The sequence below is a fragment of the Chinchilla lanigera genome, unplaced genomic scaffold, assembly GCF_000276665.1.
Source record: "Chinchilla lanigera isolate Chin_1 unplaced genomic scaffold, ChiLan1.0 scaffold00128, whole genome shotgun sequence".
NCBI lineage: Eukaryota > Metazoa > Chordata > Mammalia > Rodentia > Chinchillidae > Chinchilla > Chinchilla lanigera.
Genome location: NW_004955529.1, coordinates 520,718 through 592,806, shown reverse-complemented (window position 1 = coordinate 592,806; position 72,089 = coordinate 520,718). Strand labels below are relative to the sequence as shown.

The 72,089-nt window shown below is 36.4% G+C and overlaps 1 protein-coding gene and 2 pseudogenes across 1 annotated transcript; 1 reads left to right on the top strand and 2 right to left on the bottom strand.

Moving 5' to 3' along the window:
• Positions 1-19,320: 19,320 nt before the first annotated feature.
• Tbx22 (T-box 22) lies at positions 19,321-51,750 on the bottom strand. Its single transcript, XM_005410093.2, has 9 exons — positions 51,682-51,750; positions 28,615-28,791; positions 27,823-28,018; positions 26,883-26,984; positions 25,154-25,328; positions 23,969-24,133; positions 23,245-23,309; positions 22,813-22,898; positions 19,321-20,032 (listed from the first exon to the last, which is right to left on the bottom strand). The coding sequence occupies exons 2-9, from the start codon at positions 28,787-28,789 to the stop codon at positions 19,419-19,421; spliced, it is 1,578 nt and encodes a 525-aa protein (XP_005410150.1). The 5' UTR covers positions 28,790-28,791; positions 51,682-51,750; the 3' UTR covers positions 19,321-19,418.
• Positions 51,751-53,151: 1,401 nt separating this feature from the next.
• On the bottom strand, positions 53,152-54,231 carry LOC106147221 (annotated as a pseudogene).
• A 4,428-nt stretch (positions 54,232-58,659) lies between these two features.
• On the top strand, positions 58,660-59,891 carry LOC102026348 (annotated as a pseudogene).
• Positions 59,892-72,089: the final 12,198 nt, after the last annotated feature.

The following is a 72,089-nucleotide window of genomic DNA, read 5'->3' as shown; positions in this document are numbered from 1 at the left end:
ATCAGTAGAACTCAAGTTCAGGCACATCTCCTGATACCTCAGTGTAAATAATTTCTGTAAACAAGATTGATGCTGGATGGTGTAAATAACTTATATAACCAAGGTCATTACTGGCACATAGTCCTTGTTGTGTACTTTGGTAAAAAAGCAGACTGTTATCGGGGTGGGGGAGCCTAAGCAACCTAGAAATGATGAATGAATGGGAGAATAAGTGGGCAAGGACTTCTGTGAGTGTACACAGGCTGAGGGCCACAAGAGCACCTAGGAAGATGGACTATGTGTGGCTAATTAATAAAGAATGTTTAATCCAATCCACAGTTCTCCATCTCTTCTTTGGACTACCTGAACCTCCAGTGAACCTCCTCAGACTGAACTGGTGACAAGACACATTGTACCCCTCTCAAATTTGGGCGACAGTCTGAAATAAAATACTTCATTGAAAGTTACAATCTTGCATAGTGTTCACAGATGCATTAAGCACCCTTTAAAATACCAGATAGATATGTGGCTGAGAGCTGAGGAAAAGTCCTTAGTTTTATGTTAGACCTACAAAACAGATGGGTGGGTGGTTGAAATGTTAAAATAAATCTTAGTGACCTTGGAATTTTCTCTGAGCATACAGCTTTCATGTTAGAAGGGAAACAAGCTTAATAAAGTGATATCTGTACAGCTTCTCATTTATGGAAACAACATCGATCTTTTTAATTAATTTTATTGGTATGCTTTTGATATCCATAATGATTACATTCATCATAAGGAATTGTACCTGTACATAATATTGTTGGGTCTTCTTTTTTCCCCTACCCTTCTCCCTTTACTTCAACCCTCCTTCCTCTCCCCATTTATAAAAGGTTTGTTTTAATTTTTTTCCTTCTAGTCTTTTTTTTCCCTTTCCTTCTCTGCATCCTCCCTCTTCCTTGTTCTACTTCCTATTTGAACATCTCTTTCGACTACCCAGTAGCCATCATCCATTTTGGTTGGTCCTTATTTGCCCTTTCAGTTTCCCACACAAGGGAAATAATGCAATATTTAAACATGTGTGCCCATGGAACATCTGTTATGCAATCTATCCTGCAAGCAATTGCAATATGAAATACTACTATTGTTGCAGTGTTCTCTTACCCAGTCACTTTCAATGACTTGCAATCATTTAGAAATTTATTTACCTTTATTAGTACATATTTGTAATTCATGCCAATGATCACATTATTATGAGAAGTGGTACATGTTCATAATGCATCTTAATTCTTTTTTGTCTCTTTCCCCTCCCGTCCCTTCAACCTCTTTCCCTCCCCATTTACAAAAATTCTATCTGCATCCATTTACTTCAGTTCCTTTTTTCTTTAAATCACTTTCCCCTTCCTTCTCTCCACCCTACTTCATCTCTTGTTTGCCTTCTGAATTGAATAAGTTCTTTTTACTTCCCAATATCTATCCCTCATTTTGCTCCTTATTTATGCTTTGGGTTTCTCACATAAGATAAATAATGTGATATTTAAACTTGTGTGTGTGATTTATTTCACTTAAGATTATGGTCTTAATAGGTCACAGATGAAATAAAGGAAGAAATTAAACAATATGTACAAACAAATGAGAATGCAGATACAACATACCAGGACTTATGGGATGCAATGAAAATAGTCATAAGAGGAAAATTTAGAGTAGTGAATTCTCACATCAGGAAAACAGAATGAGCAAAAATAAACAAGCAAATGTTACACTTCAAGCTTCTACAAAAAGGAAAACAAGACAAACCCAAAGGTCATACAAGGGAGGAAATTATAAAGATCAGAGGAGAAATTAACATAATGGAGACCAAAAGAAAATACAAAGAATGAGTTGGTTCTTTGAAGAAATAAATAAAATTGATAAACTCTTAACCAATCTTATCAAAAAAAGGAAAGACTCAAATTCATGCATTGAGGAATGATAAGGGTGAAGTCACTACAGATCCTGTGAAAATTCAGAAGATCATCAATACTTATTTGGAAAATTTTTACTCTCATAGCATGGAAAACACAGAAGAAATGGACAGATTTCTAGACACATATGAATTATCAAAGCTGAAACAAGAAGATATAATAATTCTTAATAACGATATCAGTTAATAAAATTGAAAATATAATTTATTTATTTTTTAAAATTTATTTTAAAAATAAAAGAAGGAAATCATATTAACAAAGAGACATTCATTTACAAAATAGCATAAGAACAATACAAGCAATACTGAATTACAGACAAAGTGGTAAAAAATTAACAATTTTTGTTGTATTACATACTGATATCTTCAAAGTGGTTTCTCAGGAAAACAGAGACATGCAAGATTGATCAAATAATTAATCATTAGCTGATCCTTTCAGTAAAGCAATAGAAGTCAGTAGTACAACTATGTTAGCTATCCTACATGAAAATATAATTTAAAATTTACCAACAAAGAAAAGCCTGGGTCCTGATGGACTCACAACTGAATTCTACAGGAAATGTAGAGAAGATTTAATACTAATATTCTTCAAACTCTTTAGTGACATTGAAAGGAAAGCAATACTCCCTAACTCATTCCTGGAGGCAAGATTTACCCTGATACCAAAATCAGGGGAAGACTCAACTGAAAAAGAGAACTACAGGCCAATCACTCTAGTGAACATAGATGCAAAAATCCTCAGTAATGATCAACAGAATCAACAAATCATCAAGAAAATTATATACCATGACCAGGTGGAATTTATCCTAGGAATGCATGGATGATTCAACATATGCAAGTCAATAAATGTGATACACCATATCAGCAGAGCCAGAGACAACAACGACATATCATGTCAATAGATGAAGAAAAAGCTTTTGATGAAGTCCAGCACTCATTCCTCATAAATACGCTAAAGAAAATTGAAATAGATTGTTTTTGTCTTACTCTGATAAAAGCCATCTATGACAAACCAGTGGCCAACATCATAGTAAATGGATAAAAATTGAAAGCTTTCACTCTAAAATCAGGAACAAGACAAAGATGTCCACTATCACCACTACTTTTCAACATAGTTCTGAAAACATCAGCCAGAGCAATTAGACAAGACAGAGAAATAAAAGGAATAAGGATAGTAGAGGAAGAAGTTAAATTGTTGTTATTCACAGGTGACATGATACTGAGCATGGAAGACCCCAAGAACCCCACCAAAAGAGTCCTAGAATTAATAACCAAATTCAGTTGCATGGATGGATACAAAGTCAATACTTAAAAATCAATAGCATGCTTGTACACAAACAAACTCATTGAGAGAGAACTTAGAGAAACCACACCCTTTACAATAGGATCCAAAAAATGAAATGCTTAGGAATAAATCTAACAAAGGAAATAAAAGATCTGTATATTGAAAATTACAGTACTTTGGAAAAGGAGATTGGAAAAGATATCAGAAAATGGAAAGCTATCCTTTGATCATGGGTAGGAAGAAACAACGTTGTGAAAATGGCCATACTCCCAAATTTGTTATACAGATTTAATGCAATCCCAATCAAAATACCATCAGCATACCTCACAGAACTAGAGAAAATATTAAAGGCAAGGCCAGTAGCATCACCATTCCTGATTTGAAATTATACTACAGAGCTATTGTGATAAAATCAGCATGGTACTAGCAAAAAAACAGACCTGAGGACCAGTGGAACAGATTAGAAGATGAAGATACAACTACAAACATACTCAGCCACCTTATCTTTGATAGAGGGGCCAAACATGTTCATTGAAAGAAAGATAATCTCTTTCATTTAATGGTGCTGGGAAAACTGGCTCTTTACATGCCAAAGACTAAACTAGACCCATGTCTATTAGCATGCATTACACTAAAGTGAAAATAGATCAAAGATCTAAATATTAAAACAGAAACACTAAATCTACTGGTAAAGAAACTAGGTAGAAATATTGCAGACATAGGGATAGGCAGTGACTTCATCTGCATGGGAAACACTTCAAAGAATCAAGAAGTGGGATCTCATCCTATTAAAAAGCTTTATTGTATCAAAAGAAATCACCAATAGCGTGAAAAGATAGCCCACAGAGTAGGCAAAAATTTTATCTAATGTTCCTTCAGACAAAGGACGTTTATCTAGAAGGTATGAAGAATTGAAAAAAATCAGACCCTGCAAATTCAAAGTCCCAGTCCAAAAATGGGCATTTAAGATGAATATACACTTCTCAGATGAAGAAATACAAATTGCAAATAAATACATGAAAAAATGTTCAACATAATTGGTCATTTGAGAGATGCAAATTAAAACAGCACTGAGATTTCATTTCACCCAAGTAAGAATGGCTATCTTCAAGAAATCAACCAACAACAAATGCTGGAGGGGCTGTGGGGAGAAGGAAACCCTTTTTGACTGTTGATAGCAGTGTAGACTGGTGCAACCACTTTGAAATCAGTCTGGAGATTTCTCAAAAAAATGGTGGTGGTCCCATTGAACCCAGCTATTCATCTTTTGGGTATTTTCCCAGAAGAATTGAAAACATCATACTTCAGTGATATATGTGCACCCATGTTCATAGCAGCACAATTTGTCATAGCTAAATCTTTGGACCAACACAAATGCCTATCAATTGAGGAATGGATTAAGAGATGGTATTTTTATACAATGGAGTACTACTCAGGTATAAAGAATGATAAACTTAAGACATTGATAGGGACATGGATCTGACTTGAGTCCATAATCCTAAGTGAAATAAATCAGTCTCATATATGTAAACATCATATTGTCTCCCTAAAGTAAGAAGCTAAAAGGGTAACTAAGACCCAAAATATACAATAGATATCATAAAACGGAAAGGAAATCCTCAAAAGGAAAGAGAAACTGGAACAAGAGGAAGGAGAAAAGAAGGAAGAAAAAAGCAATAATAGATCAATAAATACATACATATATGTGTAAAAGAAAATTATAGTACTAATTGCTATTAGGTCAATGAAATGAAAGGTTTATGTGTATATTGTTTGATCAACTTTTCATGCCTATATCTTGTAAAATGAGCAACTACTTTGAAGATAACAATGCATGATATACTAACCTCTGTTACTCTCTTACAATCTTGTTTTGACATTTTATAACACTGTTTTTATTGTTTAATTTTCTTTTCTTTAAAATAAATAAAAATAAGATTATGGTTCTGAAGTGCATCTATTTACCTAAAAATGTCTCAAATGTATCTTTCGTTGTGGTAGAGTAGTACTCCATCATATATAAACACAATATATTCTTTATCCATCCATCTGCTGATGGGCATGTGGGCTGTTTACAAGATTTAGGTATTATAAGTTATGCTGTTATAAACATGGGTATGCATGTATTACTATGGTATGATTAATTTACTCTTTCCAAAAATTACCCAGAAGAGAAATCTCTGGGTCAAAGAAATTCTCCAGTTTTAGTTTTTTGAGGACCCTCCATAGTGCTTTCCACAGAGCTTGTACCAATTTACACTCCCACCAACAATGGAGAAAGATTTCATTTTACTCACAGCCTTGTCAATACTTGTTATTTATTGATTTGTTATTGACATCCATCCTTTTTGGAGTGAGATTGATTCTCAGTGTTGTTTCTTGGGTTTCTTGAATGGCCAGAAATGCTGAACATTTTTTTTTGTTTGTTTGTTTTGTTTTTTGGTTTTCTTTTTTCCAGAACCGGGAATCAAACTCACGACCTTGTGCTTGCCAGGCAGGCGCTGTGCCGCTGAGCTAAATCCCCAGCCCCTTGAACATTTTTTAAATGTACTTATGGGCTATTTGTACTTCTTTATCTGAAAAGTATTCATTTCAGATTCCCATTTTTGGATTAGGTCTTTTAATTTGGGTAGTCTACATTTTTTGAGATCTTTATATAGTCTACTAGAGTAGCTGGTGAAATATTTTTTTCCTATTCTGCAAGTTGTCTCTTCACTCTGTCGGTGGTTTCCTTTGCTGTGCAGAAGCTTTCTAACTTCATTTGATCCCGTTTGTTGATTCTTGTAATATTTCATGTGTGGCCAGGGTTTTGTTCATAAAGTCTTTGTCTACACCTATACCTTTAAGAGTTTTACTTATTCTTTCTTCTAGCAAATGAAGTGTTTCTGTTTTAATAGTTAGACCTTTGATCCATTTTGATTTTAGTTTAGTGCATGGTGAGAGATACCAGTCTAGGTTCAATCTTCAATGTGTTGAAAGCCTATTTACCCAGCACCACTTGTTAAAGAAGCTGTCTTTCATCCAGTGAAGGTATTTGGTCCCTTTTTCAAGGATAACATAGGTAAATGTACCTGTTGTTTCTACGTCTTCTATTCTGTTTCATTGATCCACAAAGCTGTTTCTTTCTTTTTTTTTTGCCAATACTATGCAATAACTAACAGAAACAACAATGAAACGTGGGAAAAGGATGGACTCTAATCATAGTTTCCACATTATATTATTAAAAATGTCCAGTGATTAACAAAATATATGACAAATAAAGAGAAATGGGAAATTGTGGCCCATATATAAATAAAAAGCAATCAAAATAAAGTGTCCCTGTGGTGGCCCAAATGTGAGATTTACTAGACAAAGTCTTGAAATAAGCTACTGTACTCATAAAAAACAACCAAAGTGAAATTGTAAAGTTGAAAAACACGACAACTGAAATTAAAAAACATTGTTACAGTAGCTCAAGAGAAGATTTTTAACTGTCAGAAGAATCAGCCTTCTTAAGTAAAGAACAATTAACACTATACAGTCTAAGGGACAGAAAGATGAAGAAAAATGAAAACCTAAAACACAAGTGGGACACCATCATGTGTATCAGCATATACATAATGACATTTGCCAAAGGAAGTGAGAAAAAAATGGCAAAAATATGTTTTAGAAAACAACTGCCCAAATTTCCCTGATTGGAAAAAAGTCTACACAGCCAAGATGCTTAATTAGCTACAGAAAAGAGCAATGCAGGAGTCTGGACACATTATTGTCAAATGTTTAAAAGGCAAATTCAAAGAAGCAGACTTGAAAATATTTAGAGAAGGAAAATATCACACAGGCCTCTTCCATATCATTAATGCTGATTTGTCATGTGAAACATTTTAGAGGAAAGTGTATTGAAAGTTCTGAAAGAAATATATTAATGTTTCTATATTGAACAAAATTATTATTAAACAATTAAATAAATTATATATATATATATCATTAATAAAATAAATAGCCACTAAGATAAATTGCAACTAAAAGTGCTGCCTCACATCGACAGTAAAATTTGACCTATGATTTGAAATAGAAGACTAATAGATAAGAGCTTGAATCTGTATAAGGAGGTAAAGATCACGGAATCACACATGTAAATAAAAAGTATATGAATATATTTTTGCTTTTGAGCATTTGCTTTGCTCTTTGATTTAAAAGACAAACTCATAAAATAATTACAAAACTATGTCAATAGCATGATAATGTATGAAAATATAGGTGATATGGCAATGATAACATGGAGGAAAGTGAGAAAGAGGTTCATTTCAGCAAATTTTTTACATTTTTGTAATCAAGATGGTATTAGACAGAACTAGATGGTTATTAGGTATTGAATTTATTCTTCAAAGAAACTACTTAGGCAAAAATAATTTAGAAAGATTCATCATGGACAAATAGGGGTGCCAGTGATCATAATTGCCTCCAATTCGGTGTTGAAAAAGAAGAAAAACTGTGGAGCAGGGACAAAAGAAGCCTCATTTGGGTGATAAATGAAAAGACACCCAAGCTAGACTGAAATCTAGAGTTCAGAGGGTGAGACCAGGGAGACCAGTCCACTTCTGGATCATGGTAATCTAGCTCCTTACCACAAGATCTGTCACCTATGACATCCTGAAAATGGTGTGAGCTGATGGAGGAAGGGAGAAATTCAGCCCTTCGGAGAGAATCTGGAAAATTAAATTAACCCACAGTCAAGCTATTCACCCCACCAGGAGCCACAAATTTAGACAAGTCCAACCCAGAGACTCAAAAAGTTTAAAAACAGAATGAGGTAAAATTTTATTGCCATGCACCACTGCTCCCATTTCCAGAGCATGTGGAACTAACATGACAACAGAAAAATAGGGAAGGGGCTAGGTTTCTTTAACACAGACCATTTTAATTAAAATAATGATAATATGTCACATATTTCTCCCACATACAACAGCACCCTATACATGATTGTCAGTTGTTTTTCATGGTGAGAAGGGGCAACCACCAAAGACAGCTCTACAACAAAATCAGACAGCAACACAGTGACACCATGATTTCCTAGCATCCAGGAGACAGAAAAAGTTCCCTCTTGCAGTTTTTGTGGGCAGAGCTGAAACAAACAATGGTGATCAGAATCTAGGATAACTGCCTTTTGAAAATAGTATAGGCAAGAAAAACCTGTGAGGGGAACACATGGGGAAGTCTGTGATATCCACCTTACAAATTGATCAAGGCAATCAGAGCCTCAAAGGTAGGCACGGATGAGCATACCCATAGCTTTAAAACAGGACAGGAGTTAGGAGGAAGCAACAATCCTCAAGGCTTCAGATAGGAAATTGTCTCAAACACAGGAGGAAAATCAGAGACATCAGTGAAGAGGCAGCTGTGTGCAACATCTGGGTTATTGGTATGACAACTGTGCAGAGGCTTTTATTCTCATTTTTATGATTATTTGGGCAATTGTAGTTATTATAACCTTGATGATTTGTTGGATTTAGGCTATTCTGGTTGATTTTCATTGTTGGTTCTGGTATTTCTTTTCTCTGTTTTCATTTTTCTTACTGTAAACCAGCCCTTTATCACAGTGGTAAAATAACTCCAACAGAATCTGACCTTTGGTATATATTCTTTTTACCTACAGATATATTACTTATCATTCTCTATTCTCTCTTCCCATTATCTTATCTCTTTCCCTTTATCCTTCCTTTCCCTATCCACATACCTTACACATTACATTGCAATATAGTGTGTAAGGGGTATTGAAAAAGTTTGAAATTATTAAAACAAATTTTAATGTTTATGAGTGCTGTATGCATGGTTCTGTTCACACTGTTACTATATCTCTGTATTTGACCTGAACCTTCAACACTGAAGCGCACACACACATGTACACACACACACACACACACACACACACACACACACACAAACGAAAAAATAAAGCAACAAGAAGCGCTTCAAACTCCCAATTCTTCCAAAGCAGATCCTAAGGGCACAAATGGAAAGTAAAATAAACATCAGAAAGTAGAGCTATGTGAAATGATCAAAGAAGAGCTAAATACATTCAGTAAGTTCAAAGAGAACATAACCCAAGATTGATGAAACTAACATGTAAACTGATCACCATAGATATGGGAGAAATAAATAAATAGATGGAAGAGCTAACCAAAATGGTGCAGAACATGAATGACACATACACCAAAGATATAGACTTCATAAAAATGGGCCAGACAGAAGCTCCAGATATAAAAATTTATAGAGAATTTATCAATTCCAAATCAAGGACAAAATGGAAAAATCACAGCAAATTACTCTCACAGAATTCTTATAAACATTAAGTGAACAAGAAAAATTCATCCAGTAGCTCCCAGATGCTTTTAAGAAGAGTAAACTAAGGATAATTGCAGTTAGAGAAAAATTAAAAGACAGAGCACATTGAATACGAATCTATTTACAGAAAATATAGTAGGAAGCTTATCACATATGGGGGAAAACTTCAACATAAAGGTAAGCATGGCTTATAGAAAAATAATTAACTATGATAATTAAAGAAGCTTCCCACAACACAACATAGTCAAAGTCCCAGATTTTCAACAAAAGATAATTTTAAAAGCTATCAGAGAAAAGCAAAAACATCATATATAAAAATAAACCCAGTAGAATTATAGCTAACTTCTCAATACAAACTTTAAAGGCCAGGAGAGTTGGAGTGAAGTGATTCAATCCCTAAAAGCAAACAATTTCCAACCCATCTAATACATCCTGCAAAACACTCTTTCAAAATGAATGGAGAAATAAGTCTCTTGATAATGAAGACCTTAAAATATACATGATCATCAAATCAGCACTCCAAAACATATTAAACAGTATACTAGGTAAAGACAACAAACACAACTTAAAATCAGATGTACATCAAGCAAGACATCAAGTAAGACAAGTAGCTAAACAAACAAGAAAAATATAGGAGTAATCAGTAGAAAAAGAATGAAATGAAAGGAGTAATTCAGTATCTTTCGCTAATAACTTTCAACAGCAGTAGCCTCAGTACTCCAATAAAATTGGCAGATTGGATCAAAATACAGAATCCAAAAATCTGTGGAATTGGAGAAAATTATTTAATACAAAATGATATCCATAGGCTAAAAATCAAAAGCTAGAAAACTTATTCCATGCACCTAGACCCCAAAAGTAAGCAGCAGTAGCAATCTTATTTTCAAAGTAAACTTTAAGCTGTAACTGATCAGAAGAGGCAAAGAATGTCACTACATATGTTAAGGGAATAATTCAAAAGGAAGAGATGATGATTGTAAATACATATGCACTACATGTTGGTATAGCTAACTTCATTTAAAAAAAACACTGCCGGACATGAAAGATCAAATAAACACTAAGGCAACCATAGTGGGAGACCTGAATACCTCACTTAATAGATTAACTAAACCAAACATGAACAAATATCAGAGCTGAACCATATCTTCAAACAAATAGACTTACTAGCTATTCACAGTATTCTACCCTACTGCAACAGAATACATATTCTTCTCAGGAGCACATGAAACTTTCTTTAAAATAGACAACATATTGGTTCACAAACCATGCTTAAAGACATGAGAAAGAATTGAAATTACCCCATGTATGCTATCAGAACATTGTGCACTGAAATTAAAAATCAATCACAAAATAAACCACAGAAAATTTATAAATGCCTGGAAATATAATAACACATTACTCAACAATGAGTGATAGAAGAAATCAATAAAATAATTAAACATTTTCCTGGAAACATGGGACAATGCCAGTACAACATAGCAGAATCTATGAGACACACTGAAAGCAGTCCTAAGAAAGTAGTTTATTGGAATCAATATTTATATTAGAAAAACAGAGTGAGTGCAAATAAATACCCTAATAGTGACTAATATCTAGAGTGCACAAATCCAAGTATCTAGAATATGTAGATATCTAAGTATCTAGAATATTTAGACGTCTAAATATCTAAAATACACAAAGAACTAAAATAAATAGATTGTCCAAAATAAAAGACCCAATCAAAAAATGGGGAACAGAAATGAATAGATACGTCTAAGAAGAAAAACGACAAATGATCTATAAACAAAAAATACTTAGTCACTGGTCATTAGACAAATGCAAATGAAAACAACACTGAGATTTCATCTTACCACAGAAATAATAGCAAACAGAAATTAATCAAATGATGAAAATGCTGGTGAGACTCAGTGAAAAGAAAAATCTTTCTACATGTTTTTGGGAATGTAGAGTAATTTAACCATTATGAAAATCAGTATGGAAATTCCTGAAGAACTATAAATAGAAATTCAATTTGACCAAGCTATCCCCCTTTTAGAGCTATTTCTGAAGGAATTAAAGACATCATGTTAAAGTGATATATGCACACTAATATTTATAACATCACAATTTATAATAACCTAATCTTGGCAGCAGGCTATCCATCCATCAGGAGTGGAATGCATAAAAGTGTGATACTTACACACAATGGAATACTTTTCTTCTATAAAGAAGGATACATTTGAATCATTTCTATGGAAATTAATGTACCTTGGAAACAGTGCTAAGTGAAGCAAATCTGACACACAAGCTTAAATAGCATATGCTTTCTCTCACTTGAGAAAACTGAAGTCTAAATAAAGAGCAAACTTTCAAAAATGTGGTATTTATTGACAATACCATAAGAAGATAACTTTGATTTATTTGTAGGAAAATGAACCCACCTGAGTGCAGAAGTTTAAGTGAAACAACTCAGACAAACAAACCTAAATATTGCATGTTTTCTTTTATATGAAAAACCTAAAGTATAAATAAATTAAAGAGCAAAATATAAGGTAGATAATAGGAAACAGGGAATCAGGGAGATAGAACTTTTCCAAAGAGGAAAGGAACCAAGAGATGGAGGAAGGAAGGAAGGCAGGATGGTGGGGGAGGGGATAAAATTAAGATGTATTATGTACATTTATCAACTCCTCAGAATGAAAGTAATCATTAGGTATTGCAAATATGTACCAAAAAATAAAATTTAGAAATATAATAAAAACAAGGAAATTAAATTGAGACTCTACAAAAACGTGTTTAATACAAAATTAGGCTTCAGAAAGATATAGAATAAAAATATATCAGAGAGATAAAAAGGAAAATCATAGATTTAGATGTTATCAATCACTACATTAAATTGTAGTCAAATAAATACTCCAACTACAATCAAGGATAGACAAAATAGATTATGCACATAAGTCAAAAATATGATATCCACAAAACACATAGTTTAGAGGTTGGAACTGTATCTTAATGGTACACCTACTGGTGAGCATGTACAAGGCGTTGAGTTTGATCCCCAGAACTGAGAAGATGGATATATTTGCATTCAAAAATATAAGTAGAAAGTCTGCCAGAAACATGTATACACACTTCAGGGAACGAAAAATAGTATGACGTTTTCTCAACAGATGTTGTTAACCACATATGAGGAACCATAGAGGATGTCATATATTGCACAAAACCCACTGCACTTCTGACCCTTAGAGAAGAAATCGAAAGTGCATCCGCAGCAATCTCAGTGACCAAGGTTACCAAAGGACCAGTTTGCCATACCAATAAATATCTAGATGCTAATGGCCAACACTTTGATCACCTCTTGCAATTGTAGAGGTCAAAGGTAACTTGTATTAATCTCATGATGTTTCAATAAATTTAGTAATAAAATATTTATACAATTTTTTCTTTTTCTGAAGAATATATACACCTTTTTGGCAGAGTCTGTAGACTGAAACAAGATAAAAGAGGTATATCAAGCAAGTGATGAACAAAAGAGAAAATAAAATTTGAAGTAGTTATACTAATAACACAATCAAATTTGAGGCAAAAATACTACTAAAGACAGGGGGCAATTTATAATGATAGTCATTTTATCAAGAAAGAAATTATAATCATAAATACACGTAATAAAAGAACCCTAAAACACATACAGCCCAAAGTGGTAGAATTTAAGGGGAAAATAGATGATTCACCAATAATCACTGAAGACTTGAGACCTCTTTTTCAGTAATGGACAGACTCCTAGATAAAATATTATCAAGTAAAAGGAAAATATGAAAAACATTATAAACAAACTAGGTTCAATAAACTTCTAGAGAACACTCCATCCAACAACAGTCTAATACAGATTATTGTCATGTTCGTACAAACAAATATGAGTCATGGTCCAAGAGAGAGGACAGGTCATAAAAATACCCTTAATAAATTTCAAAGGATTCAAATTATATAAAATATGGTATCTGACAACAATGGAATAAAATTAGGCATTTTTTAATAGAAAGTTGGGGAAAAGTAGAATATGGGGAAGTTCAATAACACATTCCTAAGAAATCTATTGCTATGGTCTTCCTAAAATTAGTATGGAAATTCAAACTACAAGAAAAAGATGATGAACATCAAAAATTATTGATTAATTAAATAGAAATTTCACTAAGATAGTATATCACATGCACTAGGATATTCAAAGTAAGTAAGATGGACAAGAAAGCAAGTGTTGGAAAAGATTAAGAAAAATTGGGAGCCACATACATTGCAAATGTTGGTGTGCAAGTAACATACTGTTGCCACTTTAGAAAATAACCTGGAAGTTCTTCAAATAGTTAAATACAGAATGATCATATGATCCAGAAATTTAATTTTTAGGTTTTGGCAAATATGCTCACACTAATGTATACGTGAATATTCGTAGTGGCATTCTTCTAAAGGCTGAAAAGTAGAAACCCAAATGTCTATTCACTAGAATAGTAAATAGATAAATAGCTGTGCTATATCCGAATGATGGAATTCTGTTCAGCTATGAAGGGAATTGTGTACTGACATTCTGTTTCATGAATGAACACTCAAAATATACTAACTTAAAAAGGCAACAAAATCCATATGTTGTAATATTTCACTTGTATGATATGCCTGGATCGCTGGGCACTCTGCATCCAAATCTGAGGAGCACATTCTCTGTGCTGCCACCATTCTGGAACCTGGTGAGGGTGCCACTGCCATTTTGGAACATGGTGCTTTGTGGCTTTCTCCTCAGAGCAAAGTCTTTCTCCTTTGCAGTTTTGAGGCTGAAAAGGGTGGAGACTTGCTGCTTCTTGTGAAACCCTCAGGCCGTCTTTTTGATTCTCTTGTTCCTTCTCAGCAATGGAGATCTCCTCAGCTCTGTCTTTGCAGTCCACAGCTTTACTGGAGCTACCTTTCTGGCCAAGCTCACAACATTTTAAATCATCCTGCTGGGCTCTTTGCTCTTGATTCTCAACATAAACCTGGCTAAAAGCCTCCAACAATAGCCACTCCACTGCCTCAACATTCAACTGCCTTGAAATTTCTTTTGTCAGATTAATTAGTCCACCACCCTAAGTCTCAGTTTTAGGCAAAGTCTTTGGACAGAAGCAAAATGCAGACAAACTCTCTGCTAAGCCAGAACATACGTCATCTGGAGTCCAGCACTCAGTGCAATTCTTCCCAACAGAAACTTCCTGAAACCGGTCTTTACTGGTGGGACTTCTATCAGCCTTCTGGTCTTCTGAGTTCTGACTAGAATATTCCATACAGAACAGCCAAAGGCATTCCAGCTCTACTCTTTCAGGTGACATCTCCGAGCCATTCCAAACACTTCCCACAAGCCATTTCCAAAGGCTCTTGAACCACGTGGTCATGTATAGTCACAGTAACAACCCTACTTCTCTGGTACCAAATTCGGTCTTGTATACTTTTCTCTCATTGCTGAGACAAAATACCTGACACCCAAAATTAAGGAAGGAAAGGTGTATTTAGCTCGCACATTGTGGGGGTTTCAGTCCATACTCAGCTGGTTCCAAGGCAGAGTGGCACTTGCAGAGCGCAACAGTTCATGGCGGCAGAAGACAGCAAAAGCAACAAGAGCAAAAGCGGAGAGCAGCCTCTTTTCGTCCCTTACATTGCATTCAAACTACCCACCCCAGAGCAGGTGCAGCACTCACATCCATAATTCCAATACTGGACCATGAATCAATCATAAACTCTATTTTTTTAATGTTAATTTTTTTTGGTACCAGGAATCGAACTCATGACCTCAGGTTTGCCAGGCAAGCACTTATGCCACTGAGCTATATCCCCAGCTCAATCATAAACTCTAAAAGCCTGCTCCATGACTGTATGAGGTTTTGAGAGGACACCCAGATACAAACCATAACAATATGTATGGTGGCAGGTTCTAAAGAGTCTTGTAATGTGACACGCCACCTCCAGTCCTAACTCAATGATGTTAAAACTGCAGAAAGAATTGTGGTGAAAGTTACAAAATGGTGATGTTTTTGCCAAGCAGTTCTTTCTCCTGCCTAGCATCATGATTTGAAGAGAATCTAAACTGTTTTTGGAAAACACAACTGCTAATCTAACAAACACTGTTTGGCTTGTACCCACATTCCTTTAAATAAAGCCAAATTGTAACTCTGTGTAGGTGCAGCAGTGACATTCCTATTTCAACTTAGACCTTATGAAAAACTTTGCATCTTCCAAAAGATAATCTATTTATTGCTGTTTCCATGAAATAATTTTTCCTAAATCCTACAAAATTCAATAAGGAATTAGTATAATTAAACATTATTGTAACTTGTACAATAATCAGAATATCTTTATGTAAAAAAGAAATATGAAAAATAAATTTCAGACAAATATAAAGTACTAGAACACTAACATTTTCCAAGAAATGATAATAATAATGGAAGAGAGACTAAGTCATGTAAAAATTATATATTTAGTCAAAAAAATCATTGCAGACACTTATTGAATACAAACTCGTGACTTAACTATTTTTATTCTAGTAAAATTTTGAATATTAATAACATTTTCTACAACTAAAATATCACATTGACTTTATCATTTGTCTTAGTATATGATTGTAATAAAAAATTTGCTTTTACAGTAAAAAATGATATTTTGATTTAAAAAGTTTGAAAATACAAGTTGTAGTATAATTTCAGGATTTTCTATTATATTTAATTTTAAATGCTCTGTAGTCTTTTAGTCTTAAAGATGATAGACAAGTATATACATTTCAACTAAGTAGAAAGATTCTGTAACTATTCTGTATACATCTGCATACTATAATGTATGACTACATATTAATGTGCAGTACAAATTCATAAACATGAACATTTGAAACTTTGAAAGGAAATAGTGTTAGTCTTTTTCTTTTCAATATTTTATTGAAACAGCATGTCAAAAGTTGGCCAGCTCCACACATGTAAATCGTTGTAATATGAGCTATGTTTCAAATGTTCTATATATCTATTTATTCTGTTTTATGTTGTCATCAAAACCATGTTTATTGTACCATTTTAATACAAATTATCATTTAATTGCAGACGAAACCAAAGAAGATTAAATGTATACCAAGGCGCTTATATCAAAGCAACTGTCACTGATACCTAACCTATACATTTGGTTTGTTTTAAACTGCTAAAATAAACATGTTAAATTCCAATGAAATCAACTGGTAAACTGTTGCAGTATACAGGATACTGTTATTTTGGCTAGTTACATTTTTTTTAGCACAAAGGTAACATACCTCTAAATTGCAAAAGAATTATATTTTTATACTGTCAGTTCAATTCACAAAGTGCAGTATATACAAATAGACATTTCTAAATATATTTAAATGTTATTTTACAAATAAATATTATACTTAATATCGTAAGAAAGCAACAAGTAGGTGTTCTTTGTGATGTCTCTTTTTAGAAAGAGGAGAGGAAAACAACACTGTAAATTAGTTAAAAACAAAACTAAATACCCACTGGATACACATTCACACACATACACAACGGTAACATCTGGGATTTATTAAACTTCATATTCAGGTAAGCAAAAGACCTGTTAGTCAGATTCAATAAGGAGAAAACAACATGCTACCTAACTGTGTACATGGAAACGTAACTATTGTTTCAAAGCTTTCAAATTTATCATCAGCATGGGTGTAGATGTATGCAAAGTATATTTTGAATTTTAACACAAAAATTTTCTTTCAGCCACGTTCTAATACAGCCAGAAACACTGACTAATATACCAGTAATTCATCAAAGAAGCATATTACCAGCTTCATGAGGGCCAGGATTTCCTCGAATGTGTGTAACAGAAATGATTCAGAGAACGAAAAATAAACCTATAATTTCCAAAGCACATGCTTGTTTTTATTCGTTGTTGGCACCTGCAACTTGTCGAGTTATCAGTTTCTTTCAAGTCTACTTTTCTACGGCTTCCTTTGGCTACTTCTTAAATTAAAAACATGACATGAGAATTTATGAACATCGTATAAAATATGATAAATGTCTAGCTTCTAACACTTGACATTTTGCCTCTTTCTCATAGTCACTATACTAGTGGAATTCCATGTTACCAGTTTTATGTGAGGAATATATAGTGAAATTATCTGAAATACAAATCAGAGGTAAAAGTACTCTGGAGCAGCTAAAAAATTAATACTTTCTTAAACAATCACTAAAAAGGTAACCCAGAGGTTTTCAGAATTTTTCAGGTAAGTACTTTCTCCTGCTAATTACTGAGGCTTTCTCATATAATCCCTCAAAATGTTTCATTAATGATCTGTTAGTGCAGTTTCAACAAAAGTCATAATTTATTTGAGCAATTAAAGTTACCCTACAGATTCCTCTTTTGGAGTAGAGAAAAGTAAAGTGTGCTTGTTGCTTTTAATCCTTTGCTTAATAAATCTAGGAAATACAGATTTTATCCCTCAAAGACTTTTGAAATGGTAACTAATTAGTTGAAGCCACAAATAATATTTCATCTTGCCTAGAATATTTAATTTGAATGTAACCATGTGCATAGGCTCAGAAATGAAGGGTACAAACTTTTACTTAACTTTTTATGTTTGAGATACAAAATAATTACATTCATCTTGGGAAAATTATAGATATATCACTTATATATCATTTTATTTTCCTCCCCATAATTTTAATACATATATGAGAAGGTATGTTTATAAGAAATATTTTAAATTAAATAACCATTTGAGCAAAATTAATAATATGCTCTTCCTAATACACTTCAGAAAATTTAGAAAAAATACTTCAAGAGATTGTTTAGTATGTCAAAAGTCATGTCAGGCCATTGTGATATGAAAAACTCTAGCTTAATAAAATAGCTAGTGCTACTGACATAAAAATTAAAACCTGACTGATCTTAATGGTATACAAGTTACATGTAGGTTATGCTTCAAAACTATTTTCAGAAATGTAGGACCTACAGTAATGAAACTGCTCAATTTCATAAACTAAAGTCTTGTTTTTGCTTCTGTTGTCCAACCTAATTTATCACTACTGACACAGAAGACTGGATCTAAACTCTAACAGTGTTCCTATTTATGGATGTGCATGTATTCTCCCCCTTCAACAACAATGTCCTAATATTTTTGGAGAAGTAAAATCACTTGTTTTTGTAAATAGGATATAGAATATTAGGTCTGTAAAAGGAATAAGTAAATAAACTTCAGTTAAAATGCTCTAAAAATAAAAGGAAATAAAAGATCAAATTTATTTAGATGTTTTGTTTCATTTGATCTTTGTGTTCCTTCAGAATTAAATGATCTTTAGGCTACAGAGATTACTAAAACTAATACTTGAAAGTTTATGTCCTTAATAAAAGTTTATGTCCTTATTTGCACCTTAAAGTTGAATTTTATATTTCCCTCAACAGTGGAGTATAAAAGTGTAAAGTGCACAAATTACCAGATAGGTAATTATAATGAAGCCATTTTTCGTAGAGAAAACTGAAACTGTTTCACTGATTTCAAAGCAATTATATCCACCTTCTTTTGGACATTGTCAATATGTAAAAGACAGGTGGCATAGTAAACTGTCTATACTTAGAGATCTCATATTTTGGCAACAATTTTCACTGATGGGTTATTTTATCAAATAATATTTATTGCATATTTTATTTTGAAGCCCAAGGCCAGTGTAATCAGAGATTCTTATAGGTAACATTTGGCATTATAAACAATTTCATTGGGAACATTTGATAAGGCACTTTAAATGCATAAGACAGCAGTGATGTCTGGAAATGGAGTTTTTAAAGCCCAATAGCTGTTGATATGTCTTAGGCTACAAATAAAGAAAACAGATGCTTACATACAATTGTTTTAAAAATGAGATTATTCCATTAAAGGCAGTGGTTGACTGTTGGATACCAATGAGAATGGTTACATTTGCCTTCTGTAAAAGAAACTTGACTGTTGTCATTTCTTTTGAGATGGTTGGCAGCATTTCCCAGTCTAGATGGCATAGAGAAGTTGCACCTATAAAAGCCATAGGAAGGGTGAAATGAGCAACCAAGTGCTTCCCGGGTAATGGGATTTGGTAGAAAAATGTTATCGGGGGACTGTAATCCATATAACATTTGACTGGCAGAATGAGTTGTTTGAAGACACTGCCCATCGAAGTCCTCCGATGAACCAATTTTTGAATTGGTGACCCCCAGGGAAGATATCATAGGCAGTTCCATCATGAGTGGGGCTAAAGGTTGAGAACAGTTGCTACCTGATAGTTTTTCAGGAGCAGGTAGGACAAGAGGTTGCTGTCTCCAAAAGTTAGATGGGCAAATCTTGTAGCAAAAAGGCAAGTTAATATTGTGCAGGTGCGTCTCTGGACAGGTCATTCCGTGGGAGTTTGTCGGTAAGTGAAATGTGGGTGGAGAACACGGTGGAGAAAGTAGGGAGTTCAAAGGAGAGGGAGCCTTTTCGCTAGCGGTCACTGGAGATGAGTCACTGCTTCCACCTGTGAATGATAATTCAATTAATGAACCATGAACTTGATGTTCTTGCTGAATTAGTATTATATAAATCACCATCCCTGTTTCATGCTTAGATTAGCTTTCCTTGCAAATACACATTTCTTTCAGCTTCTGTGGGAAAAGATATATGTTCATTCCTCTGACTGAAGTTGAATAGTGTCTGTACTACTACTACCATTTTTACTTTCAGCACTACTACATACTGTGTGTTGTATAATGAATATTCACTAAGATCCAGGACTGCACTAGACAATTGAATCATATTTATTCAGTGAATTACTGCAAATGAATCTCAATTACCCTAAAATCATGCTCTGTTGCCTGTAATCCCAGCCACTTTGAATGCTGAGGTGGCAGGACTGCATGTGAATGCCAGCCTAGGCACTTTATTGGAACCTCTTCTTAAAAGGAAAAAAAAATCATCCTAATTATACGACTCAGTCAATAATACTTTATGAAAGGATAGATTTCTTTTGAGAGAGAGCTTTGGTATGTAATTCAGGCTGATCCGGAACTCACTATGTACCCCAGGCTGGCTACAATTTGTGGCAATTCTCCTGCTTCAGCCTTGCAAGTGCTGGGATTACAGACATGCACTACCATGCCCAGATAAACTAGCTTTTTGTGTTTAAACTTTTAAATATTAAATTTAAAATAGGAGTTAAAATAATTAAACAAATTGGTAGTGATTATATAAACAACTTCAACCTGATAAAATAACTATTCCTGAAAATATTGCATAAAAGAGAATAACACATTGAAAACCATTAGTTCTTTTACTTATATGAAAATCATGGATGGGGAGACTCCTGTGGCTCACTATATCAAGAAATGAAGACAAGTTTGCAAGGTAAGAAACATCAAGCTAAAAATGAAAGTACTGAGATATTGATATCTAATCATCTATGATAATTGCCCAGCACCTACTGAAATTAGGGATAATTATAAGGTCCAGGAAAATCTTGCTTCTAAATCTTATTTTTGTAAACATTTGAATTCAATGAAACAACTGGTTATTGACCCGATTGGATGAATATGTCGAGGGCTTTGATGTTACAATTCTTAAGTTATTTTCTGCATAAAGATACAGCTTAGTCTTTCATTAGCAGAGTAGCAAGTATATTGCTATTCCTCTTTTTACAAGTTCAGGACATTCTAGACATCTTAAATGATTAAGAAAATAGTGAATTTTAAATTATCAACTAATGATAATCCTTAAGTTTTAAACTGATGCACATTGTAAGGAGTTGTATATTTTAAAAGAGTGCTGCCTATATGCTATTAGTTAAGCTGATATTGTAAAATAAGTTTTCACATTTTTTATGCAACTCCCCAAACCATATCAATACAGTCAAGCCATTGAGATATTTCAACAAATGATTAGGCTTGCTCCCTTCATATTTAATTGGTTGGTATGACATCATACCATATTCAAACGAAGCATAATAAAAATGATCTGATCCATAGTTTGAAGTTTGGATTAGTGTTCAGATAAGCAACTTTAATGGAGTAAAGACAAAAGGGAAAAATTCATACTTCTTAGGAATAAAATTTTTCTATTTATTGTTAAATATCAGAGTAAATGAAGTTATACATGATTTTACCAGAAACAGTGCATTAGATTATTATTATTATTATTTAGCTACATAATATACTACTTGAGAACAAATACCTTGCAAATATTTAAAATTAGTGAAATTAATTGTGAGGCTGCGAGACAAGTCTGCATGATCTCATTCATATGTGCAATACAAAAAAGTTGGTGTCATAGAAGTTGAGAGTAAAATGGTGGTTTCAGAGGTTGGAGAGAGCAGAGGTGAGGGAGACACGGGGAAATGTTAGTCAATGGGTACTGGATTACAGTTAGATACGAGCAAGAAGCTCTGCAGTATATAGTAGGGTGACTATGAATAATAATATACTCTACATTTCAAAATCTGTAATAAGTGATTTTGAATCTTTTTGCCCTGCAAAAATAAATACTTGAGTAAGTAAATATGTTTAGACTGATGAAAACATTGCACAATCTATACATGCATCAAAACATCATAAGATACCTCATTAATATTTAAAATTTTATTTCTGTATGTAAGTTAAAAATTTAAGGGTTAAAAGATTAAAACTAACAATAGATTATAGCAAACATGCCAAATTTATCCCATATCTTATTTTTTGTATGGCCTGTGAGCTCCTTTGTTGGCTTTTTAATTTTAACATTTTTATGTTTGTTCCATGTTCATAGTATTTATCTTTGACTTATAGTTCATCTTCAAGTAGTAGTACACTACTTTGCATAAAATAACTTTCTAGTTTATACTTGCAGTGTTCTTCCTAATTTTTATATCTTGCCCATCATATATTTTATCCTACATGTTATGAACCTCAGAATACATTGATATTATCGTATATCAATTGTTCAATGATTTTGAGAGTTTGAAAATGAGATCTAAATATACATCTATTCACATAAATTAATTTAGTATTATTTTTGATATTTACTCACAGAAAAGGAAATTTAGAGGTAAGTGATGATGTAATTTAAGGGAAATCATTTTAACATGTGGTGAATATTTTTCATAAAACCTAAAATATCATTTCTATAGCTAATATATTTATAAATCAGACCACAGACGGACCACAGGTAGATCCTGAATATGAGACAGGGAGATACTGAAGAATCCAAGTGAGCTCTGGGAGTACATATCTCGCTGTTTCTGTTTCATTAATAGGTAAAAATAAAGCTGAATTTTATAAGTTTGCTTACTTTGTGAGTCTGCAGCAAAGGGTTTTAAATCCAGAGTGAGAGAAGGTCTCCATGGATAGGTCTCTAAATGTCCATCCAATACACCTCTAAAAAAAGACATTCAACTTTCAGCAATCCCAGAATACAGTTTTTAAAGATGATCATTTATAGCTATAAACTTTTTATACCTTTTAGGGGAGATTACCTGAAATATTTTTCTTTTATAGCTAGAGAAAAAATTGAAACCCAAGGTTTTAGAACAGTAATATCTTAAAATTAGTTAGGCAAGGGAAGGAAGAAGGCAAGAGTTTGGAAACAAACCTCTAGTCACGTTTCTTACTAACTCCTAGTCAAAACATTTAGAAATCTCCATCTTGGAGCCTCAATTTCCTTATCTTTAATACTTGTGAAAAGGGTTGTACAAGTACTCAGTCTGATTGTTATGCTACTTACTTGTTTCTTCCCGGATCTCTAAATCCTTTAGCAAAAGGATTCCTGTCTATTTTCAGTTTGGTAATCTATAAATTCAAAAGAAAGAGAAATAGAAATTCAGTGTTTCACTGAACACTGTGGCCATTGCTTATAATGGTTACAACCATGCAATACTGCAATTTGTAATGTGGTACTATAAATAAATATAAATATATACCAAAGTCAAATTTATGATTATTTCTTGGCCCCTTCATTTTGTTCGCCTTTCTAAAACAAGAATCACATAATTTATTATCAAATTTGACTTGATGATAATGAAATGAAGCCACGAATTTTTCCAGTTGTTAATAGGAAGTAAGGCGACAGATTTTGCTCAAATGGAAAGGGGATCAAGTGACAGAAGGAGAGGGGGGAAGGGAAGGGAGGGGTAAAGAATGGAAAAAGAATGAAACATGCTATATCCATGTAGCAACTCCCCACAAAGAATGCAAACATTATATGCTACTTACATGTACTGATAAAACATACAGAGATGGAGGGAGAAAAGGGGGAAGGGGATAATAAAAGCATTAAGATGTAGTATGTCCATATACCAACTCCCTACAAGGACTGTAAACATCATGTACTGCAAACCTGCACAATAAGATTAATTAATTAATTGATTAATTAACCCTACAGGGCAGCTTGCCTCTATCCCAAGTTCCTCTGGGGCCACTCCATCTTGTCTGGCACTTGGCCAGCTTACCTGCTGATTTTGGTAAGCTGTCACCGTGGTGAATTCAGTTTCTTTAAAGGAGAATGTTTTAACCCCTTCAGCAGGCAGGCACTGAATCTGGGACAAGTCAACCCTGCTATTTTCCTCCATCACATGTACACGAGGCTTGTACTTATGCATAGACTGCAGGATGATCTGGGGGAGAAATGGTCCAATGTTGCCAGAAAAACTGGCTTTGCCTTCCTACACTGCTCCTCTCTCACCCAACCCCCAGTTCTGCACATATAAAGAAAGAGGTTAGACTAAACCAGGGAAGATCAGGTAACTGCACATAAGGGATTCTTTTTTTTTGTTTGTTTGTTTTTTTCGGGTACTGGGAATCGAACTCACGACCTTGCACTTGCCAGGCAGGTGCTGTGCCACTGAGCTAAATCCCCAGCCCCCCATAAGGGATTCTTTTTGTGTCACTTGTCCTTCCACAGAGTCCCTCGTGGCTAAAGGGTTTCCAGAGAAAAGCACCTCAGAAAAAAATAGGCAACAACGATTCAAATTTCAGATTGGGGCCTTTTCCTGCCTCCAAATGTGCATAGTCATGTAGTACAGAAGACTCCTTGAACAACCTTCTAACATCTCTCATCTCCAGATCCTGGTAGCTTCCCTCTCTCCTTTTGTGGCTGTCATAGGACCAGACTGGGCAGGGCAGAGGCAGGAATGCATGTAAGGCACAAGCTCAAGATCCATGTGCTCTAAGAACAGGCAGGAACTGACTTCCATGGGAGTAGATTGTGGGGGAATTTCCTGTCAGTATTCTGGTTCTTCACTTGCATCCTCCTAGTACACTGTATCAAAGGTGCTCACTTAACAACGGCATTAAGTCCAGGGAAGGCAAGAGCCCACAGTAATTACCCTGGAGGCCAAAGTGCCTGACAGCCCCAAGAAGTTTTCTCTTCCACTCTATTAGACCAGCAATTCTGCCTAAAGGAGATGTCTTTCAGGCTTCAAACTCCTTACTCTTACTATTTTAAATGCCAGCACTCTCAGGAGCCACAGGTTTCAGAGACTTTCATTGCCTCTTTTATTCATAGGCACAGAGCTTATAAAGTTCCCAAAGGCCACATGTGCAACTGAGACAAGCCTCCTTGACCAGTCCAGAATAACCTGTGAGGAGGAGTCTTGGAACCCCTCTTTTCAGAGGGGAAGATTTTGTTCACTTACATGACCTTTGTCATCCATCTCATTATTAGTGAGTTTCACCCGATCAAAGCTGATGATCTGCTGCATCCAGGTCTCTCCTGAGCAGGGAGAGTCTGGATGCATGTAGAATCTAGGAGTGATGCACGAATGGTCAGTATTTCCAGCTACCATCCACTGTGAACTGTGATACACATATCTGAAAAGGCATGGAGTGTGGCATTAGGCTCAGTCAAACAAATTCAGGAGGATGGGAGGCCAGCTGCCTATTTCTGCTAATAAGCGCCTTGCCAAAGGGCAGCCCTCTGATCCCAAAGGCATGTAGAAGACTCATCTTGATTTCTAAAGAGCATTCAGGAGCAAAACACAAACAGTAAGTAAGTATGTCATGAAAATGTGACAAAGTGCCAGGACAAATAAAATACCATGAGATTTTCAAGTTTGGTTTGCATTTCCTCATGGAAATAGCAACAGAAGTTTATCTAAGCCATATTAATGTGCAGAAATGCCAGAAAAAAGTACCAGCATTGGCAAAAAGCATCAGAGAAGTGAAGGGTTGAGCAGGATATGTGTCTAGCCTACTGACACCGGCCACAATCTATGCCATTAAATCAGTAAGGCTTTTCACACCAAAACATCCCCAGGAGCTACACCACATGCAGCCTTGGGCTTTTGGCTATCATTTCCAAACTCAAACTCTCAGTTACTCTTTTCTTAGATTTTTTTTTCCTTAGTGTATGTTTGTAATACATACTAATTGCATTTATCTTGGGGAATATATATATATATAATCTCTAAACATCTCTAAAATGTAGAGATGTTCTATCTTGGGGAATATATGTATATATTTATATTTAATCAGATTTCTCATTTGTGCTCTGCGCTTTCAAACCAACTACAATGTATAAAATCAAACAACTTATTTTGCTGTTTCCAGGCCATAGTTCCAGCAGTCTGGTGAGCCATAATTTTTTCTAGCCTTAAAAACCAGCATTGGTCTCTGGGCAGGCTCTCTCTGGAGAATCAGGTACTGGTCCATGTAGGCTCACTCCCTGGGGTATCAGGCATCACATCTGCCTCTAGATCAAACCCTCAAGATTGCCATGCAGGCTGCTCTTACACTGCTTTACCCTCTGGCTCTCTGAGTCAAAACATCAGCAGGACACTGCTTCTGTGCTGCTAGCTCAGAAGATACAATTATATTTAAACAATTCAGCCACTTTCAGCCTGTTGTAAGTAGAGGGCTTAAAGAGAAAGGGTAAATAGGTTCTCCTACCCTCTGAGACCTAGCCACCACTTCAGGTAAATGACTGAAGAAAGCATGAAAGATGAACATAGGCACAATAACCTCTTAGTAGCCTTGGGCAACTAGGTTATCACTGTGGATAGTGGTTACAAAAGAAGAACACCCTATGTTATAGTTAATTCTCAGACTCACATAAAGCCTAGGGCATTTCTCCCCAAATTCCTTCACACTTCTCTCCTCCTGGTCACCAGAACTTATACCTTCCACAGTTTACATAGCTGATGGCAGAGCAGTGTTTAGGCTAGAGGTCTAGGTGTACACTAAATTATTATTTGGCACACATATTCCAGGAGGAAGAAGAACAAACCTACTACAAATTCAACTCGCAAGCCCAAGGAAGGACAACCTTCCTCTCCATGTGCTACAGTTTTAAAAATAACATTGTGAAGCTATAAATCTGAAGGTAACAATGCTGAGTGTGGTGTAGTCTCATATGGGCCGAGTTACCTGTAACGTTTGGAATCCACTGGCACCACATCAATAGCCACGTAGTACTGCTTTCCTGGGTCCAGCCCTTTCACCTTCACCCGAACAGAGGGGAACATGCGCCTGAGGGAAAGAAAATAAGGACCAATCTGGGAAATTTTAGAGATGTTTGGAAGGGGGTTATGGACAAATGCTTATGCCAGTAAAAGGTAAAAGGACTCACAAAACCCTTCCCACTTCATAACAGGTTTAGGGAATGATATTTGCTACACGAGGAAGTACTGTTGATCGTATGCCCAATTGAAAATTCCTGGATTTCTGAATGAAGCAGAATATCTTTACCACAGAGCTTTTTCCTAACTCCTCTTCATGCACCCCATAATAAAAAGCACTAAAAGAGTAAGAAAGAAAAGGTTCTGTGCCTTTCCCTGAATTTCAGCAGTAAAGTCTATGCACAGATTTGGGAAAGGGTAAAAATAGGAAGACTGATGAAAAATAACTCAGCTTTCATAAAGAGGCTGCCCCATACCAGATGGTAGCCTGGAAAGTTTCACCTCACAGTGACCTTGGCCAGGGATGGCGGGCTGAAGGCTGGTGGAATGGAATATTATCCTATGATATCTGTGAGGCTTAAGCTGAGAATTCTGGCCTTAGCCTACAACATAGAGATGACATATGGTGCCTGCCTCAGCAGGACTGATTTTCATCATATATGACATACAGGAGCTGGACAGTGCATTCTTGGAGTCAGGATGTATAGAAAAGGAATAATTCACATAGGGCTAGGTATGTTCTAGCCCAATAAACTGAAGATCTTGTGGCTTTCTTTCTAGTGTGTATCAAGTAGTACTGAGAGGGAGTAACAGAGCACAAAACTGGAGTGTGCACGTATAAGAAAAATGATACTCTGAGTGCCTACTGTGTCATAAGTGAGTCAAGAAAAGCATGAGCAGGGCCAAACCTGCCGGCCTTGGTAATGATCATCTCAGTCCCGATGTCATAGAATCTCTTCCACAGCTCAGATCCCTGAAGCTCCACTTGGATAACATCTTCCTCTTCCAATTTTTTCTGGCTGTTACCATTGCTGCAGCTACTGCTGTCGCCATCACAGCCTGAAAAAGCAGTCGTTGAAGACTCTGTCTTGAGTTGCTTTTCTGCTGGCCACAGAGATGCCCAGCGTTTGAGAGAGCTTCTCAGGTTGTGCATGCCCTTCTGGCAGGCGCCTAAATTGGAGCAGGCAGGTCTTGGCCCTTCCCTTTCCCTGATGGTGGATCCACAAACTCCCCACAACACTCTCTGCAATTCTTTAATGAAGAGAGCGGAGTTCATTTCCCCATAGATATGCCTATCCACACACTCCAAGAGACAGTCCTGACTGAGGCTGTATCCCCTTGAAATTTGGGAGAACATCCTGCTTGCTCCCTTGAAGAACAGCTATCCTCTGGCTCACTGTACTGTTTAGGGGTTCTGTGAGCCTCACTCCTTCACAAGTATGAGAGGCCCTCCAATTCACTGCAAAGGAACCACACAGTACTCCCAGCGGGATTCAGATGCTCTGAAACTCTCCTTACAGTTTGGTGGTAGGGGTGTCCTGCAGTTAGCAGCTTGGCTGTAATGGGCCAGGACCTCCTTGGGTAAGGCTTGCCACTGTCTCACCGCGAGGTGAGCCTGCCGGAGGGATGTGGATCGATCTAACAAGCATGAAAGCCTGAAAGGAGGGCTAAGAGCAAAGGGGTTGCCTGGGGATACTCACCGGGCTGCTGTCTCTTGCCTACAGCGCTGTTTCTTCTCTCCTCCTTTTGCTCCCTGCTATCTTTCTCCTGCGGCTCAATCTGCACCTCCTCCCTCCGGTCTTGTGATTTTCTTTTGCTGGGTTTCCCCACCAAGGCTTCCACCGAGAAAGCGTGCGCTCGAGCGCTCAGAGCCATCCCTGGAGGAGGCGAAGTGAATGAGCTCAGCAAAGTTTCAACCTGATCTTACTTGGGAGGGGAGGCAGAAAGAGGGAGGGCACAGATGATAGGAGAGGGAAGGAAAATAGAAAAATCCCCAAATCTAAAATAACAAGTTTTGGATCTGTACTCAAACGAGGAAAAAAACAAAAACAAAACCTGTGTGTGAAAAAATATATGTATATTTACCTTTAAATAGACAAAATAAGAGGGAAAAAAGATTAAACTGGCATCTAAATCCTCCAATCTAGTACTCTTTCCTTTGGCAGTCTCCACTCTCACAATGGACATGCGCTGACCATCAGTCCCCAAATCCCTATTTCCAGGACCTGGCCACATGCAGATTGGCAAATGCTGGCCTTTTAGGGAGCAGACCTGCTGCCAGTGGAGGCTCAGGCAGATCCGATAGGGAGATACTGTTGCATCCCACCGAGTGAATACCAGGCCTATCGCAGTCCTCCACTGTTTGTTTTGGAAACTGTTGAAAGCATAAGAAAGCACTGTGAGTGACACTTCAGAGTCTGACAGGGAGGAGCCACTGGGGGTTGGTTGGAAAGGGGATCCAAATAGGCTGGGGGAGAGAGCAGCAAAGGTTACTATTTCACATTAAATTATAAAACTCAAAGACATATGAAATAATTGCCCATGCGGGGCCACTTTTCCAACAAAAGTGTAAATATTATTTAATCAGATCCAGATAAATGTATACAGATCTTTTCTCCAGTGAGGGTACTGGGGAAGTTGAAAGGAGTTCATGCTTTCTGGGCTGGTTTTCTCTGCGGTTCAGGGTCTCAAACTGGGTGGGTGGTTGTGCCAATCTGTAGTATTTTACTTTGTAGGGAGGTCAGGAAAACCTAGTCAGGAGGATCTCAGATACTGCTATCAAAAGTCAGAACAAACCTGAGCCTTTAACCTATAGTTCTGCGGGAGCTGAATGCTCCCATACATAGCCTCCTCTTAGTCACAGAACTTAATTAACACAGCCTAAGGACCCAGGGCCACCAGCAGTGCAACAACAGGGGCTTTTCTCCCAAGAATGTGCACAACTCACAATGTTGGGATTAAATAATTGATTCCAGTTTCCTCTGGAGTATCTTCCTGGGTTCAGTTTCACTTTTCCTTAAAATGGGTAAAGGTGTTCTTTGTGTCAGAAAGAGACATTGTCATTTCCAAGAAACATGTTTAAATGGTGATGTGAAAAGTTTGCTTGTATGCATGAGACTTGATCACTCACTTTTCATCAGAAATAAGAAATCAAGTGTTCTTAACTCTTGCAGGCTGCATTTAATTAATGATATTTTCACATTTCCAGAAAGATTTTCCTGTTCTCTTCTGACACATTTGCTCAAAGGGCATTCAGAGACAATCTAATTCCACTGAAAATCAGAAGAGTCTTGAATTTATAAAATCTTAACACTGAAGTTTAATAGTAAAAGACTTGTGTAAAATATTTAATTTTAGTTACTTAACTACAAGTATTCCCTGGCATGATTTCCATGTGATGCTGACAGTTATGGTGTTGGTGAAATATTTGGCCATAGTGAGGACATCTTCAGGCAACTGGGCATAACTTTAAGTCCTCTGATCATCTTGCATATCAGGTCAAAGGATTATTTACAGCTTGCATGCTGTTGATGGGTGCAGTTCAATAATTAATTATGCACTGCTCACTATCTAGAGTTGGGAAAGGTACTGTCCTTATTCTAGAAAGCCAGAGTAAAACTCATAGGGAAACACTAATGCCTGTGTACAAGGTACTGGAGCTGGGAAACAGCCAGACCTGGAAGTGATCTTTGTCACATTTCCATGAATATTTATTTCTTTACCATTAAGGGAAGGAGAATGATATTTGTCCATTCTCTCTTAATCAGAAGTTACACTTTTTATCTACTGGATGATCTGAGATAAAAGACACAGTTCAGAAAGAGAAAAGCCAAGAATTTGTTAATTTTGGGGTGTTGACAATCATGTAGCATTTACAATAGTGAATCCCAGTATACACATTTTCTTGCTTTTGAATTTTGGCTGATTTAATTTCTCAAAGACAGAATATTACCTTGTATAGCAAGAGAAACCTTTACTTTGCAGGTTTTTTTTTTTTTCAAAAAAGATATTTCTTTAAAAATGAGGTAAAATAGCTTTACTACAAAGTCTATTCTGTTTTTTCGGACTACCACATGGTATGACTTTCCTAAATCAAGAAAATAATATATCTTGGGATATAGGTTTCTCTCTTAGAAGAAACATCTCTTCTTTAATATTTATTACACAAGTATAATTTAGTCCTTCAGATCTTATATATTCGTGTAATGCAAGCTTTTCCAATTCCCTATTAAATAACTATCAGATTACGTCATACTGGGAGAAATGTTCTTTCTCAAGTGGGCTGGAGTAAGGTGCAATTAATTCCTTATTAACTTGTATCGGAAAGAAGAATATCATGTGTCTCAGAATCATCATTCCAAATCTTTTCACTTGCAGAATTACTGGGCTGTGAGGTACTGGGAATCTTAAAAACTTATACTGAAAGCCATCAATTCATTCTCTACTACTGAAACTATTTTTTGGGAAATATCCATATTTCATCCCAAAATACCCATACACATTTTTTTGTTTTGTTTTGTTTTTCTTCTGGTACCCGGAATCAAACTCTCGACCTTGCACTTGCCAGGCAGGCTCTGTGCCGCTGAGCTAAATCCCCAGCCCTCACACGTTTATAATATACTCTTCATCCTAAGGGGTGGCTGTGGAACATGTGTAACATGTGTAACATGTTTCAGGATCTGATACTGAAAGATGCCCACCTAAGGAAAAAGGACACTGTTTAAAAAAGTTTGCCATGATAAGGCAAAGATTCATAACCTCTCTAGATTTCTATACATGCAGTATAGGTTAATTGAAGAAAAGTATGCTTGAAAGAAAATTTGCTAGAGGAAAAATTATCATCTGTGTTCTGCAATTCTTCATAAGTAGTTTATTTGAAACTTACATGGAGACATTCCAACTTCTACATGTAATCTATAGAAGAAGAAATAAAAGAAATTAAATAAATCATTCAATTATATGTAGGAATATATATATTCCCCCATTTAGTAAGCACAAGGGACTTTATGATGGAGAGTATTCCCTTCAACTGGTAGTCTTCCTCTCCTTTGATCCTCACTCCCCATGATTATGATACTTTGGTTCAATTCCAATTATGGAATGTGAGCCTGAAATAAGTTACTCATGACAATTTTTTTTGCCATTGCTTGAGAAAGTCCTTCCGAGAATGAACCCCAATGAAAGCAGAATCAAGATACACAAAGTCAGCTTTGTCTCAACATAGTTTGAGTACCTAAATTCAATATTGCCTGAACTACTAAATTACATGAAAAAATGAATCATCTTTGTTTGCTTAAGTGAGTTTCAGCTGGATTTTATCACTTGCAAGCAAAAGAATTCTGATGAATACACTTATGTAGGCAAAAATTTGAAAAATCACCCTTTCTTGTTCATCCCTTCTTTCTTCTCTTTTCCCAATACAACTGGCTCTCTAAATAGAGAAAATTAAAGCTATAATTTCTTTCAGAATTGTAAGCCCTGAATAACAAATTGTCTTTCTACATAAAGAATTCAAATTTCTACATGGACTCTTATGACTATGACAATAGTGATAAAGCTCAAATCGTAGGAAGACAAAATTTGAATTCAGACAGATGGGAATCAAATTCTGACACTGCTGCTTTCTGAGTAAACTTATACCAGTATTATTTTTGTTACTTATTTGCAATTTCATTTTCTTCTAAGCTTTTACTTCTAATATCTTTTCGATAGAGCATGTTTCTGTAACTATGTATATATATCTGAGGGTTTAGTTAAATAATTTATGCAAATCACTTAGCACAATGTCTGAAATGTACTAAATATTCCTATGTCTTTTCAATATTAAACAGATGGATAATGTAAGTTAATTTCAGGAACGTGTTAATCTTTGTATAAACTTGGCAACTGTATAATTTTAAGTACTGAGGTCAGATATTGTACTGGAAGAACAGATTTGCTACCCCAAACTTTTGATTAACTCCTAAAACAAATTCAAAAGGTCAGATTATATTTTTTATTCCCATCGAAGTATAGTAAAGACATGCAACTGTATTTCCCAATCTTCTTTTTAAAAATTAAGTTTATTGGTAAAATTTAGATATACATAATGATGACATTCACCATAGTGAAACTCATACCTGTACATGGTATGTCTTACTTCCTTTTTTCCCTCCCATTCCCCTCCCCTCCTTTCAACTGCTCTTCCCCTCCTTATTTGCAAAGCTTTGTTTCCATTTTATCCTTTTTTCTCATTTTTTCTTTTCTCTTCCTCCCTCCCCTCCCCATTCCCCTTTCTGTTTGAGTAATTTCTTCCCCTTTCACAGTATCTATTATATATTTTAGTTCTTATTTGCACTTTCAACTTCTCACACCAGAGAAACAATGTAATATTTACACATGTGTGAGTGATTTATTTCCTTTAAGAGTATTGTCTCAAGGTCCATCCATTTAGCAATAAATGTCTCGTTTATCCTTCTTTATGGCTGAGTAGTACTCCACTGTAATAAAAGCCACATTTTTTTATCCATTAATTGGTTGATGGACATTTGGGTTTTTCCAAGATTTAGCTATTACAAAATGTGCTGTTCTAAACATAAGTGTGGCCACTCATTTCATAACTTAAATTTAGTAGATGTTCTAAGATTCAGTTACACATGTTCCTCATTTAATGACCTATCTGTCTAAGGACTGTTCAGATTTGGGACCCACACACACTGTTTTGACTTACTACCCACTGCTGTAACTTACACCTCACTTTTTATTCTTTTTTGTACAGTTCAACACATCGTGTTTAGAGAGCCTCACTGTCTCTTTTGTGCAGTACACCTTGTTTATACAGTACTATAATGTTTAGTGAGTGTAGTGTATAGTACTATAGTTTTATGTTCTGTTATTTATTACAATACTTCATTAAGAGTTATGCACATAGTTTTCTTTGACCATTGCTTCATTCTAAATATTATCATGTGCTTACTATATACAATTGCTTATTCATTCATTCATTTATTTTTTTGTTTTTTGAGAGAGGGTCTCTCTATGTGGTTCAGGCTGGCCTCGAACTCATGATGATCCTCCTGCCTCAGTCTCTTGAGTGCTGGGGTTACAGGTGTGTGCCACAATGCCCAGCTTAGTTCTTCATTTAGTGACCAGTTAAACTAACAACCTAGTTGTAGTTACAGAATTTGGTTGTTACACAAGGAATGTCTGTACAGGAGTTTTAATTCCAGAATTATGAGGGTGATTTTATCCTTAGTTAATTATGAATACAGTAGATGAATAAAACAAAAGTAACTAATAAATTTACTACTTCCAGATGTCACCATATGCTATAGTCATCTGAATAACTGAAAGAATAGGCATTGTATGGTAACCTTTTAGCTCATTCTGAATGCCTGGCATAGTGTAAATTATTAATAATTGTAAATGCATTCTGCATCTTTTAATCCTCAAACATTCCTCATTAAAGCATTGAGCTTTAGTCAAACGTAGTGCTTTGTTATGTCACCTCTCGTGCTCTGTTGATATTTTTACAGCTGTATATTAACCGAGGGACTAATTAGGATTTCTGAAAATAATAATTCCTCATGGATTGAGTTTGTGGCATGTGAACTTAAATGTGCAGCCATTTTAACTTGACTCTTATGACTTATACATTTCTATTACTTTCTTTACCACTAATTTTTCTTTGTCAGTTTTTCATACTGCCTTTTTTCCATATAAAAATCAGAGTCAGAGTGACTCAAAATATGCTTTATACATCAATTCCAAAGAAAGTAGGCTACATATGAGAAGTGGCACCAATTTGGTAATTTTAAAATTAATAATTCATGAAATTCTTTTTTTGTCTTTTTCAGACAGGATCTCACTTGTGCAGTTCAGGCCAGCTGTGAGCTCACTTTGTAGCCCAGACTGGTGTCCAGCGCACAACGATCCTCTTGCCTCACCCTCCCCAGTGCTGGGATTACAGGCATATGCCACCACGTCTGGCTCATGAAATTATTTTGAATGTATTCACCATAAAAATTATAAAAGTCTAAGGTGATGGATATAATAGATATCCTAAGTTGGCCATTACTTAAGTATTACACATGAATCAAAACATCACATCTTACCCTATAAATAGGTAAAACTTTCAGTGTGCCAATCCACAAAGGAAAGAGGTGGTGGAGTGTAGCTCAGTGGTAGAGCAGGTTCTCAGTACACAGGAGACACCGGCACCAAAATAAATTAATTAATATGACATGTAGCAAAATAGCACTGAACTGATCTCTTGAACAGAGATATACAAAGTTTACTCGAATAATTAATTGTTGGAAAATACTGCTTATGAAGAATCATTGTCTCTCTCTAAAACCAGGAAAAAGTCTGCTTTATATCCTCTTCCCATATACCTTTTCAACAAGTGACTTTCTGTGTATTCAACACTTAAAACCCTAACAGATCAGTGTGCCATCTTCCTCTGGCTCTGTCGGATTTGTGTTGCCCTGAGGCCAACAAGACATTTACTGCATCTAAAAAGGAAATGTTCCTGAGTGACTGACAGGTTGAGCTCACCAAATCTCATGCTTGTAAAATGTGTTCATTTCCTCCTGGGTATTTCAATATATTTTCTCCCCCTTACATTGGTACCCCACTGCAACATACCCAAGGCACACAAATATAGTGTTAAGGGCTTTGCTCTACATTCTCATTATGACCTTCATTTGATCAGGGCTTTTCAATATCTAACATTGACAGAAGCACTGGTAGCATGAAGTATTTGGGAATATAATGAAGAATGTTCCTCAAGTTTATCAAAACATCTAATGTGTGTGAACATCTACACTGTTTATACTTAAAGCCATGAAGTGCTACTTCTACACACTGTCTTCTTTTCCAAGTTTTCTAGACAAAAAGCTGCTATTACATGAAAAATGTTTATAGAATCAGAGAACGCTAATCAATACTCTAAGGTGAAAATGGGATTTTAATAATGAAACAATAGTGAAAAGTAAGGAAGGATATAAAAAGAGAGCTACTAAAAGCAACAAAAAAATCACTCTCAGAATTCACCATGTTTTCATTCCTGGAAATCAAAGAGAGGAGGAAAGGAGAAAAAAATCAATGGTTTAGCATGTTAGTAAATAGAATGCTAGCACTGGGTCCATATACCACAATGCACATCTTGGAAACATTGCACTGTGGTTACTGCTTACTTAGGGTCCTGAATAAATCATCTCAGTGAGGCCAGTTAAGTAATTGCTACTTCTTAAGCTTTAACCTTTGCACCTTTCCCTAAAACTTGACTCATGTGACAGTCCTAAAAAGTTGATAGAAAGAAGAAACACTATTCATTTTAATATGTTAGATTATGAATACATATTACTTTAAATCACATATATGCATTTTGTTCATGAAAGTGATTATTTAATTTTTTTAAGACAATAATGAAAGTGATTTTTTTGGGAAATAGTTGCATTACACGGTTCCTGGTCCTAGTACTTTAGTAAACAATACTTTGTATCAGTTTTCACAATTAATTTCTGTTCTGGTCTATTTTACTTCAAGGGTATTAATTTTGAGAATTTTCGCCTCAAAATTGGAGTATAATCAATATTTTCCATCTAAACAGACTTAAGGTTTTACAAATTTTTTTTAATCTTTTTTAGACAGAGTTTTGCTATGAAGTTCAGACTGACCTTCAGCTCACTTTGTAGCCAAGGCTGGTCTCGAACTCACAGTGATCCTCCTGCCTCAGCCTCCTGAGTGCTGGGATTACAGATGTGCACCCCCACACCTAGCCTAGTTTTACTAATTTTCATTGACTTATACATATGTGCTCCTTTCTCTCTCATTGTCTAACAGCCATTTATTAGACATCTCTCTTTGTTTCCCTGTCTCTATTCAAGAATATTTCATGGTGTTTCCAGCCTTTTTGGTTAGAAGAAAATTTTCACATCATAGTGCTAAGTGAAATAAACACATATATAAACTTAAATACCACATGATTTCTCTTATATGAGAAATCAAAAATATAAATAAAGAGCAAAATAAAAGATAAATTGGAAATAGAGAGAAATATCTTTTGCAAATGAGAAGTAGATGAAGAGATGGAGGGAGGTGGGAGGGATAGAAGGGAAAAGGATGAAAAAAATAATTGAGATATGTTATGTGCAGGTACCAACTTTCCACAGTGAATATAATCATTATGTATTGCAAACATGTACTAATACAAGGTAAAAATTTTAAAAACTTCACAATAAGCATTCTTGTATGTGTGTTTGTGTTTGTTTTGAAAGTGACCACACATTTCTATTTTTAAGTAACTATGCATGGAGAAATACATAAAGAGAGTGTTGAGCATTTCTCTCAAGTGACTTACTGTCTTTGACAGAATTTTTACCCTCCTTTCCCCATCATTTCATTTTGGCACTGGAAAGGTTTGAAAGTCCATCTCGAGTGAGGTTTTCAATGTAAAAGTTAGTCTATCTAACATATATTCACCATTGACTTTTCTTATAAATGATATATTGACAAACTGGAGTCACTGTAGTAGAATTCTTTGCACTAGAATAGGCTTGAGTTGAATGTCTCAGTTAGAAGGTGATGCCAGTGTATTTCCTCAAGCTCACCAGAAAAAAACAGCCAGTTTCAATCATGCTGTTATGGAGGTACCACCTACTGACTGAACAACCAGTGAATCTCTACGATCTCTCCCAGCCCACACTGTCTCTCTCATTTCTGTGTGTCTATTTCTGTTGATCTATTTCTTTGTTTGTATTACCCTAATTGAGTTTTTTCCTGTACATTTCTTTGTGTCATTCAACTTGTGTTTTTATCTGTTTTGCATTTTTTACCCCTTTGTTTTCCTTTGTCTCTGTCTTTCTCTGTTTTCTTTTCTTTCTTTTTAAATTTTATTTATTTTGTTTTTTTAACCAGAAATTGAACTCAGGACCTTGCATTTGACAGGCAGGCCCTTGTGCTGCTGAGCTATTTCCTCAGCCCTCTTTTTTTATTTTAAAGAGAATTTAAAAAATAAGAAAATAACAACAACATAGACAAAAACAAAACAAAGCAAAAACAGTAAAAATGATACAGGCTTTCAAAACAGAATGATAGGAATTAACAGTGGTTGTTATATTACCCATTGTTATCTTCAACAGAGTTGCTCAGATTACCAGATGTAAGAATGCAAGAGTGATCAAATCATTAAAGAGAATAAAACAATTCAAAAAATTAGAAACGATACAGAGGTTCTCTTCTTTTCCTTTACCCTGTCGGTCTTTATTTGCTTATTTTTCCAGTTTCTCTCTAATAACAGGGCATGGCTTCTTGGGAAGTGAGCTGTGCAGCCGTCAGCATACCACTCTACAGCACTGACATTTTTGCACTTCCAGGTGTTCTCTATGGTTTCTCACCCTGAAGGCAGGTCTGTATGGTGCATGTGCTTGTGTATGTTTGTGTTACAGTTGCAGTGTCTGAACTTGAGATCTTGTGAGAAAAAACAGGAATAGATAAAAGAAGAGGGTGTCTTTTGGCATACTTTGCTACCCCTTCTGAAATTGAGTTAGTGCAAAGGTCACTTAGAAAAATCCTGGCTCCAAGATCTAGAGTTTCCTAGGGAAGAGCTTAAAAAGAAAGCATGTCTGCTCAGCGCATTTGACCAGAAGCACACTCATCAACAGATTTCAATGAGTGCCACAGTCCTCCTCTTCTAGTGAGGCACATGGACATTTCCCCCTCAATCCCTGACTCCCTAATCTTGCACTGTGAGGTCTGATACAAAGAACAAAGTGTCTCCTAGGCTAGTGGGCCTTTCTGCAGGGTACTAGACTAGGAGAGGTTCTATTGCTGGGCTTTTAGAGCATCACAACATACCATAAATAGGTGGAGCAAATCTAGCCTTCATCAATTTTAAAGAGTAATAACATCCACTTCATGTCCCCTAAGAAGTAGAGTTTCCAGGAATATTTTAATAAAACCCCAGATGAAGGAAGTTTAAACCAACTATTTTGACTCCAATTGGACCTCCATGTCTTTATAGACTTGCCTAGTGATAGCTAACTGAACAACAGATTAAGGGGAATCCTTATGTGGGAGGTGTCCACAGAAAACCCACATCCTGGACAGTAAGGCAAAGGCTTTTACCTGGGGGGTAAGAAATACCAGTGAGTTTGTTTTGAGGCCTGGCTTGTGGTGGTAAAGCTACATTTTAGGCTTATCTCTTTCACTTCATAGTTACTCGCACCAGCTCTTCTGAAGATACCAGAGAAGAGTGGCCTATACGCTACACAAGGAAACTTGGCATTCTGTTCAGCAGCAGCTATAGGTGCATTTGCTACTTCCTGGGTAGGGTTCTGCATGCAACTTCTCTCAGGAGGAAGATATGCTTCGACTCAAACTCAGAAACGAGAGCCCAAGATTTCAGCTTTGAAGGCTTTGGGCACCAGTGGCATCCTTCAGCCACCCGGGGCAGCCATGCGTAGCTGAGCCCTTGTCTGATCTACAGGCAAATGCATTTCTAGGGCAAAATTGCATCCAACCAGGACTAGAGTGACTTTAAAGTATAAAGGACTCATTTCCATCTCAAACATGAACATTTGCAGTTGGAGAGATCCTCTGAACACTGACCATCTGTAAACTTTCTCATTCCTCAACTAACAACTCAGCAACCTAGCACTGAGGTCCAGTTGGGTTACTACTCTAAGCCCAGGTGTCCCATTAAGTGACCTACTCAGCCTCAGAGAGCTCAAGCAGGCTGCCTTTATATTCAATGCCTGGGCAGCTCAGAAACTCTTAGCAACTAGTCCCTTTTCATCTGTCATATATCACATATCCAAATTTTACATCTCTGAAAGGAAACACACACACACACACACACACACACACACACACACACACACAAATCCAAATCCATTGACTTATTGACTTATCCTAATGCAAAATAGAACATGTTTGATCTTTCATTGTTGGTTTGTTTCTTCAGGGAAGCTCGGAGAAATGGGAAGGGGTTCTAGAGATGGAGAGAGGGGGAGAGAGTGAAGGGAAAGAGGAATTAAAAGAAATTAAGATGAATTAAGTACATGTACCAACTCCCAAAGCTGAATTAATTATTATGTACACCAAATATGTATTAATAAGCATTAAAAAGAAAATATAGAAAAAGGGGCTAGGATCTTCTAGTGGATTGACAACTGGTGGTTAATTTATAACCCCCAGCTGAACTGAGTAAGTGTGGTACTGGGTGTGGGAGGCCCACCTGAGGACTGTTGCCAGCAGCATAAGAGGCAGGACTGGAGAAGAAGTAAGACTGTTGGGAGCTGAGAGAGGCTTTTGAGAACTAAGAGGCTGTTGGGAGCTGAGAAAGGCTGTTGGGAGCTACTAGAAGCTATAAGGAGCTGTTGGTGCTGTTGGAGGAGCTTGTCATGCTGGCTTTCCTGATGAACTCAGCTGTTTTCATCCTTCAAGGAGCTTAGGACCTTGTTGACACTGAGAATAGCTTTGGTTCAAGTTTTTGGAGGAGATCTGGTCCTCACTTTAAGTATCACTTCCTGGCTCTGGAGGGGAACATGGTGCACTGCCCATCTCCTGGCGAAGCTCGCTGTGTTGGCTTTCCTGATGGGAACTCAGCTGTCTTCAGCATTGGTGGAGCTTGGGACTTTAATGTTGCTGAGGATGGCTGTGGTACTTTTCAGGGGAGCTCTGGTTTTTGCTTTGAGCATTGCTTCCTGGCTCCGGTGTAGATCTATCAGCCTGCTAGCGCAGATCCTTCATCCCACTGGCACATCCCACTGACTTCCTAGATTCCACCACTGACCTTTGGGCCTTCCCAGCACAGATTCGTGAAACAGGCCTGCATGAGATATTGTTATGGGCTCTAGGCCACCAGTTGGATTTGTGGGAGGCATTGTTATGAGCTCTAGGTCTTCAGCTGGACTCATGCAGGACATTTCCATGGGATCCAGGCCCTTGGCTAGATTCCTTCATCTTAGTGTGTGGACAGATTTCCTGCACTCTTTTATATATCATTCTTTGGGTGACTATTATAAATAATTTTACAAACTATGTGTCCTGTATTATAGTGTTCCTCTTTCAAAATATCCACCAAACCAAAACAGATCTTAAGTAAAGTGATATTATTACCATTAAGTGATGCCTAGGTCTTAAAAAATCAATGCTTTTTTATTCTTGAGAGAAGAGACTCTCTGAGAAGAAATATTCCAGCCCAAAATGGTTTTCTTGGACCAAAAGTTTGAGCTTCTTTCCCCTTCATTACAGGAACCACCACAGCTTTCAAGGAACAGGTGAGACCCTGGCCATCTATGAATTGTCTAACTTGTTGTGACATTAAGGGTCACAGGAAAGAACCAGATACCTCGTGAATGAAAGGAAACCCCAGCATGAGGTAAATATGTGTGCAGGCCCTGTCTGGGAAACCGGAGGCAAAGAAGACCAAATGCTGCTAACCAAAGTTGGACATTAAATTGTGAGGGTTCAATGCTTGAAGGGTTTTTGTACGCATTTCGGAGTTCCCCAGGTTTTCAAATCAGACTTGACCATACATGAGTCTAAATTCCTTCATTATTTCCTATGACAGCTATAAATGTCTAAAAAGGATGACAATACTCTTTATAAATTTCCGGTGTATTTCCTCATTTTCTCAAGGAGAGCAATAGTGGGAAATTTTGCTGTGTGTTGTTGTTTACAACTTTCTTGAATTCTGTTTAGATTTTTAAGCTCTAAAATATCCGTCTAATTGACAGGTTCCAGCATTTTTTGAAGAGAACTAACAGACAGCATTTTCCAACAGTGCATTCGTAACCCACTGAAGAAGAATGTGTATATGCATGTGAGTTTGGAAGGGTAGAGTTCAAATAAGAACAGCATGTAAGTCCATCCATAAGGTTACATGCATCTTGAGACTAACAAATCTATTTCTGGTCCTTGTTTCATGTCAGGAAATGTGTTTCCTATCATAATTGGGGCTATTCACTTTTGGTGATATTTAAAACGGGCCAGACTGAGTCAAGTTGATATTTGGTTAACCATGAAGGAAATGGCTCTTGATCAGGCAAGCAATTACCAACCAAATCAGATCATTTCCCAAACAAAACAAAAGAAATTTGTAACTTTTTTTCTGTAGTAATTGCATAAAGAACTTATTTATATTTGAAACAGTTTTACTTGCTTGTGAGCAGCAGGCAGCAGGAAGCCCAGGATAGGAAACTCATCACAAAACGTATTCTCTGAATGCAATTTAGGGGAGCCTGTTTATGCTTGTGTAGTGAGTGTGCAGTAGGCATGCTGCCTGCAAATGGTAGCAAGACCCAAAAGTGGTAAGGTTGCCACTCTCTGGAGCAGAAACAATTAGCGGTTACATGGTCAGAACTTTTGATGGAAGAACTCTGAAGATCTGTGTAGTTCTCCTCCTTCCAATGCCAATTGTGAGCTTGGTAGTGCTGTTTCAAGGCCCTGACATCCTTCTGACCTTTTCTTCTAGCCTTTGGGATGGCAGCTTCTGAGAGATCAGAGTCTAATACATCACAGAACCTGGTATCCAGGAAGAAAAGTTTGCCAGAACCTGCCTTAGCATACCTGTGTTCAGAATCAACACTAGCTACATGCTACCTGAGTAGCACCACAGTTGCTGTTGGTGGGAGCAAATTTTGAACTTTCAAAGAGGGCTCCACCAGTGCAATAAATTCCTGGTGGCTCATACCAAACCAAACTTGGAGAGACAGCCAGATATAAGAAAACAGGACTTGGCTTTCCATAGTTCAAGCAATCTTGCCAGTCTTTTGTCAAAAAAAATCTCAGGTGAGAGGCCTTTGACAAAAAACCAGTGTCTTTGTTTTTGAAGCTTGCCACACATTAACTCTTTATGTGCATTATCTTGATCCTCACACCAGCAGCAAACAATTCAGTAATCTTACTCTCCCATTTTCCAGATAAAATAATGGAAGCTCCAAGACATTCCGTTAAAGGAGGACAGCTTCTAATCTTAGCACTAAAATGGCTCTCAAAGACTATTATACCCATGGATCAGAGACTAGGGGATTTCTAAACCTTCTGCCATGATTATATATCCTCCTCCTGCCTTTGTTCTCTTCAGTGATTCTGGCAGACAAAAGCTGTGTAGGGCCCTGCTCAAAATCCAATGGCCATCTCTCCAAGAAACATTTTGTTTTACTTGATTTTCTATCCTCTATCCTTTTGGTTTCAACTTGTGGAAGTAAGCCTGTGCATCTTAACTGTTAGCAGAGATTGTCTGTTTAGCACACTACAGAAAGTGTGTTTTCCTGCAGCCAAGTATGTTTCTCTGGACATTTTAAGCTGTCATGCCTTAATCCCATCTCAAATAGGTCTTGAGATCATGACACTAAGAGAAATAAATCAGACACAGAAGATTAAATATCACATCATTTCTCTAGTGTGATAAACACAAAATATAAATAATTTCAAGAGCACAATGAATAAGAGGTGTTAGCAAAAAGGAAGGTAGACTTTGTGGAGATAGGAAGGGCATCTAGCGAGGGAGGGGTAGGGGGAGAGAAGGGTTGAGGTGAGCCGTAAAAATAATCAAAATATGATATGTCTATGTACTTATTCCCCAAGATGAATGTACTTACTATGTATCACAAATACATATTTGAAATAAATAAAATATATAATAAAAACTCAGTTCCCAAGTGGCCTATCACACCAAGATAGGATCAAAATTTTGGGGAAAGGCTACTGATGCTCGTCAGGACTTCCAAACTCTCCTTTGTATAATAGTAAAATTGTTGAGGGCAAATACACTTCTTCACAAGTAAATCTTTAGAAAAATCAAAGCACAGGGATTTATTTTCTGGTATGCTATTTTGAGTTTCTATTACTCAGTTATGTCAGCCAACCTATTGTTCAGATTCCCTCCCTCATCTTAGACTACCATAACTTTTGTATGCCCATGATCAAGGACACCACTGATTTAGTGAGAACTTGATCTATTTTCAAAAATATAGGTGGCTGGTTTCTGGTGTAATTAGTACATCAGCACATAGGGAGTCTCACAATAGTACTTTGAAAGTTAGGCTGAAAAACGTATTTGTCGTTTTATTGCAGTTGCATATACATGTTAACTTTTAAAAGTGACACTGTTTTAAAAAGATCTTTGAAACTGGGCATGGTGGTGCATGCCTGTAATCCCAGCACTTGGGAGGCTGAGGCAGGAGGATCATTGTGAGTTTGAGGCCAGCCTGGGCTACAAAGTGAGCTCATGACCAGCCCGAACTGCATAGTGAGACCCTGTCTCAAAAAGACAAAAAATAAAATAAAGTAAAAGATAAAAAGATCTTTGAAATTGAAAGCAGTTGTGAGATGCTTTTTAGTTATACACCTTAGGCAACCACCACAGGGCACTGAATGGGATTACCAACTGGTTAAATGCCATGTTGATGTGATATTGAAAAGACAGAATTTCAACATATGAACTTTTATGGTATATGAAGTAAATATGGCACATGAAGTATATTTTTAAAATGAAATTTATAAAAATTTAAATATTCCAATTTTTTCAATGCTTTTAATTTTAATACCCAAGATAAATTTATTGGGTTTGACAAAATATTTATATTCTAATAAAATATAGACTTTTTTGTGTGCAATCTTAAAATATATACTCTGGATTAAAATTTTCACACAGTAATGTAAGTATATTTTACATTAGTGGACTAAGTTTTATTTTTAGAGTAATGCATACTAATTATAAGAATTAATGAAATTCACTATGACATTTTAATATATGTGTATATTATACAATTTACTTATTTTAATATTTAAAAAACCATGTCTCTCTGATGAAAAACATGGTCTTAAAAGGAGCATTCTCTTGCTCAAAGTAATCCCAACAGCAGAAACACATTTTATTTGAAGAGAGTTTGGTCACAAGGACAGTTGCCACAAAATTACCTTCTTAAAAGAAAAATAGACCTTTTTACTCTGGAGAAAAAATCTTTATTGCATCCAATGAGAGGATTGTGGGGATTTCAAAAATTGAAAACTTTACAATGGAAAATAGACTTAAGTTTACAAAAGTTGGTTGTCCATCAAAAAGTTTATCATACTGCATGTAATGAACTATGATTAAAGCATAAAGTCTTTCTTAGAAGAAAGCATTTTATAATTTACTAAAAATATTATTTTGTACTTTTTTAGTTTCTGATCTAATTTGTAGTTATCTCTTATGTGTTGGGCTTGTTTTAGTCTCATTATTACTTAGTTGGTTTTGTATTTGTGTTCATCTAGAAAATAAAGCAAGTAAGACCTGTATTATTATATAGTATGAATTTCATTCCTTAGATATAATTTCTAAATTAATTGAACTCCCTCTCCCTAATGGTAATTTGAACACATATAGCAAACATGACTGCATTGCTAGTGGCATTTAATATTACATAGAACTATATGGTGTGTATATTTCATTCAGGAATTGATTTTCTTTATCACTTCACGGTACTAATAGAACCCAGCTAAGATATCATTATCTCTAATCAGACAACATAATATTTTAAAGTAAAACAGTGCCTTATTTCTTTGTTGTAACACATTTCAAAAACTTGGACAAAGATCAATGAAATCATTTTAATTTTCTATGGTGCAAAATGAAAAGAACCAAAAAGGACAATTGGAGATCATATAATCAGAAACATTTTTGAAGTGAATGTTTTATATGGTGTGTAGAAGAACATTTTATGTTAAATTGGAAAAAAGTTTTTATCCATTATAGGTTGGCTCAAATCATTCTTGCATTTTATAATTATAATGAGTTCCAAGAAATTAGTTTTATGCTATGGCTATGTAGGACACTCTGGGTAGTAATCAAAAGAAGTATATTTAAATTTATGTGAAACCTATTCATATGTCCTTAAAGGAAATATATCATTTGAGCACTTATAAATATAATCAATATTTTAATTATATATGTATTCTTCAAAAAGTCAAAGGTTAACTCCAAAGTAGGTCCTACAGGAAAATTAAACCCAACTGGTAGGTGATTAGAATTTCCTACTACTTCATTCTTCAAACAACAAAATTAATGTCTAGCTTTCAGGTAATATTTTGGCTTGACAAATAACTGTAGAGTAAAACCTTAGATTGCAAGTAACTTGTTATAAGAGTGTTCTACCAGATGAGAAAGATTTCTAACACATTTAAACTTGTTAAATGAACAATGTCTTGCAATACAAGTAGCACATGATACCAAATGTCACATGATTACAACCAAGCCAAAGGTTGTCTCACTCTCTAGCTGTGCGATTTTAGGTGATTGTCTCCCAAAAGTAAGAGGTTAGGGAGGCGATCTCATCTGCAGAGAAGGAGGACAAAAAGGTGGAGAAATTCCTCACTTCCGGTGAGGTTAGGGAGATGTGAGAAATGTGGTAAATAGTGCAAAAATTTCTAGAAATGCACCACATGAATAATGCTGTAGCAGTGCAAGTGATGAATCTGTTTAACAACAATGCAATGTCACATTTCCACAAAATTCTCAAATGTGACAAAACCAAGTGTCATTACATAGGTTACTCGTTAAAGTTGTACAAAAAAAAAAAAAAAAAAAGATTCCATTGAGCCAATAGGAAGTAGTGCTTCCATTAGTGATAGTGAAAGTCATCCTACAAAATAACTCTCCTCTCTCTTGTCTCCACTCTAGCCAGGAAGCTGGAGGTAAATGTGGGTTAATCTATTTGTTTTCTTTTATATTTTCAATATTACTTTTTATTATACTGCAGTAATGTAATCATTTTATAGAAATATTTTTGGATTGTAGAATGAGTGATCTGGGTTTCCATTACTTCTTATGGAGAAATTTGCTTTGATGTACAGTGCTTTGTATTACAGTCATGTTTCCTGAACAATATATGCTCACAAACCAAGATTTTACTGTAGTTTGGTAATTGATATCATTGTCTTTTATGTTTTGCTATTTTAAAAGCAAGTATAGCTGCTCATACTGACCAAGAAGCCGATATCTGTATAAAATTCTTTTTATACAGACATATTTAAAATTATAAAATTATTTCCATTAACTCACACCATATTTAAATACTTATTTATAAGATACAGCACAAAACTTGGGAACTTCTTGGAACATTATTTTCCTCAATACATCACTATTGTTTTATATTTAAATATAGAATAAAATGGTTGACCTTGGGAGCCAAGTCTTTCAGTGGGCAAATTATGGCAGTGCCCTTAATATGTACTAGCTAAGAGAAATGGATTAAGAGTAAGACAAACTTAGGTCAAATTTTGAATATACCACATATTATCTGATTTAATTGAACAAAATCTTCAGCTTTTTGAAGCCTCTATTATGCAGTTAGAATATATGGCAAAGAGTAATTCTTATCCCACAGGTGAGAATGAGATAATGTGTGCCTGGTACCTAGCTAACATTTTCTTGAACACATGTGGAGAAAATGCAGCTGGCAGACAGGCCATATCATCTTTAAAAACTAAAACCTAACTTAGAAAATAGAATTTAACTCAACCTGGATCAGGAAACACCATTTCAGAAAAATAAAACCTTAACTTAGAAAGTCAGAACTTAGCTCAATCTACCAGGTAAACCAGCTTTGTTCCTTTCTGGCCAACTGCCCTTGCCTTCTTTATTCCCTTTCTGCCCAATCACCCTTACCCATGACTCCTAAACCCAGAGCTCTATAAATAACGCAAGCAGTTCTGGCCAGGAGCTCACTCCTCAAGTCATGACCCAGGTGTATAGTTGCCAGAGGCAATAAACCTTCACTTCAAATTTTCTTTGGTTGGTTATCTTGTTGATTTCACTGTAGGTCTTTTTTGGCTTAATATTTAGTGCTAAAACCTGGGAGTGGGAGTGTGACCAACCTGTTCCCCCTTGGGAACTATCCCTCACTCTCAATCCTCTCTGCCTGTTTTGTCAGCAGTTTGCCTCCAGGATGCCCATGGCTTCTTCCGGATGACCATGAGCGCTGAGAGTAAGCCATCAGGCTTCTGTTGGGATTACCACTGTCTCCATTGGATCTGTACGTAATTCCCAGCACTGGGCCCAACCTCTGGCAGTGGATCTGGGCACAGATAAAATCACGGGACACAACCATTTGTCTTCCCTCTCTGTGTCTACTCACTCGAGAATAGGGATACCTGTCCTGGGTTAGACTACTGTACCTCTGAGGCACCCCCTCAGAAAATTAAGTTATGGGCTCTTCTCAGTCCTCCCCTAAACCAGAGACTCTACAGGTGTGTCTTGTAGACAGTCTGTCCACTTGAGACTTGAAGGATAACCCACCTCTGTAACTTTTTTCCCTGCACTGGAAAATTGTAAGGAATTCCCTATGTTCAGGCATTTTTGCCCTTCACTCCCATATATCTTTCTTTTTTCCTGCCCTATATACCACCCCTTCTCACTAGATCCTCCTCACTAACATCCTATTACCAGAAAAAGTAGAGAGGAAATATATAGAGTGGGAACACAAGTGGCAAATTTCTGTCCTTGCCATTGCTAACTTTTCACACAACACTGGCCATCCTCTCTGATCCACGCAATCAGCTTCTAAAAGTCAGGTAAGTCTGTAGATCTCCTCCAGATCATTCATCTTGGTCCTTCCCACCAGGGGAACTGCTTCATTGACCTGACCTCTTGGGGGTCACTTGTCACCTGCTAGTGGCCATCATTCTCTTACCTGCCCTAGGACTTCATCATCCCTCCTGGCCTGGGTAACTGTTCTCTTGTCCTGACCCCTCAGGAGTCAGGAGCAATTTCCTCACCCATCCTAGATTCTTTTGTCCTTCCTGGCCTGAGGAATGACCAATAGCTTGTCCTTTCAGGAGGCATTGGTCTTCTACTGGTGGATGCCATTCTCTTCTGTTTGCCTAGGGACCTTACTCACTCCACTGTAGACAATTCCACCTTTGCCCTCCAACTGTCCAAAGACTTCCCATTGTCTGTCTTTTAAAAAGTTTAAAAAAACCTCCATAATCGGATTCCTTTTCTGCTTTCTAAATCTTTTGGTATAACTCTATACTATTAAAATAACAAAATATTACCACTGATCTATATTATGATTTATCTAAAAAGTACCACGGCACCTCCTAGGGAGATAATTATAGTATGTACCTTGTTTATTTGCCTGCCTGTTAATCTGTGTTGATAATAATCAGCCATGGGAAACTGCCGAACAGGACTCTCCATGGCTAAAGTAAAGATTTAAAGGGAGTGTAAAGCACCAGACTGAATGCAAAGTAGAATCTCTACCCAACTTACTATTTTAAAAAATCAAACTACAAGGCCAAATATCAGACAAAAAAATTGTTCTTGAGTGATGGACAGCCTACATTGGATCCTAAAATAACAAGCTAAGATTGACTCCTGTCTCACAATGCCAAAAAACAATACAGCCTTCCTGACTCCCCATAAAAAAACAATGAGGGTCCATTGAAAAACATGATACATGATTTATAAATTTACTTTGAATTCTGTACTTTACTTGCTATTTTTGTCTGACCACTGTGCCTAAAATATTTCCTATAAGTAGCTTTGAGAGGATTCTCAGTGTACAGTTACAGGGCTCAGTTGTTCTTATCCTGCTTTCTGCTTTGGCTAAGATTAACATGCTACTGAAGACCAGTTGGAGGTCTGCTGGCATCCAGTCCTAATTAAAATGTAACCATTTAAAAACTCACTCTGAAACCAAAGAAAGAAATGTAGCAAGGACATTTAAAGGCCCAAACAGCTACTAGGCTTATTACAGAAAGAAATCAGTAAGTAAGACAGAGAATGAAATATAAAGAGAGTTAAAAATTAAAGATATATTTTTGTCAGAAAAAGACTTTTTATGATATGTTTTGCCCTACAAAGAAAAAGAAGTGACAAAGCAAGAGCTCTAAGCATGTTGAGAAAGATTTTAGAGGATGAAGTTTGCAAACATAAATATTTTTGTTTAGTTATCTTAAGCTTTTACTCTTGATGGTTTGATTAGGCCTAAGGTCTGTTCCTTCTAAACCTCTTTTTTGGTTCAAATGTTCACTAACTGTAAATAATCAATTATTTCCCCCTCAGTGTTGGACCAGACCAGAGCAAGAACCAGAACAACATCCCAGCGATGAGGGACAAAATGATGATTAATAAACAATGCCTCTAGGACAAGAGGGGATCTGTAAAATATATAAATACTGCCAAAATAAAAGTAGAGTCACTTGTGCCAACCCTACCAAAAGATAAATAGAGCTAGGAGGTTATAAGGAAAGGTCCTGATATGTAAATATTTAATTGTAACTATCACAAAGGATATTTGGGTCTGGCTTTCAAGCTCTTCTTGGTAAAAGTAGCTACTGATTGTCATTCTTAAATAATTCTCTTTAGTTCACATTTGTACAGCTAATTCTTAAGCTTTTTTTCTTCCAAAATTCCACAGTTCTAATAATAGGCCTCAGACCTGTGACAAAGCCTATTGCAAAAGCCCATTTAGCTCTCATCACCCAGGTTAGGTCCCAACTCAAAGCTCAGAGTCACCTTACTTCTGATGATCAAAAAACTCAAAAGAAAGACTGCTAATGATGTCCCCACTCAGCACAAAGCTTTTACAGATGTGACTATTTCAACTTGACTTTGCTGATTCATCATAAAAATTATGGTAACAAAAATGTTAAAATTCCCAACATTCAATCATCTTTGATAACACACTTCTGCCCAGTCCCTCCTAGACAGTCATAAAGCACTACAGTAATGGGGACTATGAACACCACGAGATAAAAGTAAGTGCAGAAGCTACCTAAAAGACACTGGTCAAGTACTTAATTTCTTAACAAAAAGGAGACATTGAGTGGCTCCAGCAAACCGCCAGTTCTTTCAGACTTAGGTCCTCATAACTTCTTGGCCTAACTAGAGGCTCCTCTACACCTCTACGTTTTAATTTATCCACCCCTAAACTTTCCAAAATGTATCCAATCTTCATAACCCAGTAATACAAGTCCCTATAGAAGATTTATTCCTAGCCTAATATTTACAACACTTTTCAAATTTAACTTCAACCTACGCCTGCCCACTCATTAGACAGTGACATATACCTGTTTGTCTCCCAATATCAAACTGGCCTTGCAAAGCTGCAGGGGTCTGGATATTCTAACTGCCTAAGAGAGGGGTCTCTGCTTGCTCCTACAGGAAAAAGCGTTTTTACACTAACAAGGGATAAATCATTTGGAATGCAACAGAATGTCTCATTGATAAAGCTTCAGAGATTGAAAGATGTGAGATAAAATCTTCACTGACATGAAAGTGGCTCTTCCCCCTTATAGGTCCCCTAGTAGTCATCATTTTCATATTAATGTTTGTCCTTTGTCTCTTACAGCTCCTCAATCAGTTCTTCCAAAACAGAATTCTCAGAACAACCAGATACTGATGACTGCATACACTTACTCGTACCAAACAGTTTCCCCACTTCCGGATTGATTCCTCCCTTTCCTCCTGACATGAGCCCAAAGAGCAGGAGGCATTCACATGAGAAGACAACATGCACCCTTATTCCTTAAACAAGGAGTTGGGAATAAGGGATCCTAAGCCCCCTTAGGAGACAAAAATATCCCTCTCTTATGCATACACCTGAGGCTCTATGTCCTGTTTATGCCCCAGGACAAACAGCAACATCCCCCTTTCCTTGGTAACGAACCCCAAAGACCTAGGTTAATCCTAGCAATGCCATGCACCAAAAGCAGCCCTTGCGGAGGGGGACCCACTAGCTCAATCCAAGCATCTATGGCCCTACAAAACTAAAAGGGCTTACATATCTTACCTGCCAAGATGAGAGAATTCTATTTATTCTTAGAGAAAGAGTAGTGCATTTTCACCACGTCAAAAATTGTCTTCTGAAGCCAGTTTGTCCTTTAGAAGTAGGAAATGTGAGAAGAAAATGCACCATCCCCCTTCTAGGCCATCCCCCTTCTAGACAGGCCACATTATTTCTGGGAGACAAAACTTAACTTAGGAAAGTAGAATTTAAGTCAAACTTGACCGGGTGATGCCATTTCAGAAAAATAAAAACTTCAGTTAGAAAAAACAGCATATAATTAAGTCAATCAGGCAACCACATTTTGTTCCTTTCTGCCCAGTCACCCTTACTTAGGTTTCCTAAACCCAGAGTCCCATACAGAGGTATAACCCAAGCAGCACTGGGTGGGGCCACCTCATGGATTCAAGATCATTTCTCAGTAGCTTATATCCAGTAGTTTCAACAAAATTCCAGGGATGGGATCATTTAAAATCATTATTTTTTTCAAACTTAAATCTATATTGTTTTATCTATTTTCTGTAATAGTGATAATTTATAATCCTATTCTGGTTTAAAATAAAAGTGAAATACTTTAATTTTGATACATCCATGCTTTAATTAGAAATAGTTTTTAAAAAGGCATTTGAGACTATTGTAATCTTTTCTTTTAAAATACAAAGGAAAAAAACTCTGTCAGTTAATACAACTCAGAGAAAAAGGGAAAAAATGGAGTTCTAGAGCAAAGGGAAAGTGCATCCTTGTTTAGGTTATCACATTGCCACATTTGCAGTACCCATAAAGCAAGAATTTCACTCCATGACAGGGGAGAGCTCAGTATGCAACAGCAGAGGTGCTAGAACAACTGGAAAGAAACTAAATGCACCAAACATTCAGTAAAAACCACTCTAGCAGAATTGGTCCCTTGAAAAAAGTGGGACAGTAATCAGGTAGCTGACCTGCTAGGCTACTGCCGCTGCAACCCCATCCCCAAGTAAATAGTAAGTATACCTGTATAGTAGTATTTATTCAACAAAGACAGATAGTCTTTCACCCATTCAAGACAAACATGGTCATGGCTACACAAGCTCTGGCAATGAATAACATGACTGTAAAATCACGGGTACTTCTAGTTAGTCCCAGGTATACTGAACTACTACATTTATACCATCTTGTCTCGTCCCAATATCTGTTCACTCGGTTATTCCCTCATAGCTTTCAGTGCCAAGATGTACAACACTCTACTTTAGAAAGACCTTGGGGTAAATAAAACTATTCTTCCAAAAATATGTCTTCCTCAGTCTCCCAGGTTATACTTCAGTGGTGTTCCGGGTTCATTCACATTCCATCAAATTCAACTCATGTCATTTATTATAACCTCAGTTCTAAGATACTAACCCTGTCCCCCATCACCATGGGAGTATCACATGAATCTCTCCTCCTGGTGCCCTCCTCATCCTTCAGAATGAAACTATAGTGCCCCTAGCTACCTATACATTAGAAAAGATATTTGTTCCTGGAAAAAAATCCTTGTATTTTACCAAACTTACTTGAGCTGGTATCCTTCCAATTTTCCAGGCTGGATACTGTCCACATGACGTTCTCTGCAGTGTGTGAGGCACAACATATACATATTCTCCCAAGCTTGTGGGAAGTTAGAAACAAGAGTGCTCTCCAGACCAGATGGAGAAGGATCCAGTCTCTTACACCCATTGAATGTGAATTCTCTTCTGTTAAGTATCTGTTACCAACACTTCTCAGGGATTTAACTGTGAGCGGGCTCTGCATCTGAAGTTCAGGCCTCAGATGAAACTTCTTTGCTTCATCAAACAAATCCCTGCACTGCTAACTAAGCAGGTGAATGGTTCAGCATCTATCAGATCTGTAATGTACCTGAAGGTCAGCAGGGGCATCCACACATACTGCAGCAAGTCAGGCAAGAACTCTTCATGCTCCTTCTTGGCATGCTTTACCCAGTTGATGACAGCCTCCAGGACTGGCTCCTCAGAATCCACCTGAATTTCATCACATTTCATTAACTTCTCCAACTCTCCTTGACTTAGAAGAATAAATTCTTCATGCTGTATCACTTCGGAAAAATACTTCTGGCCAAAAACCTTAGCCTTGCATCAAGTCAACACAGTGGTGAGTTTTAGCAAAATCCCTGATACCCAGGCAATTAGAAGGGTCCAGATGACTTTCTAAGATCTCACAGCAGGCTTGCTTCACACCTTTTGACTGCAGCAGACAGGTTATGGGGAGCAGTTCTTGTACATTCTCCACCATCACATGTATTGTTTCTGCATACACAAAGTCCAATAGGATTTCCATGGTACAGGCAGATAAACTTTGGATACCAACATAAGGTCTCCCATTCTCTGAAAGCTCACTAGTGAATATGGCACAGTAGTAGTCATTGCAGGCAACCAGTACAGTCCAATGGGCAGGGAAGTCTTTCTGCTGTACTCCCAGCATCACATCACAGAGGGTATTGCTCTTCCTGAGGGAGTTCATTGAGTTGAGGGTACATTTAGCATGAGCATTTGTCATATCTTTGGGGGCCATAATACCTTCCATCAAGCAATATGGAGGAAGAACAAAAAGGGTCTTTGGATTCTGAAACTCTGCTTCCAACCACCGAGCATGGGATGGGATAGGCGCAGGTCCAGCAGGCGCCTCAGTCTGGCCCAGTTCACCGCCCAGGCCCAGGGGTTGTGGAGGCATCTAGAATTGAAACTAATGTGGAACAGTATAATTTAAGAACCCTGAATCATGTGATCTGCTCTCTCTACATTTTAAATGCATTTCATTTTGAAATAATTGTAGATTCACATACAGCTGGAAAAAAATTTTGGGATCCTGTCCGCTCTTCATCTGGTTTCCTCCCATGGTAACATCTTCTTACAAAGTTGTTTGCTACAGTATAAACAGTATATTGATTTTACTATGATTCATGGTTTTCTTCAACTGTCACTAGCTTTTCACATGTTTGCGTGGGTATGTTTTTGTGTGTATTTAGTTCTATATAATTTTATCACATATTTATCTTTTGAGTGTTCATTGCCATAGGGAAGATATGGTAGAGTTCAATCACCACAAAAATTTTCATGCTCACTTTTTATAAACTATCTCTCTTTCTCCCAAGCCACTACTATAAATGGAATATGCAAACAGTAATTTTTGGGATGGGATTTTTTTCACAAAACATACTTCGTTGGAGGTTTACCCTAGTTGTTTTGTATATCAAAAATTTGTTCTTATTTATTATGGAATTTCTTCAACCACTTACTGGCTGAAAGACATTATGTTATGTCTAGCTTTTGGTGATTGTAAACATTAAAAATATTTGTGTGTATATTTTTAAAAACTGCTGCTTTCCATCACCGCTAAGTATTGTTTTCATTTCTTCCGTTTGACTACTGTCTGGAATTAGTAAAGCTACAACTGTGACTCTTTTCATCGTGCAACTGGTTATTTATTATGTTCAAGTTAATAAAAGGCATAGCACAAGATCAAATTCTCTGGATAAATTCTGATTCACCTAGTTGATTTAGTGAAAAGGAATTACCCAATTACTAATTGAAATGAAGATTCCTGGATCTCTCGTAAATTAATATTCAGGTCTCAGCCATTTTTGTTGGAAAGTTCTGAGAGGGGAGTGTGTGTGTGTGTGTGTGTGTGTGTGTGAGAGAGAGAGAGAGAGAGAGAGAGAGAGAGAGAGAGAGAGAAAGAGAGAGAGAGAATGAGAGAGAGAGAACTAGAAAATATGTTTAAGAGGCAAAATATCATGTCTCAAGTGAATATATGGTAAATGAGTATTTTCTGTGAGTCTATTGCAGGCATATATCATTTTTAAAGGTTGAAAGTTTAAAATGTATAATTTAAGATTTTAAAGGTAGCCTAAGTATTTGATGCTAAATATTGGTTTTTATTTACATTATATTTGCTCCAAAGAAGTCTAAAAAACATGGGAAAATTTTAAAGTCTTTATCAGTTTTAGCACTTAATGCTTAGACACAGTTATTAAGTATTTGGATAACAAGTCTTCTACATTGTTCATGAGAATGGAAACTACAGGAACTGCCACTATAGACACTGCATAATATTTTCTTAAACTCTAAAAATAGAAATTTCATTTGATCCAGCTGTACTTCTCCTGACATATTCCCTAAAGTGTTAGATATCATACTATAGTGATACATGCATATCCATGTTTATACCAGTACAAGTAACAAGTGCTAAGTCCTGGAAACATTCTAGATTCTCATCAATAGAAAAATGGATAAGGAAAACTATATATATATCAACCATAAAGAAGCATGAAATCATGTCATTTACAGGAACATGGATGGAACCGGAGACCATAATGTGAAGTGGTAAGTCTCACACAAAAAGTTAAATGTTGCATGATTTTCCTATATTAGACACCTATAACATAAATAGAGAGTAGAATAAAGGAGAGATGGTAGGAAACAGAAAAGCATATATTTGAGGATGGGTAAGGGATTGTGAAGGGTAAGAAGTGGGGGTAAAGGGTTTGAAAAAGATCAAGATGTGGTATATATACACATCAGTTTCTCAAAATGAGTATAACTATGAAGAATTGCAAGCATACCTTAATAAAAATGCAAAAGATATGATAGTATTATTTTAGATAGCTAAGTTAGGTAGAAATATTATAGGCAGTCAAACAAGGCTAGCTAGGCCTTCAAAGGAGTCAGGGCAGAAGATGAGAAGATTACAACTGTGGTTGGAGGTGCATCTGTTGAAGGCCAGGGCTTCAAATAAAGACTGAATGACTAGGCCTGTGTACTTCCGCAAACGATAAGCAATATACTATAACTGGTATCACCTCGTTCAATAAAGTCTAGATAAGCATCAGTTATCTAGGTGGGTGACCAAGACCTCCTAATCCATCCTTTCCTAAAAAGGTCTTTGTTCTTTCCATGTACATTTGCTACATGACCTGCTTCCCCATTGGATCAATATTACCTAAGGGGCTATACTTTCAATCTTATTGGTTGATCATAGTTTTGATTGATGTTGTTCTCACCTCATGATTTTGCTCTATAAAACATCCTTTGAGAAGTGGGCTCATTGGCAGTCCATTTTTGGGTCCCCCTCCTGTTTCACAGGAGCTGTCTCTATCAATAAAGATTTCCTACTCTCAACCTCTATTGTTCCTTAGAATTCATTCATCGATTTTGGGGAACATGAACTTGGTGTGTCTGACATCTAGCAGGTTGGTAATCATACAGTTTGCTCTATAACATTGAAGACCCTGGTGAGATAATTGGACGGATGTTAGAGTTTACTTTTGCTTCATAGATTCTGGATTATGGCTCATTTAGGTAGTCAGAAATTATTATCTTTGTTAGTTGCTTATGCCTCTTCTTTTTATGCACTTTTTTGTTAAAATAATGATAAATGTAAATTGACAACATTGGAAGATTATGATGTATCTTTGATGGGAAATTTTACTTTTGAAGGCAAGGATTGGATACCTGTTTTGTATATGCTGCATTTGGACTTACTAGTTGCTGAATTTATTGTGTTCCTTACTCGACCTGTTTGACGTGCTTTGAGTGTTGTGGTTTGTGATTTTATTTTAGACAACAGGGCTAGGGAAAAGTAACATTAGAGCATCCCCTAGTGAACCTTGATATTAACCAAAATGTGAATCTATGAAATGCTGTAAAATGGGTCTTTTAATGAAATCTAGTTTATATTTAGGAGCTATACATGCGTATTAATAAATCATGGGACTTCAACTGCCAGTTAAAAGGAAATAGGCTGGCAGCCATTCTTAAGACTTGGAGGATAGGTTTAACTGGCACATTCTGGCCTGACCTCCCTCTACACTCCAAAGGGAAATTTCAAGCCTGTTATGCCTCAGTTTCTTTTCAGGTCTGATGTTCTGCAGTGGGAAAACAATCTTAGCTCTTGAGATTCCCCACTGTCACCTTTGCAGCTGAGGGTGATGACTCATGGGCAAATTATCTCAATAACGCACAGTGGCCATGAGAAGAAAAGACTTTCTTTTTCTGGTCTCATTTCTTATCTTTCCCTGTCACTTTGCAGTTTCCTTTTTTGGAGGCAAGTTTCTGCTAGAGATTAGAGATGGAGGAATCCTAAACTTTCTACATATTTCCCTCCTATCCACTAACTAAGAACTTTTAAGTTGATTCCACAGAAAATGAGTGTTTGCTAATGCCAAAGATAGGAAAGTTATCTTAGATGAGGAACACATACCCCATTTCTAGGTCAGATGGGACATCAGAATTTTGCAGAGCTAGGAGAACACACATGAAAGTGGTGTCCCTGATGAAGTGTACAGGGCATGGCCTGGGGCTTCTTGCCATGATGGGTCTTATCATAGCCCCTCCTAAGGTGGCCTGGTTTTCTAGAACAGCAGCAGGTGAGTTTAGTCATTGAGCTCTGTGGTATGGGAAACTAAACCTGATACCCTGTGGAAAGAACTGATTTCTGGGTCAGATCAGAAGTAGCTATTTCCTAAAACACAATATATATGGGACCAAAATTGTTATGGCTTTTGTCTAGATTTTCCCCCAAAGCCTTATGCAGTCATGGAGCTGGCTTCTAGAGTTTATGCTTGATTTATGATCCAGTGTTGGAGTTATGGGTGTGGGTGCTACACACACCCTGGGGTGGGTAGTTTGCATACAGAGTAAGGGAGGGAAAAAGGCAGCTTTCTGCTACTCCTTTTGCCCTTGCTGCTTTTGCTATTTTCCACAGCCATGAACTGATGCCCTCTGCCATGTGCCACTCTGCCTTAGAACCAGCTGAGTATGGACTGAAACCTCCACAAACTGTGAGGTAAATAAACCTTTTCTTCTTTACTTCTGGGTGTCAGATATTCTGTCTCAGCAATGAGAGAAATGTAACAGACAAAAACACATTCAAATTTAGGGAACATCCCCAAACGTCTAGTTTTGTCTGCACTCCTAGGGTGGGTATGGTGGTGTGGGCAGGACTGGTAGAAACATGGCGGCTCAACGGAGTACAGCTGAGCTCCTGGATTCGGGAGCTCCTTGGCCATCAGTGTGTCTCTTGGTTGTGGGAATGGCAGGATCCGAGAAAACCATCTCTGTACAGAAGCCACAGGGCACCTGCATAGCCAAAGTTCTCCATCTTATGTGATCAACCTGATCCAGCTGTACATGAAGTTCCCTTTCCTACCAATATTGATATTCGTGACACTGTGAAGTATAAAGAAGTCATGAAACAGTACGGACTTGGGTCCAATGGTGGCACAGTGACCTCACTCAATCTCTTTGCTACCAGGTTTGATCAGTGATGAAATTTATTGAGAAAGCCCATAACACTTCCAAATATGTCTTGATTGACACACCTGGACAGATTGAAGTGTTCACCTGGTCAGCTCTGGGACAGTCGTCACTCAGGCCCTGGCATCCTCGTTTCCAACAGTAGTTATCTATGTGATGGACACGTCGCGAAGTACTAACCCAGTGACCTGCATGTCCAATATGCTGTATGCCTGCAGCATCCTGTACAAAACCAAGCTGGTTTCATTTTAGCCATGAACAAAACAGACATCACTGATCACAGCTTTGCAGTGGAATGTATGCAGGATTTTGAGGCTTTCCAAGATGCCTTGAATCAAGAAACTACATAAGTCAGTAACTTCATGCATTCCATGAGCCTGGTGTTAGATGAGTTTTACAGCTTGCTGAAGGTGATGGGCATCTCCGCTCTTCTGAGCACTGGCTTCGATGAGCTCATGGTGCAGGTAACCAGTGCTGTGGAAGAACGTGAAAGGGAGTATTGTTCTGAATATGAATGCCTGAAAAAATCACTGGCCAGTGCACAGAGTCAACAGCAAAAGGAGCAACTGAAGTGCCTTCAGAAAGACATGGGCTCTGTAGCCTTGGATGCAGGCACCGCCAAAGACAGTGCATCTCCTGTGCTGGACCCTTCTGACTTGATTCTCACTCGAGGATGAAGATGCTGACAGTGACAAGGATGACACTGATGACAGAGTTACAGAGGAAAGCCATAAAGAGCCAGCCTTTGGGGCTGGGGGTTTAGCTCAGCGGCAAAAGCGCCTGCCTGGCAAGCGCACGGTCGTGAGTTCGGTTCCCGGTTCCGGAAAAAAACCAAAAAAAACAAAAAAAAACAAAACAAAAAAAGAGCCAGCCTTTCAGAATTTTATGCAAGAATCAAGGGCACAGTACTGGAAGGGAAACAAGAAATAAACTTTTAGGAAACTTCACTTGTTTCCAGAAGTCCTGAATTCTGGATCTCCGTGTGAAAAAACTGTCCTTACTTCTGCTTGGGGGATATGATGAGCAATTTTATAACTGAAGATTTAACGAGTTACCATGGCAGAACATTTGCCTAGCATACACTAGGCTCTGGGGTTGATCCTTAGCACTGTAAAAATATTTTTTCCTTCAGAATAACAGTTTCTCTTTTTAGGGAAACCTCATGACTCAGATGAAGTTAGGCAAAGAAGACACTTGGAGCAAGCAAGTAGATGCCAATCCTGCCTTGGCCTTTCCCTTGTATTTATGTGAGGAAAGATATCTTGACTGATCTCAGAAGCTGATATTTCCTCAGGCCCAAAACTTCAAGTTTTACCGTTTGAACTCAAGCACTCTTGCTGCTTATGTAGTACAGAGAAGTTACTCCCCTGATGACCATCTCAGCTCTTGACTATCAGCTGGATTCATAGCATCTGCCTCTCAGCATTGTGCCCTTGACCCTAGTTGCTCTTTTAGCACAAAGGGAAAGGGGAAACGTGGGGGTTTAGCTCAGTGGTGCAGTGCGTGCCTGGCAAGTGTGAGGTCCTGAGTTCGATTCCTGGTACCCTCACCACCTCCACCAAAAAAAAAAAAAAAAAAAGAGAGGGGAAACGAGCTTGTCCAGAGTGGCAGTAGGATCTCCTTGGCAACCAGTTTGTTGGTATGAAATGTGTGTCACACTAGGTGGCTCACCCTAGGACACCAGGTTTGCTGAAGAAAGTGGGCAAAGCATGTGATTTCTGAGTAAGAATCCTGTTTAAACGGTGATCTGGATAAAGAGGTTTTAATTGTAACTTTGTTATAAGCCTGCCATGATTTTAAATAAAAAAATTGTATAATCACACAAAAAAGAAAGTTCACCAAGGCATATCCTTGATACATTCACAGATATACAGCAAAATACACAATTTTAAAAGCAGTCAGAGAAAAACAAAATTTCACATATACAGTTAAACAAATTAGAATCACAACAGACTTCTCAACATAATCCCTAAAGGTCAGGAAAGCTTGCAGTGAAGTATTGCAAGACCTAGGAGCAAATAATTTTCAACCTAGACTGTGTTATCCAGCAAAGCTATCCTTCAAAATAGATGGAGAAATAAGGTATTTTCATGGAAAAGTTTAAATATGAATACTAAAGCAGTTCTTGATAAAATATTTAAGTATTTCCTCAATAAAAATCACAAAATGGATTCAGGTTAAAATGCAGATGGAATTAGAGAATCCAATAGATAAACAACAATGAAAAGTGTCAGGAAAAGAAAAACCAAAGATTCTCCAACAGATAAGGAAAGCAATGATAGTAAATAACCAACACATTTCAATGCTAATGGCCTCATTCTCCAATCAAAAGACTCAGATTGGTAGACTGGATCAAAAAACAGAATCCAATGCAACCCAGTGTGTTGCATTAAAAAATTCATTTAATCCATAAAGATATTTATAGATTAAAAACTAAAGTTTGGAAAACAAAATTTCATTCACCAGCATCCCCAAAGAAGCAGGAGTAGCAATTCTAATATCAGACATGCTAAGCTTTAAATTACAACTTATTAGAAGAGACAAAAATTATCACTACATACTAGCTAATGAAATACTCCAACAAGAAGATGTAACATGACAAATATATATGCACCAAATACTGGAGTATCTATCTCCATAAAACAAAAAATACTAAAATTAAAAGATCAAATAAACACTAAAGCATTCATAGAAGGGAATTTTAACACCTTGCTCACACAAGAAGATAAATCAACTAAACAAAAAAATCAATAAAGCAATATCAGAACTGAAGTACCCCTTGAATATATGTAGTTAATTGATATATATAGAGAATATACTATCTCTCTACAACAGAGCATACATTCTTTTCAGCACCTCATGGTACATTTTCCAAAATAGGTCATATAGTTGGCCACAAAAACAGCTTATGTAAATGTAAACACATTAAAATTTTTCCATTCATACTATCAGACAAGTGTGCAATGAAAATAGAAATCAATAACAGAAGAAATTTTGGAAAAGGCAAAAGCTCCTGGAAAATTAACAACATACTCCTCAAGAAACTATGGGTCACAGAAGAAATCAAAGAAAAAATTGAAAAATTTCTGAAATTTAATGATAATGACTATAGAACTCTATGAAATTTCTGGGATTTTTTTATAAAGCAGTTCTAAATGGAAAAAACATCATAGATAATGCTCACAATAAGAAAACAGAGCAAACCTAAATAAATAACTTTATGAGAAAACTTAAGATACTTGAGAAACAGGAACTAACCAGCTCAAACCAAAAATAATGGGGGAAAATAAAAAGATGACAGTAGCAATGAATGAAATTGAGATGAAAAGCTAAAAAGTCAATGAATCAAAAAGATGGTTCTTTGAAAGAATAAATAATATAAATAAGCTCTGAAGAAAACAAGTAGAGAATAACCATACCTAAATATGATAAAGGATATTTTTGACAAACCAACAGCTAGCATCATACTAAATGAAGAAAAAGCAAAAAGTATTCACCCTAAAATCAGGAATAAGACAAGAATATCCACTATCACCTCTTCTATTCAATACAGTACTTGAAACATTAACCAGAGCAATCAAGGAAGAGAAAGAAATAAAAGAGATACATGTAGGAAATGAAGAACTCAAATTATCATTATTTGTTGAGGTTAAAGTGGATATTCTTGTCTAATTCCTGATCTTAGGGGAATGCTTTTAGATTTTTTTCATTTAGTATAATGCTAGCTATTGGTTTGCAGATGACGTGATACTCTAAATAGAAGACCCAAAGAACTACACAAAAACCATCTTAGAATTAATAACTAACCTCAGCATAGTAACAGGGTACAGGATCAATATTATTATCACTTGTGTACACCAACAATGAATGAGGTGAAAAGGAAATTATGAAAACAATATCATTCACAGTAACTACAAGAAAAAGGAAATACCTAAGAATTAATCTAACTAAGGGAAAGAACTGTACCAAAAAACTACAGCACTCTGAAGAAGGAGTTCAAAGAGGACTTCTGAACATGGAAAGGTATTCCCTTCTCCTGGAGAGATGGAACCAATATTTTCAAAGTGGCCATACTGCCACAATTATTATACAGATTCAACGCAGTCCCAATTAAAATACCAACAGCATACTTTACAAATCTAGTTACAAAATTCATCTGGAGCCAGAAAAGACCCAGAATACTAAAGGCAATGTTGGGCTATAACAGCAAAGTAGGAGAATTAGCAATAACTGACTTCAAGGTGTATTACAAAGCAATAGTAATAAAAACAGCGTAGTGCTGGAACAAAAACAGCTATGAGGGTCAATGGAACAGAATCAAGGGTACAGAAACCTCCCCACACATACTCAAATATTTTGTCTTTGACAAAGGGGCCAAAGCATATATTGGTGGAAAGATAATGTATCCAACAAGTGGTGTTGGGAAAGCTGGTTATCCGTTTGAAGAAAATTGAAACTGGTCCCCTATCTCTCACAATATACTAAATTAAAATCAAAATGATCAAAGATTTAAACATTAAAGCAGAATCATTAAACTTACTGGAAGACAAAATATGTCAAACATATTTTGAAGACATAGTTGTAGGAAAGTATTTTCTAAATAGATCCTCAGTTACACAAGAAATAGCAGAAAGAATCAATAACTGGAATTATGTCAGCCTGAAACCCTCTGCATAGCAAAAAAAAAAAATCAGTAGAGTGATTCCACCTACAGAATGGAAGAAAAAAACTGCTAACTACTCTTCTGACAGAGGACTCTGGAATATATAAAGAACTCAAGAGCAGGTGTGGTGGTGCATGCATATAATCCTAATAGAGTAAAAAGACAACCAACAGAATGGGAAAAAAAATTGCCAGTTACTTGTGAAACAGAAGAGTAATATCTAAAACATGCAAAGAGCTAAGAAAAAACCACCTAAAATTAGAGATTCAGGGAAAAAATGGTCAAGGAAATGAAGAGACACGTCTCAGAGGAAGAAATACAAATGGTCAACAAATATATGAAAAGAAAGTTCAACATCTCTGGCTATTACAGAATTAAAAAAATTAAAACAATGCTAAGATTCCATCTCATTCTGGAAAGAAAGGCAATGATTAAGAAATTAAATAATAGCCAATACTAGCATGGTTTTGGTGAAAAAGGAACCCTCCTTTATTGATGATGGGAGTACAAACTAGTACAATCACTATGGAAATCAGTATGGAGATTTCTCAAATAACTGAAATTAGAAGTTCCATAATACCCAACCATCCCCCTGCTAGGTATCTTCCCCAAAGAGCTTAAGTGATCTTACCAAAGCAATACATTCATACTAATATTTATAGCAGTAAAATTCATACTAACCAAGTCCTGGAAGCAGCCTGTATACCCATCAACAGATGATTAGACAAAGAAAATGTTATATTCATATATGTTGGAATACTACTCAGATAGAAAGAATGACAAATTTGAGACATTTATAGAAAAGTGGATGCACCTGGAAAACATAATGTAGAGTGAGGTAAACCAGACACAAAAGTTTAAATGTTTTATGGTATCTCTCATTTGAGTAAGGCAAAGTACAAAAAAAGAAAATACTAAAGGATAGATAGAAAGGAACAAGGGAATGTATCTCTTGCAATAAGGAAGTTGTTTAAGGGAACATGGCTGAAGGATGAGGGGGAAGTGGAGATAAGGGGGAATAAGAACAATAAATATATACCATATATAGGAATCTAATAACTCCAATTGATGTAAACATTATATGTCATAGCATGAGCTAAAACAAATAATATCAACAACAGCAACAAAAAGTGGGATAGAGTAACTGGAGGAGGAGGGAAGGAGGGAGAGAGAAGAGGAAAGGGATTTATAAAAGAAAGAAACATGCTATAATATATACAAATAGCCATTCCCCAGGATGATTGTAACCTACATGAACTGCAAACATATACAAAAAAAAATAAAAAAGTAGAAGTGAAACTACTAGGAAAGACAAAGAGAATGGGGGTTAGAGGGTAAGGGAGAAATAATAGAGGGTGAAAATGATCATAGTATGTTATATGCATGTCATAAACTGGGCGCGATATGACCCACAAGATCATAAAGTTGCACATGCACAGCAGTTCATCATCAAATAGAAGTAATATATTTGTGATCTGGTCTAAGCAGATATTGAGGGTACAAGTATGTTACTTGATATTCAGCCTCATGTTTTCTTTTTCTGCTGTGCTGCCTTCTGTACTCCAGCGTGCACCTGTGGCCTCAGCCTCATGAAGTATATCCTGTGATCATTTGACACAGAAGAAATGACTCAGGACTGCTTTATAAATTGTTCTTCAAACTATAAAGGCACCATCGCACAGAAGTGGACAGCTGCAGCATTACAGCCCATTTGCAGGACATCCCTGAAGCACAGTGTTAAAGGGAAACCTTCACAATGAGAAGAAGTTTTGGAAGTGCACTTGGTTGTACATTTTTGTTTGGGGAAATATTGTCTAATATGTGCCCCAATACCACCTCACGGGCTTTAATCAGTGGTCTGACTGAATGGTCAGGGCTATCAAGGATCATGACTAGAAAATTTATGACAAAGACATTCCAGGGAGTGTATGGATAGAAATCTCCATATGGGCAAATGATGTGAATTTGTTTGTGTTCCATGTAAATGCTTATCAAAAGAGGCCCTCCGGAGAAGACTTCAATAATCAAGTGACCAGGAAAACCCATTCTTTAAAAAGCAGTCAGAAATTTTCTGTTGTCATCCCTCTCTTTATTCAATAGGCTCATGAGCAAAGTGGCCATGATGGAAGGAATGGAGGTTATGCATGAGATAAGCGATATGGGTTTCCACTCACTGAGGCTGATCTGGCTATCACAGGCACTGCTGAATGTCCAGTGTGCCAGCAGCAGAAACTAACACTGAGTCCCTGACACACCCCTATTTCCCAGTGTAATCAGCCTGTGACCTGGTGGATTATACTGGACTGCTTCCATCATGGAAAGGGCAATGCTCTCCTGACTGGACTAGACACTTATTCTGGGTATGGATTTATTGCATATGATGCTTCTGCCAAACCTACCATTCACTAACTTACTGGATATCTCATTGCCTGCTATGTGGAGGCCACACACCATTGATTCTGACCAAGGAATGCACTTCACAGCCAAAGTATTTTGGCAAGGAGCTCATGCTCATGCAATTCACTGAAGTTATCATGTTCTCTACCATCCAGAAGCAGCTGGATTAATAGAACATTACAATGACTTTTCAAAGATGCAGTTTCAGTACCCACAAAATGACATCATGTTGCAGGGCTGGGGCAAGATTCTCCAGAAAGCTGCAGCATATGCTTTGAATCAGCATCCAACATATTGTTCTGTTTCTCTCATACTCAAGATTCATGGGTCCAGAAATCGAGGGATGGAAATGGAAATGGTACAACACACCATTTCACCTAGTTACTCATCAGCAAAACTTTCCTCTCTTGTTCCCACAACCTTATTCTTGCTGGCCTAGAAATCTTAGTTCCAAATAGGGAAAATATTATACCTTTAAGAACAACACCTGTATTAAACTGGAAACTAGGAAGTCCTTGTGGTAATTTTGGCCTCCTCATGCCTCTGAATAAAAGTGAAAGGGAGAGCTATAGTGTTTTGGGGAATGATCGGTACATGCTACCAAGGGAAAATTGCACTGTTATTCCACAATAGAAATAAGAAGGAATACATTTGTGGTGCAGAAGATCTCTTTGGGCTTATCTTTCCTCGTTGTTAAGGTAAAAAAAATTAACAACCCAATCCATACAGAATGACAAATGGCACAGAGCATGAATAAAAGTATGAGTTACCCCACAAGGCAAAGAGCTAATATATGCTGAGGTGCTTGCTGAACGCCAAGGGAATATAGCATGCTTAGTAGAAGATGGTAATTATAAATAACACCTATCACCACATGATTAGTTACAGAGTCAAGAATTGTATTTGCTGTAAGTATTTATTTCCTATTTATTCATACGCTTGAGTATACATACACATATATTAAGCATGTATCATTATTTTCTTTCTCTGTAGCATAGCATTGGTTTTCTTCATGTGGATTCTTAAGTACTGTTAAGTCCATATTACAATGGTTAAATTGTGGAATGTCAGAAGAAGAGTAACCACTCAAAGAAAAACTGTGCCTTCTTTTGGGGGGAGTAAATTAGTGTGTTTCCATTTGTAGGCAGGATAGTTGTAATATATTTGGTGTAATTATGAGCTTGCTATTGTATTTGGAGGTTAAATATGATTTAAGGAGATATATCTGGTTGTCAAGTTGACAAGGGGTGGACTATAATCATTAATTATCCTATGTCATCTAGACTTCAGTAAGAACTGCATACAATTAGTTAGTTCTGTGGATGATTGACATCCACTGATTGTCAATGGATGATTGACATGCAAGCCAGCAAACTGAGGAAAGACCCATAACAGATGTGTGTGGCATCAACCAATTGACTTGTAGCTTGGACCAAATAAAGAGGGAAAGAAGAAGGAAGCATTTTCTCTTTTACTGGAGAAGCTTCTGCCTTTGCTATTGCCTTTGTACATGGTTGTGAAGTGCCTTCTGCACAAATTCTTTGATCTTCTAACACAGACTTAAACTAGTGATGTGGCTTTCCAGGTCTATGGAAAGTAAGCACATGTAAGTGCTATTGGATCTTCCAGTTCTCCAGCACACAGATTACATTTTTGTAATTTTCCCTCTTTTTTTCAGATGACCATTTGGACTCTTTCTCTCCGGACCCTGTAATTTTATATAATAAATCCCTTGAATAATTAAACATATATTTCATATTGATTTTGTTCCTCCAGTGAACCCTAATTAGTACACTACATTCTAAATAGGTAAAGAGGTACATAAGTAAGGCATGCAGTTTCAGGTAGTGATATATGCTTGAAGCAATAAAAAAGCAGGAATAAAAATCAATGGAAATTTATATGAGGAAAGGACATTTGTACTGATAACTGAATGTAATTTTTATTTTGAGATAACTACAGATTTACCTGGAGTTGTAAAATATAATACAAATTCTATATATCACTTTTCTACTTTCCTCAAATGATCCCATCTTGCAAAATTTTAATATAATATCAGCATATTAACATTAATAAATCCCAGTAATCTTTTTTATATTTTACCAAATTTGCTTGTGTCCATTTATGTTTGCATGCTTTTTTAAATGCAATCATCTCGTGTGTGTGAGTGTACCCAATAAAGGCAAGATACCAAACAGTTTGATCACCACAAGTACTATGTTACATCCACTTCTTTTTAAAAACTACATTCTTTATCTTCAATAAATGGAATAATAATGCATGAAAAAATAGAGAATTAGGTATTTTCTTTCACTACCTATAATTGACTGGAAATTTATTCAATAACTCTTCATTCCTTTTATTACTAAATAGTATCCCACATGATAAATAGTATCCCATACGATATATCACAATTTATTTAGCATTTACCTATTTTTAGCTGCTTCTAGTTTTAGAAAAATCAGGAAAAAATCTGATATTAGAAAGACATAAGAATGATGTAACTAAGATGGTAGACTACACAATTTCAGGACTTTGTGAACCGTAGAAACAACTGAGCAAATAAACGAAAAGTAAAATAAGTTTTAGGTACCTCAAAAACCTGTCAAGAGATGGAAGCAACCAAGAAAGTATAAAACAGATACCCAAAAAATGGAAGAAAATTTCTGATAATTTTACTCACTATTTTCCCACTTCTCCTTGATGGAGCATAGGGTAGAATTTACTGTGCAATTCCCACTTCTCTTTCAATAAAAAAAGAAAAGGATCAAAAATTCTTTGCTGTATTCTGGACTGCCTGCATGATACCTGAATGAGTGGCTTTTGATCTTGTTTTGAAGCTCAGGGAAGAGTCCCAGCAGTGGTTCAATCTCTAATTGAAAGCTACAAAAGTCAGTTGCTCTTACCACGACATGTGACAGCTACAGAAAGACTGTAGGCATGCTGATACTTGCCACAAAAAGCACAGAAAGTGTAATGCAGTAAATTATTCAAGTCCCAAGAAAGAAGCAGATGTAAGACTAAAGGAAATAAAATACACTTAAAAGATACTATAATGAAGAGAATATTGAAACAAAGCACATGCATAGAACCAGAGATGATGCATGCAGAGAAAAAGTCAGAGAAGATTTTAAGTCTCACAGTAAGCTCATTATTGAAGGTCATCATCTACATAAGGCAAGCTGCAAAAATTGTGATGTAGTAGTTTATCGATGTCCATTTTTTAACAATGTTCACAAATCATATAAAGAACCAAGAGAATATAGGCTAATCAAGGGAAATAAATTAATTTTCAGGAACCTACCACAGTGAAACATAGACTTCTATATATTCTACTAGAAAAATACATGGAAAGAACTATTTCAAGATGTTCAAAAATTAAAGAAAAGCATGAAGAAACAGCCAAAGAAATCAGGAAAGCAATATATGAACACAATTAGACTATTAGGAACAAAATAATCTAAAAAGCTAAGTCAGAATTCTGGAGTTGAAAATTATGATAATAAAAATTCATCAGAAGAGTTAAACAGTAGACTGAAATAGATAGAAGAATGGATCAACACACTGGAAATGAGGTTATTTGAATTTATTAAGTCTGAGGACATAAAAAAGAAACAAATGAAGAACACTGAATAGATTTCACAGAGTGAGATATCATCAAGAGACAAACAGGTAAAAAAAGATAACTCAGTGAAAAAGAGAACATGGCTAAATATCTCCCAAATTTTGTGGAAAGATATTGATATACAAATCTAAGATGCTCTGGGGATTCCAAGAAGGTTGAAATTAAATAAACCCACTTGAGACAAATTATAATTAAGTAGTTATAAAAACAAATTAAAGCTGGGCATGGTGACTTACACCTGTAATCCTAGAACTCGGGAGGCTGAGGCAGGAGGATCGTTGAGAGTTCGAGACCAGCTTGGGCTCCAAAGTGAGCTCAAGGCCAGCCAGAACTGCATAGTGAGGCCCTGTCTAAAAACAAACAAACAAAAAAAAAATTGTAAATGAAAAATTTGAAAACAGCAATAAAAGAAGTAATGATCAAATATAGAGAATCCTTAGTATGATTTTTCAGCAGAATTTGGAGGAGAAAACTTGCAGATCAAAAGTCAGTGAAATGATACATTTAAAATTCTGGAAGATACATTATCAGTGGAGGATTCTATATATGTAATACTGTCCTTCAAAAATGAGGGCAAAATTAAGAGTCTCAAATAAAAAAATGCTTAAGGAAATTATTACCACTATATGTGCTTTAGGAGAAATGCAAACATTCCTGTAAGAAGACATGAAAGGATTACAGACTGTGTTCCACTGACATACAAAATATTCTTTTGTAAAGTTCAGTACATGAAGAAATATAAGACCATAATTATCGTAATTTTGATTTACAATATCAGTATTTATTCTTCTACATGATTTAAAAGACAAAATGATAAAAATAATTATAAATCTGTATAGAGGCACAATATATAAGATGTGATTTTTTATATTAATTAGGAAGCAAGGGAGAGTGAAGGTGGCAGAGAATTAGATCATATATAAAACTAAATTCCAATTAGTATCAATATAAAATAGGTTTTTAAAACTTGAGATGCATGCAAGCTCTACGGTAACCACAAACAAAATATCTATAGACTTCATACAAAAAATGAAGTGAATTCAATAATATGTCACCATAAATAAAACTTTAAACACAGAAAAAGGCAGTAGGACCAAAATGAGGAGAGAAAAAACAGTTATCAATTATATACAAAATATGTAACAAAGTGTTTTTTATAACTTTCTTTGTCGACATTTATGTTGAGTATTAATGGAGTGGAATGTCGATTAAAATACATAGATTGGCAGAATAAGTACATAAGTAAGATACAACTATATACTCTTTACAAGAGACTAGCTTTAGAATAAAGCATAAGCAATGCAGAAAGTGAAATGGTAGAAAAGGTTTTCAGTCTAAGTAGTAATGAAAAAGAGCAGAGGTGTCCATACTAGTGTCAGACTAGATAGATTTTGAACTAAAAAAATTACAATAGACAAAGAAGGTCATTGTATAATGATAAGATTTTCAGTTCACCATGATGTAACTATTATAAAGATACAAGAAAAAATATCACAGCTCCAAAATACAGGAAGCAAATGTTGACAAAATTGATGGGGAAAGTCTATCATCATGAAATTAAATAATAACAAATACTGGTGAGGCATTTTTTTCTATAAATGTAAACTAGTAAAACTATGATGAAAATCAGTATAGCTATTCCTCAAAAATCTAAAACTAGAAATTCTATTTGACCCAGTGTGGGAGTCAACACTGAAAATATATCTGTGAAGCACTTTGCATCTAGGCTGTAGACATGGCCATCCTGACAGGAGAGCTAAGGACTCTGCAGACAGTATGGCATGACTTGGCAGGAAGCCATGGCCTTGCAGCCCAGGGTGTAAGTACATTTTCTGTCCTGTTCGCAAATCTTTCTACTCTAGTCTATCAGCCTGGTTCCCAGTGCTATCAGCTCAAGTGCAATGTGTACTTTTCTCAAACTATCTTTTGGATTTCTCTTAGACTGACTTTATTATCTTCATGTGCTTAAGACAGAGAATCCCTTTATAGACAGAGAGGTCATCAGCCCTCTCCACCTGTCAGGAGTTCTTTTTCATCATGTGACATGAGTCATCAGAGATCATCCTCAATATTAATAACTGAGGAACTACATTTGGTGACTCCAAGGTTATCTTCAACATGAACACAAAGTAGGTGGGTAAATTCGGAGAATTCCATGTATTTTACCTTGCTGGACAGGGTGTCTGTGTCCTTAAGATTGGGCCAAAATTTGACCCGTGAGCAAAATATTTAAAACATTACAACGATTACTCCTAGCTATTCATGTAACCATAACTCCATCAGAATTACAGAGTCTCTTAGTCACTATTTCAAATTGTTGCTTTTGGTTTCTGGAGACAGGTACATTAGATATTGAATTATGGGAACAAACTGGACAGACTTTAAAACACAAATTTTCACAAGGTGAGCTTAAGAACCCTCATGTAGTTATCACTTGGGCCAC

Bases quoted from the DNA above. Each gene is read 5' to 3' on its own strand.
- Tbx22 (XM_005410093.2), bottom strand. From the start codon at position 28,789: ATGGCTCTGAGCGCTCGAGCGCACGCTTTCTCGGTGGAAGCCTTGGTG. The intron at 26,985-27,822 runs GTTTGGCCCTGC...TCTTTCCCTCAG, and splicing joins ATCATTACCAAGGCCGGCAG to GCGCATGTTCCCCTCTGTTC. The intron at 24,134-25,153 runs GTAAGTGAACAA...TTTCTCCCCCAG, and splicing joins AGATGGATGACAAAGGTCAT to ATCATCCTGCAGTCTATGCA.